This window comes from Pipistrellus hanaki, assembly GCF_964339955.1.
Source record: "Pipistrellus hanaki genome assembly, chromosome: 3".
NCBI lineage: Eukaryota > Metazoa > Chordata > Mammalia > Chiroptera > Vespertilionidae > Pipistrellus > Pipistrellus hanaki.
This window is the reverse complement of record NC_140505.1, coordinates 147,468,385-147,540,473: the sequence shown is the minus strand read 5'-3', so window position 1 is coordinate 147,540,473 and position 72,089 is coordinate 147,468,385. Positions and strand designations below refer to the sequence as shown.

The window sequence follows — 72,089 nt, the reverse complement described above, 5'->3', positions numbered from 1 at the left end:
CTTGAGAGAGGATGTAGCTAAGCACATAGGGTCAATTGATTTCATTAGTTTCTTTTAATATTCTCATCAAGAAAAATTCAGACACACAGAATTGACTATTAAAAGTGTTTTCCATCCTCTAATCAAGAATGTAGTCTAAACACAATTACTATATTATTAATTAATATGGTGGCTTTTGTCTAATCCTTTTATGGCAGAGCATGTGCTTAAGAGTTTTTTTTCCTGGCTGGATTGTGGGGTTTTTTCCATGTGTTTTTTTTTTTTTTTCTTTTTTTCCGTAATAATTTTGGATTCCCACTGATTCATCTGTTTTCTTCTCTGGAAACCCTAGTGACCAGGAACATGTATTTCCAGGATAGCAAGATAAAAGATGAGTAATACTGGAATTAATTAGTGGCCTAAGGATTGCAATGGGTAATATATAGTGTTCACGCAGATATTACACTACAATTGGGATTTGTTAGACCTCAATGCATCCTCATAGATGGACACAGTACTACAGACCTCTCATTTCCTCTCCTGTCTCAGTTTCGCATTCCAGATTTTATGTTCTTAATGATTTGTAAATTAATGAATTCGTTGAAGAGGAGAAATTAATCTTTCTGGGTGGATGTTTGTCAATATTAATATGAGATAATGTTCAAATGCTGTGCTGGTACATTCTGTTCTATAAAAACAAGCGCTATCTCCATCGCATGTGAAATAAGCAACAGCAGCCAATTAGGGAAACTAATCTTTGAATTACTTTGAATGAAGCATCAAAGTATCAGATGCCAGAAAAGGCAACAACAGATTTCTTGCGCCGTATTCCCATTAAAAAACTGCAACTCTGGAAAATATTTTTCTAGGAGTTCCCTGCTTCCTAGAGTCACTGTCACCCGGTTTTGACATAAAGTATTTCAGGCACCCAATTTAGAAAACAAGTAGCTATTAAATTTCCAAAATGTCTATTTCCATAGATATTTTAATAACAGAATAATGTTGATGTGCTTCCCTCTGCCTCCTTCTCCAAAAGTAGGCAGTTCAAGGTGTGTTTATCCATTCTTACAAATATATTTCCCCACTCTGTCAAAAAGAGAAGCATAATTCAATTGAAGTGTATCCGAACTATGCTTCCTTATACCATAGTATGTGACAAGCTGTAAGTAAAATTAACTTTTTATGAATACATAATGCATGGGATATGTTTCCAGGGTTGCATATAAAGAGTGTTTTAATGGCATACATTTTTCTAGGCAACCAAAAGCAAGTTGCTACTTCCACAACCCACAGACTGAATATAAAGCAATATTAAAGTGCTCCAGTTCAAACTTGTAGTCCTAGCGTCTGAAATATTGACATGCCAGCACAGTAAGCTTCCTCTAGAAAATTATATTTTTAGGAAATTATGTTGGCCACCATAAACTTTTTTATACTTCAAGTATTTAGTGCCATAAGAATAGAACTTTTATTTTAATGTTAAATTTCTTTAAATGATATTTTCACCATTTAAAGAAATTTAACATTCTATGACTGGGAAACATAACAGAACCATTTTTTTATAATTTAGCAAGAAAAGCAACAAACCGAAGATCACGCATAACGTAAAAGTTGTCACAACATATTCTACTGAAAAGCTGCATATAAACTTTATTTAAAGAATAATTCTGATTTCAAATTATATATATTGTTTAAAAAGCCTGGAAGAAATCCAACAAAATGCTATCAGTAGATGTCTCTTTGAGACGCATGTTCTTCCTGTGTATCTTTCTATATTTTTTCCATTCTCTGCAGTAAACATTAATTTTACTTTCAGAAAGTAAAAATAATTATAAAGCACCTATTATGTACCAGGTTCTGACCTAGGCACTGGGTTTATAGCAGGAATCAAAACAAAGTAAATTCCTGCTCTCATAGAGCTTGCATTCTACAAAGGAGAATAATAGCCAAATAAATGTGTAAATAAACAGATAATAACCAAAAAATGTGTAAATAAATAGAATGTCAGATAGTGATGAGTGCTATAGAGATAAAAAAATAATAATAAATCAAGTTAAGGAGATGGGGAAATATAGGGAAGGGAGAAATGGGATTTTATACAGATGATCAGGGAAGGCATTACTCATGAGTCAACATGTAGGGAGGGAGAGACTGAAGCATAGTAACCTCCATCTTGTATAAAAGTGCTGTTTGAATTCTCTGTTATTGTTAGATAGTCCTTAGTCCTGTAAACTCTGTAATTATAAACTCTGTCACTTTAAGAGTCTCTTATTCTATAAAATGACTTTGTTTTTAGTTCAAATAATAGAAAAAATAAACTTAACTGTCTGACCTAGCAAGCTAGCTATCCAATGTGATAGAGTAATACAGACTAATACTGATAATAATTCCCATATTCTTATGCCAAGTACTAACTCATTATGTATACAAGGTTACAACTGTCTGTAACAATAACTCACAGAGCCCTTTATAATATCTGCAAACAAAGAGGCCCAAAAAGTATAAATACGGAAACTTCCTGTATGTGTTGCTCAGAGATTTGGAAGAGACACCTCCCTCTGGGCCTCGCACAATAAACGACTCCTAATCACTTGGGTCATTAAGGCATCTTGCATCTCACCCACTGATTTATGATACAAGATGTGCAGGAAGTGAAAGAAGGAATCTCGCAGGTATTTAGGGGAGGAGGGATCTAGGCAGGAGAAAGCCCCTGATGCAGAAGGGAGCTTAGTATGTTTGAGGAAGGGTGAGAGCTGGAGCTCTCAGTGAGGAGGAGGATGGTAGATGGTGGTGAGCTCAGAGAGAGAGACTCAGGCTCAGGGCTTGAGACACTGATACACCAGTAGCTTAAAGGCTTTAAGAAAAGGAGTGCCATGGTCTGACTTGCATTTGAAATGGGAGGCCCTGCCTGCTGTGTGCAGAATAACACAGGTGGAAGCTGGGAAAGGAGTCAGAAGCTGTTACAGGGCTCCAGGGAGAGGTGACTTTGCAGGTGTGATCAAGGTTAAGCATCCTGAGATGGGGAGATTATCCTGGGTTATCTGGTGGGCCCAGTCTCATTGCATGGGTCCTGAAACAAGGAGAACCTTTCCTGGTTGCTGTCAGAAAACCAGAAAGATGGCAGTGTAAGATGGGAAGCAACTTGCCATTGATGGAGGGCCACAAGCCAAGAAAAGCAGGTGCCCTTCCAGAAGCTAGAAAAGGGGAAGCAATGGATTCTCCCCTAGAGCCTCCAGGAAGGAATACAGCCCTGCTGACCCCTTAATGTTTGTCCATTGAGACTCCTGTCAGACTTCTGACCTCCAGGGCTGTAAGATAAATGGCGTTAAGCCACTAAGTTTGTGGTTACTTGTTACAGCAGCCATAGCAAATTAAGATACATCCCTTCTCATGTAATTTTAAAACTCTAGAGAAATAAGTTCTTGTTCTAACTTTTGCTCAGCTTCATTTTCTGGGTCCCTGTCCTATCACCTTATCATCACCCACCTTCCCTCTAAGGCTATACCACACACATGTAAAGCAATGACTATCACCTCTTTCATGCACTTTGAAAAATAAACCTCTTATCTATCCCTTATTTAGTGTCATATGTGTACATATTAAACTATATGAAGAAATGTCACCATAAATATTAACCAAAAAAGTAAATATTTAGGACCTCAAATATGTACTCATACTGGATTAAAATCTGGCTGATTTGTAGATGTGTTTATTTAGACCTAAATACATAGACTAGCTCTACCATACTGCATTCAATAAGCTCCCCAAGTTGCGACCTCAGGCACATGATCGATATGTCTGCCTTTCTACCTGGGTCTGAGGGGTTAAGTCAGGTTGGCCATTTACTACAAGATGCCCAAAATGCGAAGATCTGTTCTAACCTCAGGCCTGAAATGACATTCCCTCACTCCGGATTCACCAGAAAGCCCTGCACTTGGGTAATTATTAGCCTGTCATTATAAAAGATGGAACTTTGATTCTACCAGTTCATAAATAAAAGAACTGAATATCTTTTCTAGTCTGTGAAGGCATCAAACTGGAATGAATATCTATATATCTATATATCTATATACCTATGTATCTATATATTTATTATTATTATTATTATTATTATTATTATTGTTGATTTTAGATTGAGCTGCAGGCTCCCTGAGGACCCTTTTTGGTTCTGTATTCTCAGCACCCAACACAGTCCATGTCACTGTAAGTAGACTCTCGATAAATCTTGAATAAATAATTAACTAAATAAAGGTGTAGGTCAAGTTTTTTGATTGTCTTTGTAACTTCGCTAGCCATGCCTTTCTTCTATGTGTGGGTACTTTTCCTACTTTCCAAGACTCTCGCATCCTGGTCCTGGACCCACCTGCCTCCAGCTTGGGCCAATCCTATACTTTCCCACTCAGGGAAAACAAGGGATATGTTGTTTGATTTTGAACTGACTCTGTTGCGAGATTGCTTCAGTTCTTTGGACTAGACAAATGTTTACAAATGACTATTTCACTTCTGAGTGCTTTTGAAGGTTCATCAAAAGCTCCTCTGCTGGGCCACTCTAGCTGTAAGTTCAGTGAGGGGAACAGCACGTCTCCTTCCTCTCACCTCTTTCCCTCAGCCAATGGTCATTGAGTCTCTTCCAGGAAATGCTCTTGGACAGGACTTCCAATAGCTCTAGTGAGAGCTCTCTCTGCGCTGTGGACACACCTTGTCTACCAGGAGCACTCACACCTCATCTAACCCACAGCAGGAGAAAGTGTGCTTACTTCCCTGCCAGCAGCTTATGTTCACTCTCCCACAGAGTGGCTCCCAGCCTGGTCTCTCCTGCACTAAGGTCTTCTGGGTGGAAATCAGGCCCCAGTTCTGGGTCTCCCAAAATGCTGGAGATAGATTTCAGGCTCTTGGAGTAATCCTACTGAAGCCTCCTCTCTCCATGCTTAATATTAAGGTGGAAACCTAATTTCAATGAAGCTGATATCTCAATCACCATCCCTCATTTTCCCTGCCCCATAGTTCTTTCTAAACAAAATTACTGCTGTGACACTGTTCCTTATTATTATCATCTAGGGCACATGTGTCAAACACAAGGCCCGCGGGCCAAATCCAGCCCACCAGGCCTTGCAATGTGGCCCGCACCGCGCTGTCATCACTGCACTCCACTGTCAGTTTATGACATTGTCAGTTTATGACTGTTCAGTAAACCATTCGGCCCGCGATTTAGGCTGGATTTTAGATTTTGGCCCCTTCTCTGATTGAGTTCGACACCCCTAATCTAGGGACTCTGCTAACTGCATGCCATGTATAAGGAAATAAGAACTATTTTTGCTGGTTTTGTACAGGTATATGTACAGGCTATGCTATGGCTCAAGCATATCTGCCTAGATTATTAAACACTCCCTGAGATTCTGCCATGTTAAACTCAAAGCATAAGAACCATCTATTTGGAACACACTAATATTTCTAATCTTAGTAAGTCTCCTTTGTCTCCACCCTTTCTGACCTAATCATTTCTAACAGGGAAAAGACAGCACCCTCTCTCCATTGTATAGTTCTTCATTCTCTGTCTCATTGGAGACATCTAGAATAATCTCCTCAATAAGCATGAAATCAAAACCCAAGAGGGACTTTTCTACTTTCTTTCATGCCATATACTTTCTCTGAGACAAAGATTACAAAACTAACCACCACCTGCTTGAATTAGATGAAGGTAAAGGAAGAAATACTGGGGATAAACTTGGTTGATATCAGGAAAAATAAATCCTACATAATAAAAGGCTAATATGCAAATCGACCTAACATTGGAATGACTGGTTACTATGATGCGCACTCACCACCAGGTGTCTGATGCTCAAAGTAGAAGCTGCCCCCTGGTGATCAATGCGCTCTCATAGGGGGAGTGCCGCTCAGCCAGAAGCCAGGCTTGCAGCTGATGAGCACAGTGGTGGTGGTGGGAGCCTCTCCTGCCTCCATGGCAACTCTAAGGATGTCCAACTGCCAGCTTAGGCCCGCTCCCCTTGAGGAGCAGGCCTAAGCTCTCAGTAGGACATCTCCTGAGGGCTCCTGCACTGTGAGAGAGTGCAGGCCAGCTGAGGGACCTCCATTGAGTGCACAAATTTCAAGCACTAGACCTCTAGTTATATTATGACAATAATTAAACAAAGAGAGACATAATCAGATTGTCATTAAAAAGTTGTTTTTTAAATTTCCCTGGCTCCTATTAGGATTAGACATTGGAAGTACTCAGGAAAAAGTGAAAAGAGACCAATTTGGAAATTATTGCAATCGTAACAATGAGAGTGGGCATAAAATGAAAAGAAGTAAATGAATTAAAGATATAAAGCCTGCTGCTTTTAACCATTATGCTATATTGCTTCCCAATGAATGGCTCTGATAAACTTGGCCTAAGGTTTAATGCCTAATTAGGTTATTGCATTTTTCAAACTAAGAATATTAGCATTTTAACAGAGGATTTTTTCTTAATATACTGAAGGAAATTATTACAGGAGGTCTGAGGATATATTTATTTCTTACATTTCTCTCAAATGGTTAAAATTAGTTGTCCATGGTTCCAATTTAATAAACAGTGGTACTGGGATATTAATGTCTAATAAAAACGTCACAATGATGGCCTTTGCATATAAGCAGTTGACAGGTTAGAGTTGATATTTTTGGATGGAGACCTTAATCTTTGCATTCTTCCATTGATAAACTATAAGACAAGGGTAATAAAACAGACATCATGACAGGCATGCCAAACACATACTTCTGAGTCTGGCTGCAGCTGAGAAGACTCCTGCAGGGAATTAATCATGCACCCTCACGTGGCGAGATGTCAGTGAGTGATATATTGTTTATTTATGAATTGAAGATACAGAGTTAAGGTATGGCCTTTTAGCCTCCTGCCATATATCAGCCAAATCAATGTAAGCATAAAAAAAAGCACAGGAGACAACTGGCCATGGTGGTGGATTTCTTGGTTTTTGGAGACCATGGCGTTAGAGGCTGAGTCATGGAGAGCCCTTGGAGTGTACAGCAGGCTGTGCTGTGAAGAAGCCTGAAGCATCAATAGTGAAAAAATTCAACAGTCTATAAAGGCTTTCTAACTAGGCAGGTATGCTTCTCCAAACTTTACAAATAAGTCCAGTAAGCCATGGAATGGTTCAGCACTTTCCAAAATCATGCAGCTAAGGGATGACAGAGAATGGTTTTCTTTTAGATTATTCTAAATTGTTAACACATTCAAGACCCATGCATGCTCCTCAGTGCCCCTACTGAATGGCTGTGTTCATCTCCAAGCCAGTGCAGGCTCACCTGGTTACCTGCCAATCCACCAGGATCAAGTTCCAAACAATTCACAAATGGCCACTGTTCAAACCCTCATGCTGAATTTCACAATGGTTGTCCCTAAGACACACTCCATGTCAGGGGGGAAAAAAATGGAGACCTAATGATGGCTTAGTCATTCTCCTTTAAGCAATACAGCATGTGGCCCAAATCCCTAAGCAGAGGACACAGGAAAAGAGAAGGAGAGAGATAGGAAGGCTATTGAAGGGAAGAAGAAAGAAGTGTGGGGACTGAACTATTGTGGGTCCACATTATTATCCACATCTTGGTCTTTTTACTCTTCTTGCCTCGGATGAGTACTAAGAACTAAATTTAGTTGTCCCACTAAAACCCATATATTAAAGCCTTAATCACCAATGTGATGATATTTGGAGGTAGGGCTTTTGGAGTTGATGGAATTAGTGACTTTATAAAAAGAGGAAGAGACACAGATCTCTGTTTATATAGAGGCCTTCTGTGGGTCTAACCAGGAAAGGGGTCCTCACCAAGAACCTGACTATGCTGGTACTCTGACCTTGGACTTCCAGCCTCCAGAATTGTGAGAAATTAATATTTGTTGCTCAGACCACTCAGTCTGTGGTATTTTGTTATAGAGCCAGAACTAATTTTAATACTTTTTATATTAATACAATATGGCAGAAAAGGTGTTAGAATTCGCTTTTTAAATCTAGTACAACAAATCTCATTTTCTTTATTTTTTATGAGAAAATTAATTTGGTCTTCAAGTTGCTTTGGATTATCTTCCACTTTTCAAAGATGTTATTGTCAGTTAAATCAAGAGACAGCCTCTTTAGAAAGTTAGAAATGCATAGATAATGTAATTATTATTTTAGATAGATCTCAAGGAAAACAAAGAATTATTTTGTGTTTCTTTAAATCCTAAATTGGATAATCTGAGTTTATTTATTAGAAAATATTAATAAGAAATATAAGGAAGATAATATCTTACCAAGCCACTCATCATATCATCTTCCATCTAAGACATTTTTCAGCACTTATCTTTTATATATATATTATATACATACTAGAGACCCAGTGTACCAGTGGGGTCCCTCGGTTTGGCTTGCGCCCTCCTGCAATCCATAACCCATTGGGGGATGTCAGAGAGTTGGTGAGGGACCCACAGAGAGTCTGTGCAGCAGGCCTCTACTATGCATATAAGATCTTTGGTTTATTTCTTCCCACCCTACCCCCTCCCCACTTCCCTCTGAGATTCATCAGTCTGTTCCATGTTTCCATGCCTTTGGCTTCCACTCTTGCATTGAGTATCTGCCCCCTGGTGGTCAGTGCACCTCATAACTACCAGCCAACTGGTTGGCAGGTCACTGGTCACTTAGGCTTTTATATCTATAGACTAGAGGCCCAATGCACAAAAATTCATGCACTAGGGGGAGGTCTCTTAACCCAGCCTGCCTCCTCAGGGGATGTCCCACAGTCTGGCCTCCCTCTGCAGGAGGCAACCGGGCTGATCAGGGGAATGCACCACCCCCATCACCCCACTGCTGCTGCCACTGCTGCTGTGGTGGCTGTGAAGTCTGAGCCCAGGCCTCGCAGCTGCTGGGGTTCATGGCCTCCTGAGTCTACAGCTGCCTAAGCCCCGAGCCTCTCAACTGCTGGGGCTCCTGGCCGCTGTGGTTTTATCCGGATGGATGTTGGGAAGACATCTGCCCTAACTAGCATATTGCCCTTTTAGTAGTATAGATAATTGCACAAACATATATTTATGTGAACAAAATAATTTAAAACACAACCTTCTCACAATCCAAAATCCTCTCCACTCAGATGGTTGAGAAAGAAAATACTTTTATCTTTTAATAAGCATTAAAACAGAATCTGGCCAAAAAGTGGATAGAGTGTTGGCCTGGGGACTGAAAGGTCCCAGGTTTGATTCCGGTCAAGGGCATGTACCTTGCTTGCGGGCACATCCCCAGTAGGGCGTGTGCAAGAGGCAGCTGATCAATGATTCTCTCTCATCAATGTTTCTAACTCTCTGTCCCTCTCTCTTCCTCTCTGTAAAAAAATCAATAAAATACGTATATTAAAAACAAAACAAACAAACAAACAAAAAAAACAAAACAAAACAGAATCTGGTGTTCAATGGGCAATGCACTAAGAGTTTGCAAAGAGAAAGGAATCTGCCCTCTTATATGGCCAAGCAGATATAACCCATTCTGCAAAATAAACCAACTTATATAAGGTGAAAGAGAAAATAAAAGCAGCAGTGCTAACAACTGACACACCTAGGCAATGTACTACAAGTGTTCATTCAACACTGAGATTTTTCAAAATAAAAGTGTTTTTTTTTAAAAGTTTGTCATTATTCTATAACAGTAGGGAGCCACTCACAGATCTATATGAGTAACTTTAAAAATATAACCAGACTGACATTAACAGAGATATCTATTTGTTGAATTATCATCAACACAAAAGTTTTTGTAAATGGCATGGAAATATCCAACACCATTTCTGGCTTTCATAAATCCTAAGGCAAATTGTGTCCTTTAACTTTTCTGTGAACTTTCAAAGCTGAAGTAAACCTTGGTCAAATTTTCAAGCTGAAATAATTAGGAAACTAAACAGTGAATGTTCAAAGCACTCTAACAGTTTCCCGTATTAACGGAATAGCTTTGAAATGTTTAACCATAATATTCCTGTGGCTTTTTATAAGGATTAAAGTTCCAAAAAAAATTTTTGTGATCTCTATAGCAACTAGGTAAGAGGGGGTAATTTGTATAAAAAGCATTAAGCAGAAAATACTGAAGATTTATAGTCTTCAGAAATTGATTTCTGTTATTTTCTCCCTACAGTTCTCCTGTACAAGAAAGGACTGAGGTCGTGCCAAGAAATGTTTAGTATAAAACATTATGATGCCAGTGTGGCCACATCCAACGACATCTGGCACACCCGGTAAAGAGGACTGTAATTAGTGAAGGACCTGAGAAAGATACAAGGCACGTTTATTACTTAAGTCATGATTTCTTTTATGATAATGAACTCTGTTTGAAAATAGAAGAATATAATTTCAATCCTTTATTCTTTAAACTCCTCTGAACAGTGGAAAAACACAAGATCTATTTTTTCCCCACACTGGAATTCTCATAATCATTATTGGATTTCTGTTTTATTGTGTGATTTCAAAATACGTCTGACAGCTAGGTTTGCTCTATTGCTGTATATGGTCTTATAATAATTTCCATAGTTCTTCACATGATGGACATTTTCCAAGATGTTTAAATATATGATACTTCTATGAAGTATCTACTTAAATCTAGAGTGACCCAATAATTCTTCATGATGTAATTTATAAAGTGCTAAATGAATGCTAGACTTTTTTAAAAGGAAGAAATGGTTATTTAATCAAACCCCCTTTGAATTTGTATTTTTCCCCCCAACATAACTCAGAGTAGTAGCCACTGTGCTGAGTTTTAAAAACCTAAAGATCATCAAGGATTAATTTAAAATGTATTATATAGATCACTGAACTAGGAAAATAGAACATTTTCCCACGTGGTCACAGTTTTTCTAATTTATCACAGCAAAAGTTCCTTGGTCCTCTAGAATATGTTATCCAAGAAAGCTTAATCATAAACTTCCTTACAAAATATTAACCTACAAGCACTGTTTCAAGAAAAATAATATCTCTACATCACTCCCAGCCATAATACAAATGGTCCACAGTTTCAGACAAATATTCAAGATGGTAATATCCCATGGCTTCAAAATCACAATAATCTGGTTTCATCTAGATATACCCTTCCTTTTGTGGCCACCATGGGTGCTGTCCACAAAATATTTGGGCACCTACTACTGGTAGTAATAGGATATGCTTTGGGGCATGTTTGAGTTACATTGACCATGTGACTTGTTTTGGCCAATGAAATGTGGGCATAAGAGCCAAGCAGCTACTTCATGAGCCAATGCATAGTAATAGAGTGCCCAACTGTCTTTCTTTCTGCCACAATGACCACAACCTCAGCTGAAGCAACTTCTTCATCCTGAGTCCTGAGAGAGGACCCCGCAGATGAGAACCCTCAAATTGTCCATGATCGGATTGCCACCAGGAATAAGCTGTAGTGCTAAGCCACTGAGGTTTGGGAGTTGTACATTAGTTATTACAGCACAACAGGTCTAACCTAATGAATACACCTCTCATATTTTATAAAAAAAACAACAACTGTGCTAGACTCTTGATGTTTGCAAAGACCTTGAGATAATCTCTTGTTACTTGGCTGATGGGTGTTTATCATTTTAGTGTAGTATATAGAATAAAGTAAGGAGTTAGAGAAAACAATCCTAGTAGCTATAGACCAAGCCTATACAGGATACAAGATAGAACAATTTTTTTATACTTTTTAATTGATTTGAGAGAGAGAGATAGAAGCATCTATGATTAGAGAGAATCATTGATTGGCTGCCTCTTGCATGTCCCCTGGGCATGTGCCCTGACCTCCTGGTTCATAGGTCAATGCTCAATCACTGAGCCATACTAGCACAAGTTTGAAACACACAACTTGATGATAAGTTTTGAGATATGTATCAATATAATGAAGAGTAAAAATACCCATCCCCCAAAAGTTTTCTGACACGGCTTTATAACGCGTTTTGCCCCCCCCCCCCACCTTTGCTTCAATATCCAAAAAAAGTCATGTTTTGCTTTCACCACTAAATATTAGTTACATTTTATACAACATATATTTTGGAGGAGCTGATTTCTTTTACTCAGCATAATTATTTTTATATTCATCCATGTTGTGGAAAACCAAGAATTCATTCTTTATTATTGTTGAGTTGTATTCCATTGAAAGGATATGACACAATTAGTTCATCATCTATTGGTGAACATCTCAGTTGTTTCCTGTTTGGGGCTATTATAAATAAAGCTGCCATAAATACTCATTTCCAAGTCTTTGTGTAGACATTTACTTGCATTTCTCTGGGTAAATGTCTAGGAGTGACAAGGCTGGGTCATAAGAAAGCCGTATATATAGTGGTATATCATTGTGGTTTTAGTGACTAATGACTAATGATGTTGAGCATCTTCTTATATGTGCTTATTTCCCAACACGTATCTTCTTTGGATAAGCATCCTTTCACCTTTAAAAATTCTTTTGGATTATTTGTGTTTTAAGGCTTAGAGTTTCTTTATGTATTCTAGATACAAGTATTTTTCATCAGATATATGCTTTTCAATTCTTTCTCCCAGCCTGTGGTTTATCTTTCATTTTCTTAACAGCATTCAATGTTAAGACATTGCATGCTTATATGCATGCATACTAGTTGCCACCCTCCCCTGCCTTTCCTCTGTGGTTTGACGGCCTGATCAATGATTCTCTGTCTCTGACTCTGTTTTTGTTCATCAATTTATGTTGTTCGTTATATTCCACCAATGAGTGAGATAATGTAATATTTATCTTTCTCCAACAGACTTATTTCGCTTAGCATAATGCTCTCCAGGTTGGATTGTGTTTTTGATGTGCCTAAGAAAGCTTTGTCAACATGGGGCTGCAGATACTCCTTGAGATAGTGATTTCCTTTCCCTCACAGATATGCCCAGAAACAAAATGCTGGATCATATGGTAATTGTATTTTTAGCTTTTTGAAGAACCTCCATGCTGGTTTCCATATAGGCTATACCAATTTCCATTCCCAACAACAGTGCTTAGGGGTTCTCGTTTCTGCACATCCTCCTAGCATTTAGCTCTTGTCTTTTTTCATAATATCCATTCTAATGGGTGAGATGATATCTCGTGGTTTTAATCTGCATTTCCATGATAATTAGTGTTGTTGAGCCTGTTTTCATGTACCTGTTGACCATTAGGATGTTTTCTCCTAGAAATTTTGTGATTTCATTTATTATGTTTAAGCCTTTAATCAATTTTTAATTTTTGTGTTTTAAGATATAGTCCAGATTTTTTTGCATATGAATATCCAGTTTTCCATACCATTTGTTTAAGATATTACTTTCCCCCCACTGTATATATAGTTTACTATATATATATATATATATATATATATATATATATATATTCTATCAATAGTTCTGGGTTTTCAATTCTGTTTCATTGGTCTATTTATCTGTTTTTATGCTGGTAGCATACTGTTTTGATTATTGTAGCTTTGTAATACAGTTTGAAATCAGGAAGCATGATGCTACCAGCTTTCATCTTCTTTTTTGAGATTGCTTTGGCTATATGGAGTCTTGTGGGGCCCATGCACATTTTAGGTTTGTTGTGTCTATTTTCTGTAAAAAAAAAAATGCCATTGGAATTTTTATAGGGATTGGATTGAATCTATAGATGGCATTGGGTAGTGTTGACATTTTTAACAATATTAATTCTGATCCATGAACATAAAATAACTTTCAATTTATTTGTGTGTTTATTTTATCCAAGTCTTCAAGAACCTCTGATAGAAGTGGTAGATATTTTAATCATCTTGATTGTGGTTATGTTTTCATGAGTATATAAATATGTCAAAACTTATCATTTTAGTAGTTTTTATGTCAATAATGCCTCAATAAAACTTAAAAATAATTTTTAAAGACACTGCAAACAATGAATAAATTCAGGTCTAGAATTATCACTCTGGAAGTAGATAAAGAATGTCAACTCTATTGTATAACCCCACCAGAAACTCCCTAAATATAGGCCTAACTCTGAAACATCTGAAGAGAAATTGTAAGGTCTGGTTAAATTAGGGAACTACATAACAAAGATGGATCGTCTATCAATTGAAATATAAAATAAATACAATGGAAAGGCCATTCTTAGAGAGAAGTTTCTAATGGCTCTATTGGATATAAACTTGGAATAGGGAATAATTTTAAGGTGTTTAAAGTATAGAACACCACTAGCTATCATGATTCTTTTAAGAATAATATGTCATTGACTTGTAGCATAGTTTGGGGCTAGAATAGATGACAGAAAAATGAATTACATGAAAATATTGCCAACTCCTTAACTACTATAATAAGTGGAGATCTTTGTCCACTTATTATAGTAGTTAAGTTCTGCTCTTTGTCCAAGAAAATGAAGATCCTTCCATTGGTGGCATTTCACTCTTAATTACAAAGCCATGGTCTCTAAGTTCATGGAAACATTCTTGAACTTCTTGTTGGAGATCATTCAGTCCTAATAGGACCCTAGGATATTTGTTCAATTTCTTACAGGTTCTCTACTAGGTTTTACCCAATGCTTACCTTGCTGTGCTTATTAAAACACAATGGTTTTATGTAAACATGCTCAGTTCTCAAAGTAGTGTTCTATTACTTCATCCCAGAGTATCATCCATGTGTTAATACATTATCATAGCTTGACCCCTCACCAGGCATCATGATTTCTATAATTCAACATAATTTCCAGTTCTTTAGATATTATTTTTTGCTTTGCCTTGAATGAAAATGTTGTTCTGTGATTCAAAATCGGAACACCCTAAGCTGCTTATAATAAACCTAAGTTTTACTGTTTCTATCAAGCTTCTATTGTAGCTGAATTGTTGCATTTCCCTGGGAAAACTGTATTAGAGTTGCCTCAATTACCCAAACACTAGCATTTTATTTAGAAGCAACAACATTCTATGAGCATGTCCTGCATTACTTGGGAACTTTCAGATATAATATCTCCCCCTGAACTATGAAGTAAGTACTTAACTAAGACTGTTAGTTGTTCAAGCTACTCAAGTCTTTTGCATTTATTTATATGTATTATTAACTGTTTGAGTTCAGTAAGTTTCAGTCTCACCAAATTAAAAGTATTTTATAGTCAACGGCACAGTAAATGATAGAAAGGAAATCAACGTCATGCCATTCTATTTGTGGGGACTCTTTCAACTTCTAGTAATAAGACCCTATCTCAAACTAAGTCCAACAAGATAGAGATTTCATTAGTTCCACAAATGAAATGTTTAAAGGTTTCTATCTTCAGGCACAGCATGCTCATATATGGCTCTCACTCTTCCTATGTTGGAAGCTCTTCTACTATTAGTAGAAGGATTAGCCCACAAGAGCCACATCACGCTGTCTAAAACACCCACAAAAAAATAAAGCAACTTTCCCAGAAGTTCTGGCAGATGATTATCAGGGACAACTCTCCCTAAACTAAGCACTATGGCCAAGGCCCAGGGGTGCTCTCATTAGTCAAGCCTGGGACATGTGTCCTCTTCCGCATCTGGAAGGTAGAGTCTATGCTAAAGTCACTTGAAATGAGTTCTCCCCAGGAACAGATGGGGTTTGTTAACAGATATGATGAAAAATGCTAGGCAGATAAGATCACAGATCTTTTCTATAATTTTCAAGATGACAATGTTCTCAAAGAAGTATCTACAAGGTATTATAAAAAAAAAAAAAAGAGTGTAAAGTTAAATTTATACTCATGTGCCAACATGCAGAAGGTAAATTGTATTTGTGCCAAGATATCAGACACTGTCTTGTAGAGCATTATTAAGAAAAACATTTGGAGGCAGTGAGGTTACAACTGTCTTGCATCCCTTTTTGCTATTTATATTATATGAACTTCCTAAAGCACTGCCGGGTAGCTCCTCAATTGTTATGTGATAAGGCAGAGGCATCTTATCTGAAGATAATCAGATAGAATTATCTTTAATTCAGTCAATAATACCTTCAGTTTACGACCCTGAATGAAGTCCCTAGTCCCTTTAAGCCTCAGCTTACTCACTTGTAAAATTAAATATAATGCCTGTTTTAGTGGATGTTGAAGAATTAAATGAGCCTATCACAGCATCTGGCACATAGCAGGTGCTTAACAAGAGTTGTTCTTAGCATTATTGCTCATATTCCTTCACAGCCTTCTTTATAGTATTCTCTTGTCTGATCTTCCCAATACTGTCTTCACTAAGTGTAAGTTTGAAAAAGGCAGGGATCCTGGCTGTTTTATCCACTGATAGCTTCCTGGGACTTAGAACTGTACCATAGTAAGTGCTCAATAAGTATGTGTCAAATTAATGAATAAATTAATTGCCTATCTTATCTCCCAGCTCAAGTAGATCATTCACTGAGGAGAAGATCCCTGTTCAATTCATTTTATACTACCCCAGATTCTTAGTTTAGCATTTAGAGTAAATAAATATTTGTTGAATGAATGAAATTCCCAACAATTGCCTTCTCAAGTATCCCATTTTCACTTCTCAAGCACTAATATAGTCAATGAACATTTTAACTGCATTCATAATCATCATTCCCAGCATTTTAAGCTCCATATTCAGAAGGGGAAATGCTACAAATAATATGCCTTCATGTTCAACCAAAAACTCATACAAATTAAAGTTAAAAGCATAAGGAATGGCTTTTATGTTGTTCAATGGCATTAAAAATTTAAAGGTTGCTCAATGATTTGGAGTGCTTTTTTTCTTAAACTTGTCTGCTTTTCAATCCCATACAATGAGTAGTAAAGCATATATTTAATAAAACATTTCTGAAGTCAGAGCATATTATTGAATTATCAATAAAATGTGCCTTTTAACTTATCTACAGGCTGATATAATCAGCTTTTTAATGAATCCCTAGACTACAGCAGAAAGTTTTATAAATCTCAAATAGTGTGATTTTTATTAAAATTATTAGCATACTTGTTCACCAAAGAACTTTATACCATTTTCTGGGATTTTTTAACTGTTATAATGAGGCAAAAATTGCAAAGAAGCTTAAAGCCTAAACTTTATTGGAAATATATAGAACAAAAATCCATTTAGCCATCACTTAAGTCATCCCCCAAGCACTTACATATTGGATAAGCATGATAAAATAAGGAAGAGATTACTTGTTTTCTCCAAATCCTAATGGGACTGTGTATTTGAACAAGATTTGAACCCTGTTAGTCAGTTTCCTAATGGAAAAATATGATCTCCCACCTTTAAAAATTAAATGACCCTTTGGAGAGTTAACTAAAAAGAAGGCTTACCCTACTCTGGCTAACCATACAAAATAACATCTTGATGTACTAATATATGAATAAAAAACATCTGCATCATGTTTGACTTAAAATGTACATTGATTTGAAAATAAAGTGGAAAGTTTTTGTAAAAATGTGTGCTTTATTTCAAAGAATGTAAACCATGAAACACATTTTTGATACGGTTCTAAAATTTAATTCAGTTGTCTGAAATAAAGTTCAGAGAAGTCTACTTTTCTTTCCGATATGGGGCTGCAGGTGACCCTTGAAAATGTGCATGTAACTTTTGACTCCACAAAAACCTAGCTACTTACAGAACTATTGCCAACCAGAAGCTTACTGATAACATGAACAGTCGGTTAACACATATTTTGCATGTTATATGTATTATATACTGTATCCTTACAATAAAGTAAGCCAGATAAGATAAAAATCTAATTTAAAAATCATAAGAAAGCAAAAAATACATTTGTAGTACTGTACATATTTGTTGAAAAAAATCTGCATATAAGTGGATTTCAAACCCATGTTCCTCAAGGGTCAACTGTCCATAGAACTTTCCAGCAGATAGTTTTGTCCTGAAGTCAACTGACTCAGAGTAGGTCTATTAATGGGATTCAGGAAGTCCCTGAAAGCCCTGGAACTGTGCTTGAAGTTTTGTATGGACAGATGTGTATTTTTCCAGAGAACAATGTCTCAATCTTGGCAGTATTGACATTTTGGGCCAGATGGTTCTTCATTATGGGAGCTGTCCTATGTAATGTAGGGTATTTGGCATTAACTCTGACCTCCACCCATGACATACCACTAGCATAGCCCAACCATGACTATCAAAAATGTCTCCAAATATTACAAATGTTCCTGAAAAACCACTAATGTAGAGAGAGGTTCCACTGTTTTTATCAGATTAACAAACAGCTTAAAAGCTACAACTTTAGTGTGTAGAATAAGAATCTTAGTCACCTCCCCATTGTGCCTCATAGATAAGCACACTGGTCTGGCCTTTGGGATTTCCCCCAGAATGAAACCCATTGTTGTTATTCTTGTGCAGGCAGACCCATGGGTGTCCCCACATCATTCTCCCTCTGAGAATTGCAATAGCCTAAAGATCTGTTTTTGCAAAAATCTTTGACTAAGATCTCCCAATTGTTGATGGTTTCAGAAAGTCTAAGGATTATGTTTAAAGTCAGGGAGTTGTAAACTTTCTAGGTTGTTAAGGTTTGTTGCTCATCTTGTTTTGATTTCCAACCAGTGCCTGACTTGTATAATTAATATATATTTGGTTGATGATTGGGTAACTGAACTGTGAAACCAACAGCATCTGTGAGGGCTTATTCTTAATTAAAAGACCCATAGTGTGAAATATTCCTGCAATCACTCCCTCCCAAAGTTCTCATTTACTCTGTCTGTCTTCTAGAAGCCTGTTGCCTGAGATCCATCCCAAGAAGAACAGAGCCCAACCAGTCTATTCCACACCATTAATTTGGACTCATTGGCAGTCGGTTCATTCTCTGCTCCCTGTAGGTTCAGCCCCATGTAAAAGTCACAGGTATTCCTGAAGGCATATAATATCTCAAGTATCTTTATCACCTTCACTAGAATCCTTTTGGACTGTGGGATAGTTCTCATGCTCTGCTTTCCTTTAGCCAACTAACCCATGAATTTAACCTACTTTCCTCTTCTTTTCAAAACCCACCACCCACTGTCCTTGATATTCTTTTCCTTTTTCTTTTCCAAATTTAATTCTGAAGTGAAATAAAATCTCTCTAATGCCCTACACACACACACACACACACACACACACACACACACACCTTTCTTGTCTACCCCATGCAGACTGTATTAAAACAAAAATTTACTACATGCTATTTCAGGAGATCCCTAAAACCTAAGGACATAAAAAGGTTAAAAATAAAAGTCTGAAATACTACTATAAAAAAAAAGTTAATATAACAAAAGGGACTCCAAGTACAATAGCAACACCAGAGCAAGAGAGGTTTGCTACATGACAAAAGATTTGATTCATTGGGAATACAAATATAAATTTACATGTGCTAATAAAATAACTTCAAAATATGTGAAGAAGAAAAATTTGACAGAACTATATAAGCAACTTGACAAATCCTGTTGCAGTGAGATTTTTTGTCATAATGTTCTCAGTAATTGGATCAAACAAACCCTAAATTAATAAGTACACAAAGATCCTATATAATAAAAGGCTAATATGCAAATGGACTGAATGGTGGAATGACTGGTTGCTATGATTCACATTGACCAGCAGGGGGCAGCCACTCAATGCAGGAGCCACTCAATGTGCTCCCACAGAGGGAGTGCTGCTCAGCCAGAAGCCCAAAAGCCAGGCTCATGCTGGCAAACACAGTGGTGGCAGGAGCCTCTCCCACCTCCACAGCAGTGCTAAAGATGTCCTACTGATGGCTTAGCCTGTCAGACAAACCCCTAGGGATCCCTGACTGTGAGAGGGCACAGGCCAGACTGAGGGACCATCCCTCCCAAGTGTACAAAGTTTGTGCACTGGGCCTCTAGTTTAGTAATAATATATCAAGCTCTATCTAATGTATATAGTATATATTTCAAACTCTGTTCATCCAAAACACTCTCTAATAAAATATCTTATACCAACTCCTCTATGTAAACTTCTAGCTCCTTCTTATCTACTCTCTCAATTGATTTCCTTCCTACTTCACTGAAAAATTGTAAGGAGTATGAATTTCTCCAGACTCCCTCTACCACATTTACCCACTTGACCTCTGCACCCATACTCTGCATTCTCATGTTTACTATTGATGGACTCTCTGTGCTTCGATGTAAAGCCAGTCTGTGTCCTTGTGCCCTGGACCCCATCCTCCCCTTGTCTCTTTTTGCTAACAGTTCTTTCCTGTTTCATTCTATTCACATTCCAATTATCATGACCCTTCCTATCCTGCAAATACTCCTCTATGCTTGTAACTAAAGTCTCCCAATACCTCTAATATGATGCTCTCAACCTACTCTAGTCCAGCTTTCATATCCATCATTCTACTAAAACTGTTCTTGTCGAGATTTCCATGGCTAAATCCAATGGTCTTTTTTAAAAAAAAAATATATATATATATATATATATATTATTGATTTTTACAGAGAGGAAAGGAGAGGGATAGAGAGCTAGAAATGTCGATGAGAGAGAAACATCGACCAGCTGCCTCTTGCACACCCTCTACTGGGGAGGTGTCCGCAACCAAGGTACATGCCCTTGACCAGAATCAAACCTGGGACCCTTCAGTCCGCAGGCCAAAGCTCTATTCACTGAGCCAAACAGGTTAGGGCCCAATGGTCCTTTATGATTTCCCATTTTACTATGCTGGTGTTAGCACCAATCCAGATTATCACTCTTTCCTTCTTCATTAGCCTCTAGGACACCCATGCACTTGGTTTTCCTCCTACCTCAATGTTTGGTCCTTTTCCATTTCTTCCTGGTTATTCATCTTCTCTCAGACCTCAGGGCTTAGCCCTTGGTTCTCTTCTCTTCTTTTCCCATACTCACTCTCTTGACAAGCTCGTCCAGTCTCTGGGCTTAGTTGCTGTCTATATGAAAATGACTCCTAAATGTATGTCTCTAGCCAGGCCTCTCTCCTGAAGTATAAATTTGTATATCCAGTTACCTACTGAACATCTTCACTTGAACTCATTAACAACATGAACTCACCTTGCCCCCACCAATATGGAGACTTTGTACCAAGTCCCATTCTTAGTGCTCAGATGGCCCAACCTGAAGCTGAAGAAGCCATTCTGGTGCACATGCCCTCCGCCATGATGGTGCATGCTCTACTGGTGGTGTCTTACTTTCTCATCTCTGGGGGAATAATTTCTGATGTTATTGTTGAACCTCTTGAGACCAGTGGCTTTTTGGGCCTAGAGAATAAATGGACAATATATTATGGAAGGACTCACATCTAATTTTCTGTTTCAAGGGGAGTTTGGGTTTCATAATCCTAGACTGATCAAATGCACCAAACATTCCAAAATTCAATAGATTTCTTCTTCTACTCACTGGATTCATCTGTGCCCTAGTGAGTCTTCTCATGGTTAGAGTGTTCATGAGAATGAAACTGCTGGGCTATCTGATGAATTAGAGTGCCTTTTGAGATGAAATCTGTGGATTTGCACCTATAATAAAGTTTTAAAAGTTGTACCAAACCTCTGACTTGAAAGATGGAAGAGGATGAAAAGTAGCAGAAAAGAAGCATCTAGTAGAAAACAAAGCTCAGACTAGAATATCTCCTTGATATCATAGAGACAAGTTTATCACAGTATTTTTTCCTGGTCCTATGCTGTCATACCAACGATGTTAAGTGGCATTCTCTTCTCGGTTTTTTATGTATTAAAGAAAATATATTCCATTTATACAAATATAACACTTAACAGAGTGATTATTTTTTTTCAAACCACTTAACAGTTGTTGGAGATGACATTCCTGACTTTCAAGAATTGGTGTAAAATTAGAAAGCAAGATCCTAAAGATTGAGAACTCTGGACAACTGATCAGCTTTACCTGTGCTTCTTTGCCTTTAATCAGAGTATAACTGTGCATTATTTCAGATATATATGTAACACTGTTTCCTGGACAATAAGGTATATGGATAAAACAGAAACAAATGATGTTTTAATATTTTTTTTTAAAAAAAAGCCTCAACATGTTTAAGATTTCTGACCTTCCTCCCAAGAACCTAACTCGCCCATAGACTTCCCTGTCTTAATTTCATTCCTTCAGGAGCCCAGGCATAAAAACGTCAAGTTGTCTTTATCCCCTCTGTTTAATACCACCTTCATTCTGTCAAGAAATTAATTTAGCTCTATCTTCAAACTACATCCAGAATTCAACAACTTCTCTGTACTACCCTGCTACTACCATTGTCCAAGCCATCATTATTCCCCCAAGGATTGTTATACTAGCTTTCTGACTTTCCTGATCCTGTCCTTTCCCTTTTAGAGTATTCTCAACCCAATAGCCACCAGTGCCCCTTTGAAAATGTAAATCACATCATGTCACTTCCTTGTTCCCCTGCTCATCTCATTCAAAGTAAAAGCCAAAAATCTGATAATGAAGTGCACCTCTTGCTATCTGACTTCATCTCTTATTATTTTCTTTGTTGTCCGCACCCCTTCAATCCCACTGCCTCCTTGCTGTTCTTTGAACGTAGCATACAAGCTCTCAGTTACCAGTATCTTCATCTCTGTAGTCTGTCTTCCCACTTAGATCCCTTGTACTTCCTGTCCCCACCACCTGAAATACTCGCCTAATACCTACTTGACTAATTTCCTCACCTTCTTCAAGTGTTTGCTCAAATGTTATTTACTTAGTGAATCCTTCCAATGACCCTTTTATTACAATGGAAGAAAATCTCCCCAAGTCCTCCTGTATTACTTTTTCCCCTTAGCCTTTATCAGAGTCTTACATACTTCTAATTCACTTGCATGCTATACTCATTATTTATTATCTGCCTTCCTTTCCCAAAATGTAAGAACTTAGGGCAGATATTTCTGACTGTTTTGTTCACTGATATATCTCAAGTGCCTTAAAGAATTTCGATATTTTAGCATGAACTATGATATAAACAAGTCTAAACAAATATTAAAAATACTATTGTAGCTCTGGCTGGGGGCTCACTTAGTTGGAGCATCATTCTGTGCACCAAAAGGTTGTGGGTTCAATTCCCAGACAGGTCACATACCTAGGTTGCATGTTCAATCCTGGATTGGGATGTCTAAGATGTCTCTCTCCTCTCTCTCTCTCTCTCTCTCTCTCTCTCTCTCTCTCTCTCTCTCTCTCTCTCTCTCTCTCTTCCTCTCTCTCTCTGAAATCAATAAAAACATATCCTCCATTGAGGATTGTCACACATCACTATTGTACAGATTTGTGTGGAAATATACCTGTAATTATAAAAGAAGTACAGTCTATCTGAAAGCAAAAAAAAAGGACTGTCTCACGAAGAATTTCATGTTCAGGTACATATTAGTGAGTGAAATAATATGTAGAAAAATTTTAAAATGCCTATAGCTGAGGACTGAAAGTGGAGTCCAATGAGGTTTGAGTGTTCTAGGCAGAGTGAAAGAACAGGAGCAAAGTAAGACCTAAGGCAACAGTGGGAGTATGAAGAGCAAGATGCAATAAAAAAAATAATAATAAAATTAAAAAATTTTTTTAAAAGTCTTGAGTGAAGAGATGGTGGTGAATGATAAGGCTGGGCTGAGAATTAATAGAACCATTTCACAAAGATCCCTAATAAAGAATTTCAATCTCATCTTGAAAGCAATGGGAAATCTTCCAGTTCCTTCACCCCTTTATCACCAGTGACCATTCTCTCCATCCTGTCAGCCATCCATCCCAATGGTCTGATCCTAGACTTCATCAGTACTAGTAACAACATCACTTCTAAAACCTTAATTGCAAATATTACACTTTCCAATCACCAGGTCACTTGTTCATGTAGCCCCACAGCTAAAAACCTTCACCTTCATCAAAACTCCCACTACACTGACCCCAGCACTTTCTTACAATCAGCCCTTGCCTGCCTCCTCCCTTTCCTCATCTAGCCAAATCCCATGGTCCACCATCAGAATCACACTCTTTCCAAAGACCCTGAGCTCCCTTACTCTTTTATCCCTCCATACCACTCTCCTGGCTAACCCATGATTATTAATCTGGCATCTGAAAATTGGTAGAGAAAAATTATATATGTGAACTTACTTATTTCACTTTAAATTCATATCACAGATCACAAATGGGTATTCCAAAAGACCCAGAAATCTTAGTCTGATAGATTCACTTTCCCATCCCTCTTTCATTTTCTCTTCTTTTCTCTCTAACCTTCCACACTCTTTCTCATCCTTCACTTTCATTCTCAGCCTATGACTTTGCCTCATACTTCAATGAAAAGCCATAAATGGGGATTCATCTTTGTCTCTACCTACAAACAGACTTGCTTCTGCACTGCCATCCTCTAAGAGTCCAGCAGAGAAAGTGTCTGCACCTCCTAAAAGAAGGCACCCCCTCCACATCTATCTCCTCATCCGATCCCTCTTTGTAATTAAGGCTGGTTCCTCTCATTTTCTATATTGTCATCATTCCCTCCCAATTAAGTCACTCCACTGTTATCCTCTTATTTTCTAGTAGCCCCAACTTAAAAAAAAAAAAAAAAAAAAAACCACACAAACTCACTTCATTGGATAAACCCCTCCAGGTTCACAATCTCTCTCCACTTCCCTCCACAACAAAACTGCTTCAGACTTTTTCTATACTTAACCCTGTCCACTTTCACAGTTTTTATTTTCTCGTCAACACTTTCCAGTCTGGTTTTCACTCCCTACTATTCCAGTTAAGGCTGTTTTTGTCAACATTATTACCAATATCTCTGTTGACAAATTCTAGCTTACCTCTCAGCAGCATCCCAGGGGGTGTTTAACCTTCTCATCTATACTAATGAAAGGGTAGTATGGTAAATAGACCAGGAGACCTTCTGAAAGTCCTTCCAGACAAAGCCATGGTGGTGGGGCCAAGGCAGAGGTGGTTAGGGGCAATCAGGCCAGGAGGGGAGGGCAGTTGGGGGTGAGCATGTCAGCAGGGGGGCCAGTCGGGGGCAAGTAGGCTGGAAGTTGGGGCAGTTGGAGGCAATCAGGCTGCAGGGAGGGGAAGTTGGGGGTGAGCAGGCCAGAAAGGAGGGGTGGGCAGTTGCAGGGCTAGCATGCCAGTGGGCAGAGTGGTTAGGGGTGATCAGGCAGGCAGGTGAGTGGTTAGAAGACAGTAATCCTGGATTGCGAGTGGGATGTCTGAGGGGTCCCAGATTGGAGAGGGTGCAGGCCGGGCTAAGGACATCCCCTATTCCAGATTGGACAGGGTGCACCAGGCTACTAGTTCTTATAATAATCTTCTCTTCTCTTCCTGATATAACACATTGCTTTCCCTCTTACCTCACTGCTTATTACTTCCCACTCTCTTTTGCTATCTCTTTTTCAAACTCAGTTTGTTGGTGCTCCTCAGAGTTACCCCAGGGCCCTCTTCTCCTTTTTTCTCTCTACACATTTTATTATTCAGTCCCACTCAATAATTTTAAAATAGTTTGAGATGACTCCTAAACTGATACCTCTAATATGGATGTCTCCTCTCAAGCCCAGATATCCTTAACCATTTTTCACCAATGTGCAGTTGAGTGACAGACCAGTTTGAGTCCAAAATTATATTTCTCATTCAAACTCCTTACTCTCACTGCACCACTTTAGCGATGCCTTCATTTTTCATCTCATTGTTTAGCCTACAAGTCTCAGAATCTTCATTATCCCTTCATTGCCCACACACACTCAGAATGAGACAATATAGACACCTCAATTCATCTAATAGAGCACATTTTGGGGATGTGGGAGAAACCTGGAATCCCTGGAGGAAACCCACAGATGTGGGATAACCTGCAAATTCCACACAAACAGTGGCCCTGGGTTTGGCCAGGAAGCAATTTTTTTTTCTTTTCAATGTTACAACACAAAAATATATTGAATGAAATTAGTTATTCAAGGACCTGCTATAATTATACAAGAAGGGAGCAAAGAGGAAAGTGTCCAGCTGACTCCCATGTTGTCCAACTATTTTGCTATTTACTGAATGAAGGAACTACTAATGAATATTTGAGGTGAAAGAAGAGCTCATACTTAACTTCTTGTACCCAATTTCTATTGCGAGATTTTTATTGAATTTATTAGGGTGACATTAGTTAATACAATTGCATAGGTTTCAGTTTACAATTCTATAATACATCCTCTGAATATTATGTTGTATATGAACTGTTTATTAGAAGGAAAACAGAAAAATGGAAGGGATTTTAGATTTACATTAAAAAGGAAGAAAAGACAATATAATAAATTCAGGAAGAATTCAAAATACAATGTGAATTGGTAACAAGAAAAACAATACCTAAACTGATAGTGATTTAAACATGAGTCCCACCTCCCTGCAATCGGTCTTGGAACCACATGGTCTTCTAGATTCTAAACAAAATGGCTCCAAGGGTTAAGGCATTCTTTCCCTCCTAGCAATTGCTCACCTAAGGAGTTAAGCTCTAAAGGCCCTGTGGTCTAAAAATAGGAATAGCTGTCCTATATAAGCTCTAGGAGAGTTCACTGTTATAATTAAGAATTTATTCTGAAAGGGATCTTAGGAGTAATCTAACAAAAATCATATCACGTATGAGGAACCAAGTTGTTAAGAGGCTACATAAAAGGCCACCAAGCACAGTTATTGTATTCTGAGGTGATATTTATAAGCCTGGGGAAAAAGAAAAAAAGAAGATAGAAGAGCTCATTTGAATTTAAGTTAGCTGTGAGACAGCCACGTCAAAATGTCTGGTTTTTAATTTTAAAAGTAATATGATTTACAGATTATTTGGAAAATAAAGAACAAGGAAAAGAAAGCAAACATCATCTTTCACCCTAACTCAGAGACAGCTATAGTTAATATAGGGGTGTATAGTCCTGTGTCTAAACCTGTACACACACACACACACACACACACACACACACACACACGCGAGCACACACACAAAAACACAATTTTAAGCTATTAACATATTGTTTTATCATCTAATTTTACCTCTAACAATGAATTATGGCCATTTTTATAGTTCACCACTCATCTATGAAGTTATTTTCAACAGCTGCATAGGACTTCATTATATAAATTTGCTAAAAATTGATTTAATCAATCTCCTCTTGTTACCAAAAACAAAATATGAGAGAACTTTTAGGGCATTGAAATTACTCTGTCTGATACTATAATGGTGGATACAGGTCATTATACATTTTTCAAAGACCATAGAATGTACAACAGCAAAAGTGAACCCTAATGTAAACTATGAACTTTAGGTGGCAATGATTTACCAATGTAAGTTCTTCAGCTCTAACAAACATATCACTTTGGTGCTAGACGTTGCTAGAGGGGGAGGTTATGTGTATGTGGAGCAGAGAGCATATAAATTTTGCTGCGAACCTAAAACTGCTTTAAGAAAGTAAAGCCTAGTAGGTTATGATGACCATCCTATTATATAAAACTATTGGCACATTTCTATTTCCTTAAGGTAATTCCAGTAAACAGAATTGTCTGGTTAAGGAGTATGCTCGTTGACCACCTTATTTGTGCCATCAATTTCCCTCCAGAAAGTCTTTGATAACTTACACTCCAATTAATTGAGTTGATTTTTTTTATCCCTGATACAAAATTGTTCATATTGTGTTTCATTACACCCCATCTCCAAAATAGTGCTGTAAAAGCATTATTAAATGTTTCTACCAACAATATCCCTATTTGCTTAACCACAATGTAGTACCAAGTTCAGTGGGCCTTTTGATTACCAACTAACTGCATCTCTGAGAAAATGTATACCATGCTAATTTGTCTTTATTTAAAATTTCAAAGAAATTCCCACATGGATCCCAGATGTGGACCATTTGATGTAAGAAGGTGTTTCCTCATTATACAAATATGGTATGTGTCCAAAATATTGACATTGTTTAGTTTATGAATCAGTTAAAATAACTATATCACAAAAAACAATGGTTCACGTGTGAGTCATAAATTAAACAATGCCAATTTTTTGATGTGCACCACATTTGTATAATAAGGAAACACCTTCTTGGATTAAATGTTCAACATCTGGAATCCATGTGAAAGCTTTAAAAAATTAGTCCTGTATTTTCTTAAATTTTCCCAGTGTAGAAAGAAATCCTAAAAGGAGGTAGTTTTTACAAAACTTTCTCTGCTCCAAATAGTCTTACAAGTAGTGCATCCCTTGGTTATACAAAAGCTTAAGCCAAAGCAATATAAGTCAAATTCTATTTCAGGGAATGCAAACAGAAGTGTTTTATTATTATTATGATGATGATGATGATGATGATGATGATATTTAGCTATGATATTGTAGAATACAGTGATAGTGGGTTGAAAAGTGGTTACCAAAAAAAGTACTGGTATGTGCATATCCTAACTCCCAGAACCTCTGACTGTGACTTTATTTGAAAAAAAGGGTCTTTGCAGTTGCAAGTAAGTTAAGGATTTTGAATGGACTTAGAGTTGGCTTTAAATCCAATGATAGGTGATCTTAGAGAAAGGAAAAGGGAAATGTGTGACAAGATACATATGGAAGAAAACAATATAAAGTCAAAGGTAGAGATTGGAGTCACACAGCCCAAGCCAAAGAACTTCCAAAACCTGGAAGAGACAGCTTCTTAAAGCCTGCTGAGGGGCCATGGCTGGGCTAATATCTTGACCTCCATAAATATGACAAAATACATTTCTGTAGTTTCAAGCCACACAGTTTGTGGTAATCTGTTATGTCAGCCCTAGAAAACTACAATGAAAACTCATACTAATAGAATTAGATATATATCACAAATTAATTATATCACTATGTTTTATTACACTCTGACATGTTGATTTTTCTGCTTTTGATTAGAATCAAGCACTTGTTGGTTCTGCTTTGTGTTTAAATAACATTAAAGGCTCACTTTTTAATGTTGGAATGTTCTGATCCCCAAAGACTCTCCCTGTAATTTCAAGAGTTGTTCAAAGTTGTTCAAGCAACTTTGAGAGAATATCCATGGAGATGTGAATCTGAGCGAGTCTAGACTAAAAAGGCAAAGCAGCCTTACCATCTCCATCTTCAAATGGCAGCATGCCCATTTGTTTGCTTGACTTCTGCACATGTTGTGGACAAAAATACATACTTGGAAAAGCTAAATCAAGGGGACAGGCAGAGAATAATCAAAGAACTTATATACATATATGCATCATCCTTAAACAAACTAAAGTTCTGTAGTGAAGGCCTGAGGGTGGGAGAGTGGGATCCTGTGAATGGAGTCAATGGGGGCAGGGAAGAAGGGGGATACCTGAAATATTATACTCTCGACAATGAAGATAAATTTTAAAAATATGACTTGAAAGCACAATTGAAGAGAGGTAGAATATTACCCTACATTAGTATGTTTGCTGCTGGCTATGTACTGAAATCCAAGTGTGTCCGCTCCCTTGGATTTTAATTAATGGGCTGTTTTGACCAACTTCACAGTGGCTTTTTGGAAGAGGCTCTCCATTTGGTATGTTTGGTACTCCTTGACATTCAACGCCACTGAAAGCAGGTATAAGCCCAAATTCCCTCAATTTTCATTGTTTTGTGTTTGCTGATATTTTACTGGAGTTAAAAGAAATAATAAGCATCGGATTGTTATTCTTCAGTACATTTTATGGTACAGGATCCCATGGTCATTCTTTCCATGACCTACCACCTCCCGGCCTCATCCCCTGGTCCACCTCAAGAAGTGAAGGAATTAATGAAATATTACACAACCATCATAAACAGTGAAAATTTTTAATGACATGGGAAAATGTTCTCTGTATAAAGTTAAGTTTAAAAAAAGCAGGATAATTTGTTTAGACACACATATTTACATATGCATACATTCAATGGTGAAAAATTTTCACAATAGAGCTAAATTGGTTATCTCCCCCAATGGTAGAATTACACATACGTACATCTTTCTTTGTTAGCTATGTTCAGGTGTATTTCTTTATAATGGGCATGTATAATTTTTATAACCAAAATAATAATGTAATGGAGCACAACTAACAGCTGGAAGCTAACAACCATCTTTGTGGGTCTAGTGCTATGTCCTTAAGGTAGGTAGTTATTAAAAAAGGTTGTTTATTTCAGAAATTGTTTATAAAAATATATAAATTCTGTAAAATTTTCCCTGTGTATTAAAGAACACTCATCGTCCTTATATCCCACGACTTGTGTTATTTACCTTTACTTCACTCTTCCCACCCACCATGAGTACAGGCTGATCTGAGGCTGAGAAGAGAGAAGGAAGAAAGTAGACAGTAGAGTGAGCAAAATTAAGTTACTGAATTTTTCCCTTGGACTCTTTCCGACTCCTCTTTTGACCAATGTAGCTGAATGATAGCATAGAACTCCAGCAATGCAAAGTAGCTTGTATTTTTCTGAATAGTGGCTTACTTAATATTTAACCCTATCACAACCACCACCACCACTGCAAATGAGGAAATGGGTGTTTTAGAGGATGTTATTAGATTATTTTTTGCCCCAAACTTACTGGCTCCAATCACCTGTAGCATGGAACATTTCAAATGTTATTTGACAAGAAGACTGGGTTATGAATTCCCTGAGGGCAAAAACCATGCTCTCCCTGGTTTGTGTACAGATAACCTCAGACAATGCCCAGTAAGTGTTGAAGTCCAGAAAGAAAAAATGTATTTGTTGATTTCAGATGACTGTAGAGGCAATATCTAACACAAGGCTTATGAACAAACTGTAATGAGCTTTGTTGCATTAAAAGGCCAGTGGACCCAGATGACATATTTTATAATTGTGTACCCGAAACCTATATAATGTTATTAACCAATGTCACTCCGATAAATTCCATTTTAAAAAAAAGGCTAGCAGACCTTGATGAAATCATTACTCATCAAGGGAAGAGTGGTGGAGCACTTTGGGAAGTATGTACATTTTTAAAGGATGCATCAATATACAGATGATGTATTATAGAATTGTATACCTAAAACTTATATAGTGTTATTAACCAATGTTATCCCCAATAAATGCAACTTAAAAAAATAAATAAAAGGATGTATCAGAATAGGGAATGAAGGGAGCCAGAAGGAATATGTATGGTTTGGACAAGCATATTTCACTGTGATTTTATACTTTACAAGTGAAAAAAATATATATGTATCATGATCCTCAGGGGTAGAGAGGAAAGTATGGATGTTGAAGAGTACGTATGAAATATATGTTCAAATCTGAGCATGTACTCAAAATTGATTGGAAGGTATGGCCTGTTCATGTATGTGGATTTTTAAAGCTTAAGAGTCATTGGCCTAAATAACTAGTTTCCCCACTCAAACCACCTCATTTCTGAGAAAAGAGTTGCCAGTAATTGTGATGTTCTCTGTCTTCACATCCAGTGACTTTTTTCTTACCTGATTACAGACTTCCAGCCCTTTCTATTTAGCTTTATAAAGTAGTCATCTTGATAGATGCTAGAGGATGGTGCTCACCATTTTGTCCTTCTCATCTGCGTAAGATCCATTTGACGATTTCCTTTTAAAAAAAGTTTTTTTAAGTACTTTTGACTCCAGAATTCTATGGTCCTGGTGCTCACTAGAGAAGTATTTGTCTGGGAAACAACAAATACACTAATGTGTGATCACATGGAGAAAAGGAGAGAGCATGTAGATAACAGAGGAAAATACACCTGTAATACACGGTAGGTGAATGGAGGTCTAGCAGAGCACAAAGTAAGAGAGAAGGGAGACCCTTGTCAATTAGAATATCAAGCTCTCCAGTTCTTACCCACACCTCAGGTATGTGAAGGCCAAGTTAAGGGTGTAGCAGGCATATATATGTGTGCTGTGTGTATGTGCTTGTGTTTCCTATAATAGGTACTCCTGATATATTCATCCAAAGAGTGCTTTTCCTAAGCCTACCATATTCCAAAGTGGAAACCAATTAGAAGATTTATTTGTATATTCAAATATCAAGCCAATCCTACAAAGAGAAACCTCTGCTGAGTCTGAGCATGGGTAAAACTCTGGGGGAAGATGACTTAAGTACCATTAGCCCCCTTCTAATACCTGGGTAATCAATGGCCATGACAGTTTCTCTCTTGATTTTCCAGGTATTCTCAATAGAAATGGACTTTAGGTAAGTACTTATTAGCAATGAGTGATTAAAAAAATTCAATTTTACACTCCTGTGGAGTTAATCTCTAGAGGCTTCATAGTGAAAGGCTTTTGCAATTTTTTTTAAATTTTATTTTGTTAATCCTCACCCAAGGATATTTTTCCATTGATTTTTAGAGAGAGTGGAAGGGAGAGGGAGAGGCAGAGAGAAACATCTATGTGAGAGAGGCACATTGATTGGGTGACTTCTGTGCATGCACCTTGACAAGGGCCAGGGAACCTGCAATCAAGATATGTACCCTAGATGTGAATCAAACCCGGGACTCTTCAGTTCTCGGGCCGATGCTCTCTCCACTGAGCAAAAATGACTAAGGCTTTTGCAATTCTTTATTTTCCCTAATCTTTAAAGTGAACAGAGAAGAGAATACTGAAGGAAACCATTCCCCAAATAAGAAATTGTAAAATATAATATGGTCCTGAACTTTTCAGATAAATTTCACTGCAGTTCTCAAAGTGTAACAACATCTTACAATACATCCCATATGCACCCCCACATAGCTGGTAAGATTTCAAGATTTGAAACTTGACTGCCAGGGTCCAAATTTCACTTATTCATGGGCCAATCACCCTAACCACATTGCCTCAGGCTCCCTGTCTGGGTAACAGGAATCCTGATAGCAATAGTGCCTACTCAGAAGGTTATTGTCATAAGTTAACCCACCCTAAAGGCATAGCACATAGAATGGACCCATTAACTGTAAATGAGGTTAACATCATATAAAGAAAAGAAACCCCACTATAAATCATTTTTCAGGGTGATTGCTTCATAAGTTATATAACTGTCTGATCACTATGTCGTACACCTGAAACTAATAACTTAAAAATAAAGAACATTTTAATTTAAAATTTCGTTTTATTGTCAGAAGATTTCTGCCTCTATTTCTTACAAGGAGGCACTGAGAAGCTTCTGCTGAGATGTCTTTTCAATAAAAGATCTTGTGATAAAGACACAATCCAAATGCCATTCATAGAAAATAATTTCCTGGTGCTGACTAAAACTATTATCTTCTGAAATATTACCTTTTCTTTTCTTATACTGTTTTATTTTTTCAATTACAGCGGCATTCAACATTATATTAGTTTCAGGTGTACAGCATAGTGGTGAAATGCTCTTTTTCTAAACCTTCCAAGCCTACAGTTAAGAACATAAGCACGTTGGAAGCCACTCTCTTTATGTAGCTTTCCCGCTAACAAGATGCCACATCACGAACTTCTAATACCGTTTCTTGTCTGCAGATTAATAATAACCTAGTTCAAGCCATATCATTTCCTTTTCTCTGCCTCATTTCCTTCAAAGGAAAACATAATTTTTTGTTGGACCTGGAATAAAAATTCTAGATTAACTAAGCAAATCATTACCAGAAAGGCAATTTTATAATAATACTATTTCAGGGTATTCAAAACATAAAACATCTGTATGGTGTTTGTTAATACATAAAATAACCTAACATACATAGTGTATACCACCTACATGGAAAATCAAGTCTCTACCTAGATGTGCAAAGAGAAATCACTATAGATTCCTTCGGTATTGTGTTCTGAGGTCCAATGGGAACATTTAAAAAACTGTGACACTTCTTGAAGTCTTAGCTGGAGGTCACAAATAGCTTGGCACAGATATTTTGTTTGGCCAGCACACTATTTTAAAAATATCGTTAGGTGGGTCATACCCACCACTTCCCCCCGCCTTTTTTTTTTTTTATCTGACAGGCCCTTACAGGCATTTTTACTTTGCAAACCCTGATTAAGGTCCATCCTTACAGGAAAGAGCTCAAAAGATAATCATTGGTTAAATGGGTACCTCCCTCACCAATGGCCTGATAAAATCTAGAGACTTGGAAATTAAGAATACTAATAGTTACATCCAGAAATTCTTCTAGTTTGCTTGTTGGATTAACTTTAAGCATATACTTTCAATGTATGTATCTAACACTGGCTCATTTCATTGGGATTGCTGAGTTGTTAAAAACTCATTTACAGCTGGTTCCTGAATGAAACCAGAAAATAGAAAATTTTTAAAAACATGTTCTGATGATATACAAATTTGGACTAAAATCCAACTTTTATAGTATTTTTTTAAAATTAATAACATTTGGCCAATGGTTGGTTGTTCTTCATGTATTGTAAAAGGAGATGAATTTGCTCAATGCAGTATTTAAAGAGAAGCTGGTGTTTCTACTAATGTATTTTAATGAATATTTATATACATATACACATAGAGACACATCATATATATATATATGCACACATATTTAGACTGAGCCAACTACCACTCTCATTTTTTTTCACTTCCATCACACTTTCTGGGAGATTCTATTCCACTTACAAATTAAGTCTGAGTCTAAGTCCCAAATAACAGAACACTGGGGAAAAGTTTCCTAAAGCATTAGTTCCTGCATCACTCCGACACTGTTAGGTTTTAGGCACTGATGAGGCACAAGCTAGTTGGCTTTAGGGTCCAAACATTATGAGTTAAGTGTTCTTTTAAATTAACGTGGAGGAACGCTTCCATTCAGACAAGTACACCCTTGTCTCCAGCTTCTTCTTCAGAACACAAATATAAGGCACCTCTCAGTGAATTGGCTTCTGGGGGCTGTGGCCCCGAACTCTCCTGGATTAGTCTTTCTGGAGGTTCTGGCAAATTCTCCCTATACCTAGGACTGGAGTGCTGTTGGGAGGCGTCCCAGAGGGAAGGACACGGCGAAGGGAAGCCCAGAGCGGAGCGCGAGAGGGGGTCCTCCGGAAGGCCTGCTTCCTGGACACACCTGTTGGAAAGCACTTCCTTTTCTTTGGAATTCCGCCACTTCATCCTTCTGTTCTGAAACCAGATTTTCACCTGTTGATAAGACAATTGGATAAAATGTTCACTTATTCGACATTCATTCACTTCAGCATTTGACACTGTTTGTTTCTCCTTTTGGGCCTTCTACAGACTACCTTATTGTGACAGCCAGTCTAGCAAAGTCCTTGTGGCTTTTTACTTGGGCTCCTTCAAAAATAACTGAGAAGCCAAAACCGGTTTGGCTCAGAGGATAGAGTGTCGGTCTGCGGACCAGAGGGTTCCAGGTTTGATTCTGGTCAGGGGCATGCACATTGGTTGTGGGCACATCCCTAGTGGGGGGTGTGCAGGAGGCAGCTGGTCGATGTTTCTCTCTCATTCCCTCTTTCCCTTCCTCTCTGTAAAAAATCAATAAAATATTTTTTTTAAAATAACTGAGAAAGTACTTTAATACAATATCCCCACATATATTTAAGAAGCAAGACAACTGTGGTAAATCAGTTACATCCTATGAGTCTCACATCTTTCAAGACTGATTTAACTCTCTTCAATATTTTAAATCATTTAGTCTGTGCTAAATTATTTATTCAAAGGAAATGTTATCTATTGGTAATAGCATCTGAGTGTTTGTTTTGTACTAGGGTCAGTCTATGCACTCTACCTGGGTTACGGAATTTGATCCTCAGAATGTCTCAAGTCCTCATTAGCATGCAAGAACACTGAGGCTCAGAGCGAGAAATGGTTCCAGGTCACATGGTGCTTTGACTAGAATACAAGACTGTCCTGTCCTAATGCCCAGATTCATAAGCATTTAGATCTTATCAGGAACTTTTGTAGACTAAATTAAGAATACATTTTACAATATATTGATTAATTGCGGGCTTTATACAGTTTCTAAGTTTGATTACTCCCAGAATTTATCAAACTGGAATAATTAGGCTCCATAGATAACAATTGTTGTAATTAACTCAAAATTAACTTATGATTGTGGTTTCTAATTTGAGCCATACCTTCCCATCACCCTATGGGAGACTCCTTTTTCTATTAACCTCCCTCTTTACTTATAGGGTAGTCAATTGTGCCTGAGGAAAAAAAAAATCACAACTGCGGAATATGGTGAAGGGGAATAAGAGGTATAAACTTACAACTATAAAGTAAATAAGCCATTTGAGAGTACAGCACAGGGAATATAATCAATAATGTTATATTAACTTTGCAAGGTAGCAAATGGTTACTAGACTTATTGCAGTGAACACATAGTAAAATATATGTGTCAAATCACTATGTTGTACCCCTGAAACTAAATTATATGCCACCTATAATTAAAAACAAACAAACATGGACTCAAAGAGATATTTATATACTTACATTCTTAGCAGTATTATTCGCAAAAGCAAAATAATATATATGGAAGAAATCCAGGTATCCATTGATGAATGGATTAATAAAATGTAATATATTCATACAATAAAATATTACTGTATGTACAAAAAATAAGAAAATTCTGAAATATATTACAATATGAATGGACCTTGAAGACATTATGCTACATGAAATAAGCCAGTCACAAAAGGACAAATATAGTATGATACCACTCATACAACTTACCTAGCGTAATCAAATTCATAGAGACAGCAAGTAAAATGGTGGTTGTCAGAGATGTGGGGGAGGAAGGAATGGGGAAGCATTGTTTAATGGGTACAGAGTTTCAGTTTTGCAAAATGAAAAAAGTTCTAGAGGTGAATGTAAGTGATGGTTGCACAACAGTGTGAATGTTCTTAATGCCACTGAATTTTACATTTAAAAAAGTTTAAGTGGTAAACTTTATGTTATGTATATTTTAACCACAAAAAAACAACAATACAAAGTTGGAAGGATTTTTGCAACAGCTATAACAGAAAAATGTTACTAACCATAATATTCCAAAATTTTAATTAACAGCCAGAATAATTGCTGCATATCAATGAAAAGAAAATATGATAGAAAAAAATGGTTTGGCCATGAAAAGGCCAATTCAAAGATTTAAAATAGCCAGTAAAATGATTAAAAGACCCTCAAGTTCAGGTAATTAGGAAAATTTTTAAAAAATCATTCCCAATAAAGTTTGCAATGTTTTAAAAATTATAAATAGCGGAAGGTTTGCAAAAAGAAACTGTTATCAAGAGTGCAAATATGATATAATTCAGTATTTTGATACAATAATATATTTGGAAAGGATTTTTTTAATCTATCACAATTTAAAATGTACATACACTTTAACATATAAATTCCAATCTTAGTTCCCTATCTTACAAAAATATTTTAAAAGCCCATGAAGATATGCAATAGTGAAACTTGGAAGTAACTTAAAGTTGAGAATGGCTAATGGAGGTGGGGGAGAGGAGATGTCTGTAGTACTTTCAATAATAAAGATAAATAAAATAAAACAAAGGTTGAGAATGACTAACTGAATTATGGTATATCTATGCAAATGTTAGTATGAGATACTAAAAAATAATGAAGAAAATCTGTACGTATGACATTGGAAGGATGCATCCATGACATTGAATGGGAAGAAAAAGCAAAGTGCAAAACAACAGGCATTGTCAGCAGCACTTTTATAATAGCCAGAAATTTCGAGCTATCCAAGTGCCCGCCATTAGAATGAATGAACTGGTATGTCATGTGAGGATGCACAGCAATGAAAACTAATGAGCTACTGCTACACACCACAACACGAATGGATCTCACAAACATGTTACACAAAAGCAGCCGTGTACCAAAGTCTATGTGCTGAATGATTCTATTTACAGGCAAATTTGATCTGTGCAGTTAGATGTTAGGCTGGTGGAAGGAACTGGTAGTGACTGGGAGGGGATAGGTCAGAGACTAGTGGCCCCGGTAATGTTCTACTGTGAGATGTGTGTGCTGGTTATATAGGTGGTTTGTACTGTCCTTCAGAAAAAGTCAAATTATATGCATAGTATCATCCCATTTTTATTTAAAAATATAGATACACCATTCTAGGTGTCAGCTCATTCCTTTGTAAAATAGCAATAATAAAAGTCATTGGCAGGATAACAACATCAAATGTAAAAGCACATGGTAGTCATTACGCAATGTTAGTGCATATACAACACACATACAAATTTCTTTAAAAAAAAAAACACATGACATGTCACACCCTAGCTGGTTTGGCTCAGTGGATAGAGCATCAGCCTGCAGACTGAAGGGTCCCAGGTTTGATTCTGGTCAAGACCACATACCTGGGTTGTGGGCTCAATCCTCAGTGGGTGGCATGGAGGTGGCAGCCGATCAATGATTCTCTCTCATCATTGATGTTTCTCTCTCTCTCCTTCTTCCTTCCTTTCTGAAATATATATATAACATGTCAATAAACTCAAACAAGAGCCATTTGGAAATGACAATAGTAACCAAGGAGTTGGATTGTTAGGGGAGTAGATGAGTTTTCATTCTAACTTTTCCAATTTCTCTTTTGTTTGAATTTACCATAAGAAATGCCATGTATTAAATGTGTAATTAGATGTATATGCAAATAACAAAATGTTAAATTACTTCTGAGATGTTCACCAAATTCAGTAAAATAAAAAGCATTCATCCCTGAGGCACTTGAATTTTAAAAACAATGTAATCAATTGTGTAAAACTCTGTGCTTATGGATGGGAACTGGAAGATAACAGTTTGTCTTCTTGGAGAGACCATGCTCATCCCTCATAAATATTCTTTGCTATGCTTCTGCATTCTTTTTTCCAAGTCAATTTTTTAAAAGACCATATGTATTGTCAGAGATTTTCTCCCCTTCTCAGAGCACCATCAGATAAAACCAAGCACTTTAAAAAAATATATCATTATTAATTTCCAAGAGGAAGGGAGAGATACATAGAAACATCAATGATGAGAGAGAATCATTGACTGACTGCCTCCTGCATGCCCTCTACTGGGGATTGAGCCCACATCCCTGGCATGTGCCCTTGACTGGAATCCAACCTGGGACCCTTCAGTCTGCAGGCTGACGCTCTATCCACTGAGCCAAACCAGCTAGGGCAAACCTAGCTACTTTTAATACTACTTCAAGTTCCAATTTAACCAGACATCCCTGAACTCTAAAACCTGCACATTTTCTCTCCTCTGATTCTGGAGCTTCTTATCTATATTAATGGGCTGCAGGCCAGCCTATTCAGCCCTCTGTGTTCCTCACTCAGACCCCACAATTCCTCTGAGGATCAGACAGTTCCATCACTAACTCCCCACATGGATGCAGACCAGCTGTCCTTTCCAAGGATGGGAATTACCCTGAGGCTCTAGATTTACAATCCAGAGGACCACTGATCGGAGGACCACTGATTGCGCTCCTTTATTTGGCGGTATATCTAACCTACCAGATGATGTCTCCCACCCTATCGTCTTACACTGTTAATGAGCTTCTGCTTTGTTTCCCCCAGTTGGTTGTATGAAATCCTGTTTGGGGGCGGGGAGGGTGGGAGTGGTGTATCTAACTCAGTACTTATGGATATTCCCTCTTACTGCTTACCTAGCACAATGTCCTGCACACAGTAGACCATCAAGACATAGCTACTGATTTATCTGTCATGTACCCAAAATTCCTGTGACATAGAATTTCTGCATTGCCCCCTGTTTTTTAAGTTAGAGCCTGAGGTACAGAGCAGTTAGTTAAGGTTAATGAGCTCATCAGTCCCACACAATGAGCAAAACACAGACTGGCTGATGTAAGCCAATGACCCTCTACCACACCACATACTGCTTCCTAGGACTAGAAGGAATTGGGGTGGGGAGGGGGAAACAAACAGATCGCTTCCCTAAGGAAAGCAAGCAGAGCTGTGGGGAGTTTCATCCAAAGATAACTGGCTGAAATAAAAGCCAAAGTTAGCAACCAGGTCATTTGTATCAGAGGAAGAACGGAGTAGAACCTCTGCTAGCTCTTCAATGCCTTTAAGCTGGTTTAAAAATTTCAGGTGGATGTGGCCCTGCACCAGCAAAGCCAGCAGAGTACCAGTCGCTGCCATCCCTCTTAGCCAAGTGCCCTGTGCAGTGAATATCCTTCACAGCTGCATATGGTGGCTCTAGGTTAAGGAGAATGCAAACTCCAGAGTCTGGTGGCCTTTGATGGGGCATTGGCTTTATTTACTTCTCCACATTTCCTCGCCTATCAAATGTGGATGATTATAGTGCTTAATTTCATATGGCAACAAGGACAAAATGGTAAATGCTAGTGGCGTATTTATAATTAGCAGGCCAATCTTTAAATGGAGTCTTCTGTGCCTCCCAAAAGGCCACCAAGTCTTATCCAAAATTATACGAAACATTGATGTACAAGAACCGTTTGCAAGTGTTGCGAATTTGAAATTGCTTAATTATACTTGACATAAACCCAAAGTACAAAATAATGAAATCTATTGAGTGATTTATCAGTCACTCATTCATACCTTGGTTTTAGGTTAAATATTAAGAAAAAGACAGGAAACTTGGTTCCTGTTCTTGTAGGGAATTAAGCAGTCTACTTTTCTAAAAGCAGAGCAAACCATTTAATGATGTAAATCCATAGCATTTACATTTATTTGGAAAGAATTAATGAGGCAAAAACCTAGAACTCTCAACAAATGGACCCATTTCCAAATAGGAACTGTGACCTACATTTCCACCCACTGAAAAACTTAAGAAAGTCATTTCAGTAATACTCAGGGTCCCGCCTGGTACAACAAGTATTTGCCAAACAGATGGCTCCCATTGTATTCATTCAGAAATCAGGAGCAGAGGCCATCTTCCTGCTCCTCAGTACCTGTGATTCCTTCAGTCCCAGGTTGATGGCGAGTTTCTTCCGGTCTATTTTGCTGATATATTTCTGCTTCTGAAACATTTTCTCCAGAGCCTTTCTCTGGTCCTCAGAAAAGACGGCTCTTCTTAAAATGCCCCTCCGAGCTTTGGAGTTAGAGTCCTGTGCCAGGAGAGGCAGCACACTTTCCTCATCTAGAGATGGAAAAAGATGCAAAGCCCAGTTAGCTTAGAGCAGGGCTTCTTTCCCCAGGTTTGGTCCCAGACTCGGTTGAGAATCTATGTCTTTGCCCCGCTCTGGGGAAAAAGTACCTATGCTTTCCCTCCCGACTTTGTGTGCCACGTCAGGAAGTCCACGGTCCCAGATAACAAAGCTCTCATGCAGAACAAGAAGCAGGTGGTTTAAACACTTCATTTTCCTCCACTTCTTCATTTACTCATTCATTTACCCTCTCCAGAAACTTTTCAACACGACCATATGCCAGGCACTCTGTTCAATGCTATCTCCACTGAGAAAGAAGACAGATATGTCTTACCTCACTCATTACATGTGAAATCCAGTGAAAGGCATTGACTGAACTAGCATCACAAGTATAAAGTATTTGGAGGGAGGGTATCTTAAGAGCAAAAAAAAAAAGGGGGTCTGATCTTACTCCCGGATGTCAGAGAAAGCTTATAAGAGTCAGCTTATCTCAGTTTATCTGAGAAGGGAGGTTTGGAAAACTCCCAATCATAGCCGGCACCACACGTCGCAATTCAGTTGATCACCAACTCCTTCAAGTCTGAGACTTTTACTACTCTTTCTGCCTTCCTGTGGCTAGCATAACACTCGTTCCCACCCATGAGAGTTTCATTCATTCATCCTTCATTCATTCATTCATCTTCCTAGCTGTGGTAGGCAGAATGATCTCCCCCAAAATGCCCATGTTCTAACCCCCATAACTTGTGAATATGTTACGTGACATGGCAAGGGCGGATGAATGTTACAGATAGAAATACAGTTGCTAATCAGATGACTTTGAGATTGGAAGAGTATCCTGGAATATCCAGGTGGGCCCAAGATAATTACAAGAAGAGGAAGACAAAAAATAATAATAATAATGAAGACAGATTTGAAGGTGCTACACTTCTTGCTTTGAAGATGGAGGAGGATGCGGCCACATTCAAGAAATGCAGGCGGCCACTGGGATCGGGGAAAGGCAAGGGAACATGCTCTTTATCCCCTAGGCAGGGGTCCTCAAACTTTTTAAAGTGGGGGCCAGATCACGGTCCCTCAGAGAGCTGGAGGGCCGGACTATATGAACTACTAATTCCTACTGTAACACCTCGGCTGCGCTCACTGCCCAAAAAACCTGGCGGGCCGGATCAGACTTCTCTGCGGGCCGCATGTGGCCCGCGGGCCGTAGTTTGAAGACCCCTGCCCTAGAGCCTCCAGAGGAATGCAGCCCTGCCGGCCCCGTGATCTTAGTCCAGTGAGACCATTTCAGGCTCCAAACTTCCAAACCTGTAAGATAATGTGTTTGTATCGCTATAAGATGCTAGGTTTGTGAAAATTTGTTGCAGTAGCAGGAAGACACTAATACACTGGGTATCAGACGCACTGGGATAATTGCTAAGGACACCAGACAACCACCACAGGGTCCCTGCCCTCAAGGAACTCACTCACCCTCTTGTGGGAGGACGGACACCTGACCATCAATCACTCCAGAAACAAGCACCAGGGAAGCAGGACTCTAGTTTACAGCTATAGCTGGGACACATTTTGGTGCTTAATAATTTTTTTTTTCTAAATAAACAAGCGAATGAATAGACATTGCATACAGATGTAAGTACTAGAACAGAATGATCTGTAAGAGCTACGGCATCACAAAGGAGGGAATGGTGAGTTCAGAGAAAATAGTTAGGCTGAGCCAAGTCTGAAAGAACGAACCAGTTCAAAAGAGAAAGTACCAAGGCCGATCCAGGCAGAGTGGCTGGCACATCTGAAAGCACTATGGCACAAGGGAGTCAAGTCTGTCCAAGGACAAGTAAGCAGGCAGCAAGGCTGGGGAAGGGCCTGAAGCAGGGAGTGCAAGCTGACAACCAGATCTGCCTGCAAGCGGGCACTGCTCGGTTTTACAGTGTTAAGGATTCTGATGTAATTGTCCACATGTAATAACCGGGAGGTTTCAGGTAAATTCCAGGTTCCAGGATCTTCAAAGGGCATCACCCTGGGCTCCCTCTCCCACAAAGCTAATGGCTACCAGAGTGAGTCGCAGGTGCTCCTTAGATGGAGCTCACGGCCCCCAGTGTGCCATAGCCTCACCTAGATTACATTTTGCCTGCCAGGCTCTGGAAGACATTTGGACCTCTGGCATAGGAACTATGGAGTGGATTGGATCAGATCATAGAGGACTACAAGAGTCTGGGCCATTACCCAATAGGTAGTGGAAGATCTAATACTTACTCTGTTTGTAAGTATTATTTCATTTACTAGAGGCCTGGTGCATGAAATTCATGCACGGGTAAAGTCGCTAGGCCTGGCCGGCCATCAGGACTGATCAGGGCCTTCCTTCGTTCTATGCCGCCCCCTGGTGGTCAGCGCATGTCACAGCGAGCAGTTGCACTCCCAGTCCATCGAACTCCCAAGGGGACAATTTGCATATTAGCCTTTTATTATATTAATGCTATGAGTGATACCATCATTCTCCCCATTTTATAAATAAATAAAACGAAGCTTAGGTAACTTAAGTAACTTTATCTGAGGTCACATGGGCTAGGGCTTCAAACACAGAAAGACCAATTCCGACACAAAGGCCCCTAACCCTACACAATACTCACTCATTCTGATATGTGTTTTAGAAACAGAATGCCCATAAATAAATAAACCTGGTTAATTCTGCATCTGTAATAAGATAGCTCCCTTTCCTATTTGTCTAAAAGGCTGCAAACATTGCCCAGCACACCCTCAACCCTGGGTTACCCCTCATCCTCATGTTGTAAGAAGAACCACTGGCCTCTTTCCCTTTCCTTCCAGCTCCATAACATTCACATCTCATTAGGAATGCCACAGCCCTGGGATATAATCACACCCGATTCCTTACAAAGTCTACTTTTAGTGATATCCACCCCATCTGTGCATCCTCTCATAGGGTCTTAGTCAACTCTCCATTTATAGAATCACCTATTATGGCCTGTCTCATGCCAAGGTCAAATCTTGAAGTCAGGTTTTAACAACTATATTCACTATTTCTTTATCAGAGGTTTAATGAGTTTGGTCAATAATAAAAAATAGTCTAAATATCTCAATATGTCCATCTTTTTCTAAGTGCTTTTTTCCCCAGAACTTGCCTCGGTACAGAGATGCTGGGATTGGCCCTTGTGCGTTACTTCAGAGCACAGAGGTATCTGGTGGGAAGATGTCTCCCTAGGAAGCCTCAGGACAAAGGACCTGGGAGGACAGAACTCCAAACTGGATTTGGATCTCAGCACTTAGCAAGTGTGACTTGGAGCAAGTTAATCTCTTCCAGTACCTCTTATAGGATTTGATGAAACAGCACAAGATTTCAGTGCCAATCCCACAGTAAAAACCCCACAAATCTATTTCCCCCCTTGTTGGGTTTCTTTTGATTCTTATAAGAATCGCATGCCACAGACATCCTCTGTACAGATGAAGTGTTCAGAGCAGTTGAGGCCTGAGGACACAGAGCTCAGCTGGTAACAAGGCTTTCAGAATCCCAATGCTCAGATCCTTCCTCTGCCCACCCCTCTTCTCTCCTCAGGCATGATGGGTCAAAACTTGGAAGAAAAGAACATGTATAGACACAGCCAGCGCTCCTGTCTGTGGCCACAGGCTCTGCGCCCTGTCCGGGATCGGACTGTGAGCCTGACTACAGGACATGTCTGTGTAGCCTGCTCACTGAGTGCCCTGCTCGCATGATATTTTGATTCTGGCATTCTTGGCTTATAAATATATCCATTCTATCATTATGATCATCACACATATTAAAACTTAAAGACAGGAACCTACATATTCAAAGGGAAAGTACATTATACTATATCCACTAGGTGAACTGTTAAGCAATCATTAAAGATGAGGACTTTGAAGATCAGGTGGCAGCAAAGATATATACTATGCTTATTACTAAGCAAAATGCAGAGGAAAAATACTGAGAAGGAAAAAATAAACACTAAGACAGGCTATGGTTGGAGAGTTGTGGACAAATAATTCATCTCCACTCTGCATTTGGAGTCTGGTTCTATTTTCTAAAGAAAACAGCAAATGATCAAGCAATCTCTGGGGGAATAATCTGGCAGAGTGGTGGAGTTGCTGCTGAGTGGCAACTGAAGATGAATCCACTCCGTCCTTCGGGTGCTCACAGTTGATAAGAAGAGGTCCAAGGAGAACACAGGCAGTCGCAGCACTGTGAGATAATCGCCCACAGACCACAGCTGTGACAGCATTCAGACAGCCAGATAAGAAGCCGCTGAGTCTCAGAGGCCAACAGAGTAAGTCCTGTGAGAAAAGCAGCCAGAACAGAATTTCCCCTTGCTGGCCATCTAGACCCATGGTCGGCAAACTGCAGCTCGAGAGCCACATGCAGCTCTTTGGCCCCTTGGGTGTGGCTCTTCCACAAAATACCATGGCCTGGACAAGTCTATTTTGAAGAAGTGACATTAGAAGAAGTTTAAGTTTAAAAAATTTGGCTCTCAAAAGAAATTTCAATTGTTGTACTGTTAATATTTGGCTATGTTGACCAGTAAGTTTGCCAACCACTGGTCTAGACAAAGAAGGCAGCACAGACACACGAGTGGGTGGAGAACAAGTGTGAAGTATGGTGGATCTAGGCATCTCACCCAGCCTGGTATCTCCAGATTGCAGGGTATAACTGGGGAGACACAGGGAATATACTGAGAATGTAGCTTAGGGCCAGGTTATAACTTACACAGGGAGAGCCTTTCAAGGAGGACCTGACCAACTTAGCATTTTACAAAGGCCAATATTTCCTGACTTTATAAAACTTTTTATACCTATGTAGAAATGCAAAACAAATGTATGGACCTATATGGCTAGTTAATATATATATATATATATATATATATATATATATATATATATATATATATATATATAATTTGTTTTTTAAGTAGATGCTTTTATAAGTAGAAGTCATGATTCTACTCATTTAGCCCCTTCCTCACCAAAATCTATCTGTTTAAATAAAATAATGGAGTAACACATTTAAATGCCCCCAAACAGAAACCCATAGGTTTTTCTTAATGAATTACTTTTAAGCCAATAGAAAGAAAATCCCCATCAAGGGAATCTACAAATAAGCTACACGTACTGACATTTTGGGGGGTCATGAGCCCAAACCAGATCTCATTCTCTAAAAAAAAAAAAAAAGACCTGGAGTGGTTTGAGGGCCAAAGGGCTAGCTTCTGGGTGCAGCCCTTAGCTTTCAGTGTCCATAACAAACACCAATACAGCCAATGAACAAGCAAAGCTACGGTAAAGATAAAGATGATCACACTCTTCCTTTCGTTGCTAGTTGCCTGGTTAATCCACGTCTCATGCCTCTGTTCACACAGTAATATGCCTGGGGTCCCACACGAAGTTGTGTTACCACCGATGCTCCTTCCCCTGTCGGACCTACGAGGATTGTATAGCCTCTCTCTGGATCTAAGCATTCACCACTCTGATGCACCCACACCGTTTTCAAACCTTCTTAAACTACGCATATGTGCTCATATTTACACCTGCTAAACAAGCATGGGCTTCAAGAACTTGGTGACCCCAAAATCTCTCAGAAAATACTGAAAACTTACAAGCTATTCCCAAGTTCATGGCAAATGTCTGATTGGTATGGAAACTTCCAGGTGACAAAAAATAAACATGCAAATGGATAATATAAAAATAAACAGATGCAGAGCTTAAGGCATGGAGTAGAAAAGAGGCATTAAAAGCCAGGGCCACCAATTCAAGGTGCCACATACAAGGCTCTGCCAAATCGGGGATATATCATTATGATGATTATTTTCTAATGCAGCTTCCATATACATTTGGAGCTCAACATGTGCTGATATATGTGCTAACTACATGCAACATGTCATGTAATCTTTACAACAATCACCAGGGGTTTTTTCCACAGGAAAAAACTCAGGCAATTGTGGTCACACATCAATGCAGAGCGAGGCCCATGGTGCTCTTTAAAATTATACCAAAGACTGTGGATGTTATGAATGGGCAGGGAAGGAAGTCGGGAGGTGGGGAAGAGTCAAATTAACATGGCAGAATGACCTGTTGGAAAAGTTTTCAAAGACATGATTCCCTAGTTCCTGAGATGACCTCCCCACACCATCCCCCGGGACTCCCCATGTGTAATGTGCCTAGTGAAAGGCATTGCAAATGGAGGTGCGCTGTGGTGAGTGATACTGCCTGGGGGTGAAGGGCGGGGAGCAATAGAGAGACACAGCATTAGATAAGCTAGTGGAAACCACTGCCTCTCCCTTTGCTTTAACCTCCAGCAAACATGTCTGAACTCTGAAGTCAGGCACTGCTGTTTATAACAGCCAACAAGCTGAGGGACCAAGAGGGCACCTGGTAGGTTGCTTTCTAGACATCAGCCCAAGGGCACAGAAGTGCAGCTCTGCCCTGACTGTTACCCCTGCAACCCAGCACAACTCTCCCAGGAACAGTGTCCCGAGACTCGGTGTGCTGTTGAGACTCAGTGACATCTCTGGATTGTTGATCCTGGGTGGGGCAGCCTCCTTGGTCCTATATCCTTTCACCTTATTGCTTCAGGAAGTCCTGTGAAGGGCTTTGGACCACTCATGTCTTTGCTCCATTCTAAGCTCCTGGGCCATGCCATGGCACTGGCCTTGTTTCCTGTTCTCCTCCCAGTCCGGGCTACCTCGGGATCACAGCCATCCAAGAAGCGCTATATGATGGCCACTCCTAATAAGCTATGCTGCTTCAGGTTTTCTTTCAGAGTTTACCCGGCTTTCTGTATTAAAGACTCAGTGATGGCCCAATATCCTTGTGACTTTAAGGGAAGTTATTGCACACATCTATGAAGCAGCAATGAATCTACACTTCTGGAGGCTTTTAGTGAAACATATATATAAACTCCGGCCTGTGCCTCAGTAATTAAGTGCACCAGCCTATGAAACAAGGGGCCGTGGGTCTGATTCTCATGTCAATGTTTCTCCCTCCCCTCCCCTCTTTCCCTCTTTCCTCACTTCCACTCTCTCTAAAAATCAATAGAAAAAATGTCTCCAGTGAGGATTGTGTGTGTGTGTGTGTGTGTGTGTGTATTTCAGGATAGCTGGTCAGAGATTACCAACCAACCTTTCAGAAGCACATCCCTTCATCCTTTTTACAGGTTCAATAGCAGCTTCTCAGAGCTCCAAGAGACAGATCATTCGTTGAATGCAGGCCTCTCCCCCAGGGCAGCTAGGATGCCTATGGCCCATTAACCATCTCTTCAAAAGTAAGTTATTTTGAACCAGGAGTCTGCATGTCTCTTTCCTCCAAAGTGTTGTGGTGCCTCTCTGTGGACTCATCTTTGTTTGCAACAACACTCAAACAGTTGTAGCTCCTGTCGCCTATCTGTCAGGGTTTCCTCATTTTCTCTCCAATGAAGAGCTTCCTGGCCCTTCTTATTTTCAACTGTGGAGTGTGCATGTGCATTTTATGTAATTCAAGTGGATTTGATGTCTGGAGAGAAAAGATACAGCATTTTCCTAGCCCACCCTATTTAAACTGGAAGTTATCTTCCAATCTCTATATACCTAGTATTTGGGAATGCTATATAATAATACTTCATTATCACACACTTTGATTTTCTAAAAATTGTTCCCTTATATTCAACCCAAATTCAATTTCCATTAAACTCTACTCACTTGGCCCCAAATCTTTCCTTTAGATCTGTAATAAATACCGATATCTAACTTAAAGATAACCTCATGTTCTTCCAATTATTTCTCTTCTCCAGGCCAAACAAAGTCAATTGCTTAAAAAAAAAAAATTCCTGACCAGGCACAAATCTCCTTCACCATTTTAGTTGCTAACTTCCTCTTGATCTGGTTTTTATATGCAAATCTGTTGCATGTGCCTTTTAATGTGGACCTGTAGAGCTGAATAGGTGTAGGCAATGTGACCATTACAGAGTCCAACAGGACTATTTTCTCCCTTTGTTTTGGACAGTCTACTTCCAAAAGCACAATCCAACATCCCCACACCATTCTGTAGACACACACTGAGCTGTAGGTAAACCCTCCCCTACTTTGTTCTATTCGCCCATTTATCTCCTCCCCTGTTCTGTATTTGTGCATTAGTTGGGGAAATCTAAAATCAGGACTTTTATTCACTGCCCTGTTAGATATTATGTTCAGGCAACGACTATAGACAAGGTCAGGAACAAGCATGCTATACTACTAACTAGTTCCCCTCCCGCATCCCTGACCCCCCAGTACTTATGAACATTTAGGAAGAAGAGAACTCCATTTCAGGAACATTACTCATATACTCTCACTGCCTCTGTAGAAACACTGAATAGAGCCATCAACTTGGAAAATCTATTGTCTTTGAGTCTCTGTCTCCTTTAAACATTCTTCTTGGTTGACCGAGTGTCATTTATCTATGGAGCACCCCTCCCCTCACTACCGAGAAGTCAAAACCTACATTCGACTTATTGCACAAACTCAATTGTGCTCTCAACAAAAATAATTAGGCTTACTTCTCTGTTTGAACACAATGCTGCATCCTTCTGAAGATATCGGAGTGCTGAAGAGAAATCTTTACAAAAGAGATTTTTATGCAGCCTTGAATGGACGTCCACATGTCTTGTCAGTTTCCACCGCAGCTCCAGCTTTGAGCACAGCCAAGTCAGGTGGCAAGAATACTAACCAGAGCCTGGCCAGGTGGCCCAGTTGATTGAAGCGTGGTCTCCTACACCAAAAGCTTGTGGTTCGATTCCCCATCTGGGCCCGTATCTAGGTTGTGGGTTGGATCCCCGGTCAGAACACATAAGGGAGGCAGCTGGTACATGTTTCTTTCTTGCACCAATCTCTCTCTCTCTCTCTCTCTCTCTCTCTCTCTCTCTCTCTCTCTCTCTCTCTCTCTTTCTTAGAAAGAGAGAGAGAGAGAAAAAAAAAAAAAAAGAATACTAACCAGAGCATTAACCCCTTTGACAGCAGCACTCACAGACCTATCTTCATGTGCTAGAGCAATGTCCCTTCCCCGCTGCCTTCCACAAAGTCCTGAATTCAAACCTGTAGAGTGTACTATCTCTCTCTCTCTCTCTCTCTCTCTCTCTCTCTCTCTCTCTCTCTCTCTCTCTCTTTCTTAGAAAGAGAGAGAAAGTTAGAAAAAAAGAATACTAACCAGAGCATTAACCCCTTTGACAGCAGCACTCACAGACCTATCTTCATGTGCTAGAGCAATGTCCCTTCCCCGCTGCCTTCCACAAAGTCCTGAATTCAAACCTGTAGAGTGTACTATGTTCTTTTAAGTTTTAACAAAGAAGGAAAGGGAGTAAAATGATGGCAAAGGGAGACATTGAAGATCATCTCCCAATAAAAAGGCAGAGCAGCTAGTCCCAGAGTATTTCCCTGCGCATATTTTTACACTGCCGCTCCACATTGAAACTTCGTCTTTTAAGGCAAAAAAATCCTCAAAAGGTCAAGTTCAAGTTGGGTACTCAAAGACAAAACGAAATAATTATCTGATGAATTCAATTAGCTATCCAACCTAATTAAGACTCCCTGAACTTTTTTTTTCAGGTAGTTTTTCTGAAGGTCATTCTCTGCCTAATTTCCCAAACTTTCCATTTCCTTTTAGCTGAGAAATGTGTTATTTTGAAAAGAACCTTATGGATGTAATATCAAAGATTTTCCTTACACCACTTTGAGGGCGGGGAGAGCTTTTACTGCTGCCTTTTAATTTTCCCCCACTGTAAGGGTTGTGCTTAAATAGCCTATTAAACTATTTATTGTATGTGGGAAGGGCACTGGATGAATGATTGTTTCCACATTGCTGCGAGCTGATCATAAATCTAAAAGTTAACAAGAAAAACCAAATCAGCTATAAACAACCGAGTCATGTTAAAAGAGTCACAATTGATATTTCAACTTGCTAGTTATGGGCGTGTTGATCTGATCCTACACTTTGGGAAACAGGGAAGTTAATACTGTGAAACGGTAATGAGGGCTGCTGATTTCATCGCTTACTAAACATTTTAGGATAAACCTTCATTTTGGATGTCCAACCTGAAACATAATATTATGAGATTATTTGGACAGTTCATTTTCCTCCTTTGGAACAATGGAAAAAATTTAAATGCTTGGGCTTAAAAAGCGTTCTTATTATTAAAAAGAGGGGGAAAATGGTGGTGGTGGAGGGAACCTAGTAAATGCCTTAAATAAAAATGATTGCTGTGCAGACATAAGCCTTATTAACTGCTCCTTGGCATCATGATTATTTATGTAAAAGTCTTTATTGACGACATAAACCCACCATTTCATTATTATTTGCTGCCAATACAATGAACATTACAAGCAAGAAAACAAGGAGTTCGTTTCAGATTTATAACTAATGAGACACCAAAGGTTATTTAAAAACACTCATGGCATCTCTGAACTGCTTTAAAATGCAACTTTAGAAATAAAAACAAACCCAGTGCAGGATTCTCTATCCTCAATCTCAGCTGCTTTATTAAGTAACAAAAAGATAAACAAGAGGCTGATGAGCCTCCAGAGATCGACACAATCTACAACCATTACACCAAAAGCATAAAGTGAGGAGCGCTGAGAAGCCGATGGAAGAAAATGAAACTCGCTGGGAGTAAATGTTTAAGCCACTGAGAAGATGAAGTGATCTAGGAACCGTCTTTAGAACCGTTTTTGCCTGCTCTGTTCATTAAACAGGCCTGGGCACGAGAGCACTTTCATGATTTAAAGACTCTTATTAATAAAAATGCTCTTCGAGAATGAAAGCAAACATCCACGGACACATACACGAATGTCCACCTGTGGCACAGGATTTTTCTGTCCATTTCCACTCACTGAAACCCCATGGCCAGAGGCTAGTAACTGAAACTAGGTAGGGGACCTTTTTTTAATCTCTTGCCCGGGAATACAACACCAAAGATTTAATTCCACGGAGATGCCACTGCGCTAGGGTATCAGCTCTTTGGGTTTTGAGTCTCTGCTCCTATGGTCTTTTCCTGATACTCAGATATATGGTGATAAATGTCTCCTTAATTTGCACAACAGCTTTCAATTGGCTTCACGGGAGACCACCTTGAAGGAGCGAGTAAAAGGTTTAGTCATGGTTTCTATTTTCCTATTGGAATCAATACACTCTAGCTAAATGGACAATTAATAGGTCACTTCCAAAATAGTAGTGTATCAGTCCTGGTTCATAAACAATCCCCACAGAGGATAATGGGCCCTATGTATTCAGCGAGCCCTGCCTGCACTCAGCTCATCCACTAAATCCCCTTTCAGGTGGACAGGGGGATATGGGAAGATGAGCTAGAATGAGTCTATAAAAGTCAGTTCCATTCACTGCTTTATTTTTCCAGTCAAGCGCCTTAAATGGTGTCCAGAAATTCACTTGGAATGCGAGACAGGAGAAAAGACTGGCCCACAGAGCCTGGCTTTGTGACCATACAAAAGGGCAACTGACCCTTGCCCGAGCCTTTTCCATGTGAAATGGCTCCTAAAGTTCATCCGCACAGTGAAAAATCGTGGTGAGGTCGCGTGTGGATGAGTCAAGTGAAAGTGACGATTGGTCACGGGTCTGTCGCCCATTGTGGCTGGGTCGCCGCCGTGTGAAGTGCTCTGTGGGAAAGTGTCGGCCCCCTAAAGGGCTGCTCAGAAGCTTGCAGCTCATTAAACGGCCAGCATTTGCTGCCTCACTTGTCAGCAATCATTCTGTGGAGCAAGGGCTCTGCTGAAACATTCATAAAACACACGCAGAGAGGTGGTGGGGATCTGAATTCAACCACGATGGAGCTCTGACTTGGGCCTGACTCAACTCTTATTTCACTTTTCACCCCACAGAGCGGTTAACCTGCATAAAGGTTTATCTTGGGCAGCTGACATACATGCACTCCTCCACGGGACTTCTCTGTCATAAACTCGAATTCTCTACCTCCAGATTCCCACCTAGTTTAGCTAGCAATCTAAGACCAAGGTGAACTTGATGGACTTTCAGCGAGTCGTTTTTTCCTTTGTGTGTGTGTGTGTGTGTGTGTGTGTGTGTGTGTGTGTGCGTGTGCGCGCACGCGCACTCTGTAAGTTTTTGAAAGCTGGCATTCTCCTCCCACCCCTGAAATTGATTGAAATTCTGTGATGTTTGAAGACAAGTTCTCTTGCAAGTATGTCCCAAGAGACTGGTTGGTTTTCTTCAAGATTACGAAGAAGAGGAATTTATTTCTTTTTTACAATCTTAACGATTTCAAATTATTTTCTATGGACACCCAGTGACTTTCTGTGCCACATTTTAAGCTGAATGGGAATTTGCACAGCACAGTTTCTTAGCCTTCCTTTTTTCCCCCTCTTTAAATGGGTATTGCTACACATTTCAGAATGAGCCAAACTGGTTCCTCTGAGATCTTTTATATCAAATGGAAAACAAGTCCCTCTCCTCGGAGTGTCAGCCCTGGGTTTCAATGCCGTTAGAAACTGCTCACAATTGCTCAGTGTGCTGAGGTTTGATAAATCTCCGGGAGCCTCCTGAATGGGATCGCTGTGATTTTTAGTGAGGAATTAGCTCCTTGCCATTGCATTACCAATTGGTTTTCCAGAGCACATTAAATCCTGCTGCTTCGGTTTACAGAATAACTGAGGCATTGCTGATGAGGCATAAAAACTTACTTGGAAAAACAGTGGGGGATGCGGGGCGCCGACAGGACCCACCGCAGCACGCTGAGTAGAACGGCGGGGCAGTCAGGAAAAAAGGCTTGGAAGGCGCTGCAGAGAAAGCATGGATATCGCTCATTAGCCATTTCTTTTAGACAAAATTCAAAATTCCAGTTTCCCAAAAGTCACTGAGTAAAAGCCCTTCATTTCCCGAGCTTTTACTTAGTTATTCCTCTTACTGAATTTAAAGTAGCGCTTATCTGTCAAAGACCCTGCCAACTAATTTAGTCAAGATTTGGAAGATGTGGTGAAAAGACTGGAGTGGTCAAAACCACTCTGTGTAGTCATGATTGTAAGCAGTATATATTTCTGTGTAGTCATGATTGTAAGCAGTATATATCAGGCAGCAAATATCCCCTTACTTAAAAGATTCTAGAGCAACACCATCCGAGAGAACTCTCTGTGGTGATGGAAATGTCCTGTGGCATCACTGTCCGATATGCACTTGTCACAGAGGGCGACTGAGTACTGGAAATGCAGCAAGTATGCCTGGGAAGTCTTCACTAAACTATATTAGGGTTAAGTAGGCTCATTTGGCTAGGGGCTATCATATTGAATAGCACAGCTCTACTAGTAGATATAATACTTGCCAAGAAACAATCTGAATGTTGAGTTTCATTTTTAAAAGAGATTATACTACCGTAACTTAATTTCAGAAGGTTCTGTGAAATATGTAGTCAGATTCAAAGTTTATAATAGTTAATTTATAAATAATAAATTATAGAATCTGAGCAATTCCACAACAACAAAAAAAGTGGTTTTTTTCCTGATTGCTTTTTCATGTTTAAAAGTGTTTGAGAAGAGTCATAACGTTTAATCACAAGAGAAATCTAGTTAACTTGAAAGCATTCATGTTTATAGTATAGGGAGTTGCCATATAACTCTGTTCTGCTCATTTTATTAAACTATGTTGTTCCTAATATATTCAATACATATACATGGGTAAGTTGTCATTATACTTATAAATAAAGAAATTTTAAATTCTGTTTCTCAGTAGATGAAAAATACCTATAAAGGATATCATAAAACATTAATAGCTATTTTTTGCTGAGCACTTATTATATGCCAGCTTTTGGTTAAGTACCTTAAATATGAAATAGGCTTTAGTTTAAATGTAAATATGTATGAGATTTCCTGAAGGTGGACAATTTTCTTTTACTAGGGCACACCCAGCAGAATGCCTGGCATACTCTAAATAGTCAATACATTTTCATCAAGTGAATAAATGATTTGCAAATCTAAGAAATAGGAAACTTCCTATTGTCTTACATAAAGAATGAAGATCAGATGCACCCCTATGTTCACAGCAGCACAATTTACAAATAGCTAAGATTTGGAAATAGCCTAAGTACCCATCAGCAGATGAGTGGATTAAAGAATTGTGGTACAAAACAATAAACTGTGGTACATCTACACAATGGAATACTACACTGATGCAAAAAAGAAGGAACTTTTACCGTTTGCAACAGCATAGATGGACCTGAAGAGCATTGTGCTAAGCAAAATAAGCCAGTTGGAGAAATATAAATATCATATGATCTCACTCATTTGTGGAATATGATGAATAACATAGACTGATGAACAAAAATGGATCCAGAGGCAGAGAAGCACCAAATGGACTGTCCAACCTCAGAGAGGAGGCAGGGGAGAGCAGAGAAGGGGATGTAAAAGATCAACCAAAGGACTTGTATGCATTCACATTAGCAAAACAATGGACATGGACAATGGGCTGTTGGGGACTTAAAAAAAAGAATGAGTATCAGGAATTAACTGAATCCCTGTTCCCCTGACACCCCCTGAAATACAATATCTTCTATAACAGATGACCTTGAAATTTAACACATGATTTCAAAATAATTATTTTACTCTCCCTTCATACCCAATGGCACCTAACCACATCCATTCACAGCTAGTGGTGAACCTGAGGAGGGGTGGTGAAGGATTAAGAAGACATACAAAAGAATGCAGTTGGGGCCCAGTAGGACACTGTTCTCAGATGGAGAGACAGTGCCCCAGCCTGTCATTTTATAGTCAGATCCCACGAGGCAAAGAAAAGGCACAGTCAAGATGTTTACAATGTTCTCATGAGTTTCGAATCTATTTATTTACATGCACCTGAGAACTCTATCAAGCTTTGTTTTGGCAGCACTTGCTGCACCTCCTGCAGCAACATCACTCAGCCACCTGGGACCACAGGTTCGGACCATAAGGTCAAGCTTATCACCATACCCCTTGGCTATAATTGTGCTGGGAGGATTTTGCCCTCCAAGCTGGGACCTGCATGTGGCTTTGCCATGAGAGGATCTTGTCCTCTCATTTGTCCAAGGCTTCAACCTGTCCAAACACTGTAGACACTCTCCACAGGCACCTCTTTTCTCAATTATAGTAAAAATTATTTTGATACAAATACATATCTTCCTTTAAGAACACAGAAATTTCAGACTTGTATTTTAATTAATTGATGAGTATGTGTTTATTTTAGCCAATGCCTTTGAAGACACTAATATGCTAAGTGTCCAAACATCTGACCAGTTGCTATGATGCACACTGACCACCGGGGGCAGACACTCAATGCAGGAGCTGCCATGACGCACACTGGCCATTTTATAGATAAACAGCCCCATAAACCTGGCACAAACAAAGCAACATTTGGCTTCCCCTAAGTGGGACATAGACCCTGCCATCACCATTTGGAGCAACAGCCCACCAAATCGCAACCAACACTGCAAAATGTGGCCCACAACCCAGCCCAGCCCAGAAACCATTACTGTGGGCGCTGGTTAATGATGTCACATAACAACCCCAGCTTCCTCTCCCTAGTGACTAGCCTCCTTGGAGTTTCTTAAGCCCAGGAACTCTACTTGCTTTATAGCCAGGTGCTAACATTTTACACTTTAACCAAATGTCTGTGAAGCATTTCCCATGCCTCATCTTATTTGATCCTCACAAAAGTCTTAAGAGTAGGTAGATAGGAGACTTGGTGGAATCCTATTTTATTTTTATTAGCTGGAAAATGGAGATTTAGAAAGCTTAGAAACTTGACCTGACTGAAAAGAAGTAAGAAATGCTGGTCCTTGAAAATGAGTTAAGATTTTCCCACTGTGCAGAATAAAGTCAAACACTGCTGTAGTTAAATATTTTACCCTTTGTTCTCCCTGTGTGATCTACAATAATAATCTGCTTTGTGTTGATATTTATTGCTGTGTTACTGACAATTACCTGAGAGAGACGTTGGGGTGCTTCACTGGGCTGGAAAAAGTTGAGCTACATCAGAAAGCAGTTCTAATTAAGCAAAGTTATTCTATATTTATAAAAGGCTAAGTTGACTCGCACATGCACAATACCTATAAAGCTCTTGCTGGTGCCAAACACTTTGATCTATCATTGTCAATTGTGAATTTGGTTGACACTTCTATTATAGAGAAAAGGCAAATAATGATATTTAAATATTTCTTCTAATTAATTTCCTTTCAATGTGCATGAATCCGTATACTGGGCCACTAGTATCAGAATAAGTCTCTTTCCCAGTAGAAATTTTAGTCTCAGAATTTAAGTCTTGCAATTTAATCACAAATTCAGATTTTTTCAATAATATAATGGAAATCAGTCAATATTAATATTTTTATTTTTCAAAATCTGGATTTTCAAATAAGAAAATGTCTTAATGTTGTTTTGAAAATATGACAACTATGCAAAGTATAACAAATACCTAAAAAAGAAAAAAATACCTATTTTGGGTGTGCAAAAAATTCAATAAAACTTAAAAAAAAAAAAAAGTGTAATCCTCACTTAAGGACATGCTTACTGAGCCACAGCAGGAAGGATCTTTAAATTTCATTATTATCAAAAGTTGTTCAGCCCTGGCCAGTGTACTCAGTGGTTAGAGAATCTGCACACCACAGGGTCTCAGGTTCAATTCCCAGTTAAGGACACATACCTGGGTTGCTGGGTCATCTCCCATCCCCAGTCAGGGCACATGCAAGAGGCAACCAGTCGATGTGTCTCTCTAAAATTATTTTTTCTCTTTCTCCCCACCTTCCCCCTCTCTCCCTCCAACTACCTCTGAAAAGGAATGGAAAAAATATCTTCATATGAGGATTAACAAAACAAAAAAACACAACACAACAAAACAAAAACGTTCTAATATTGATAACACCATCATAGTAATGATAAATCATTTTATTTAAATCTAACATCTTAAATTATATTACAAGAGCATGACATTATTTAGGCAGAGTTTCTATGAATATATGAAGTGCTTAGAAAAGCAGAAATATATTCTGTGCATAAAAACTTGCCTCATTGTGTTTATTTTCAAGCATTTCAGTTAGCTAAGTTATTTTGTCAGTTAGCTAAGTTATTCCATCTCCAAATTAAACATTCTATGGATAATTAAGTTGCCGCTATTGTGTTATTTGCCACTTAAAAAACTGAGATAAAAGGAAAAGATTCAGCAACGTTGCACTTACATGTATATACACAATTAACATTTATCATGACAGCTAGAAATACATAAAGGTATTTTTGCTGGATATAAAGTAAGTACTATTGATACCACTGAAATAATGATGCGGGATATGTACGAATTACAAATCATATTATTCTAGCCAACACCTTTCTCAGGCTAACCCTAGAGCCCTAACACTGGAAAAATAAAGGGTAAAAAAATGGATGGTAAATTTCAGACAAAGGATCAATTAAATTCATTTGTGATCAATGGAATTCTGAGATCTATTTCTTAGTGCTAAATTTGGTCAGAAAAAGAGTTGTAATTGAGCAGTTTGTTTCATTGCAATATATTACCCTCTTGGTAAGGTAAAGCTGTAATCGACATGACATGCTCTCTACAGTGACAATGCTAGTGGCTTAGGAACCACCTGTTACATAGGCAGGCTTAAAGTCCTATTGTGAAGAATTTCTTCACCATTTTAAATAACCTCTTTAACAGAAATATTTACACAGGAGATTAGTCAATTCCTGGTTTCGATGCATTAATACACCTTGTTTAAGCTGGCTTACTCGGAAATCACTGTGAAATTCCAATTAAGTGCTCCATTTTTTGTACATGCTCTGACTTTGACATTGCCAATCCAGCCAAGCGTGCCATTGCAGGCGTGCTGAATGGTGTTAGGAAATAACCATTTAAAGTAATGCAATGCATTGGAAAATATATATTATGATTTAAAATAGTCGCAAGTCACATATTTTTTTAAAGCAATGAGCAAAATTAAGAAACTCAAGTGTGATAAAAACCAAGTGACAAGTTGACAGATGTGTTAAAACTTTGTAAGCCATTAGGAACTGCTTTGAAGATGCTCTGAAAAGGGCAGAAAACAAAGCAATTTCATCCTGGATGATATGCATCTCGAAGCCCATCAATGCCTTCTAGATGCAGTCACTGTATCATTTATCATGTTAGGAAAATTCATCATAGGCTTACTGAACACTATTTATGATAATATTTAAGGAATACCTACCATTCGATAGGTACTGAACTGGCTAAGAATTTGATACTTTCTATCTCATGAATTCATTAATATTCAACCTCAAATGGACCTGCATCTGGAATGTAATGCTGGCTTTTCTCGGCAATTTTTTTTTAAGTACAATGGAAACATTCATATTTTAGCATAATATTTAGCTATTAGCCATGAAGGATAATGATTTCATGCACAGCGACTGCCAGTTACTCAGTTAGAACTGGGGCCCAGAAAACAGACACATCTCCCAAGCTCGCCCTAAGAGGAAAACACGTGGCTTTTCCCATGGAAAGGATGCAAGCGGTCAGGTCCTACAGCATGGTATTGGGTTCTCTTGGTGCATTACTTCGGGATATTCCAAATTTTCAGGATACTGCCAACAAATCTAACTCTAGGAAACTGTTACTTACAAACAAATGACTTAAAAATGTTGGAACTAAATTGTCTAAAGCCAAGTGACTAAACCACTTGTTCACAGAAAACTTCATGAACTTTTCTCTTCTTAATTAGATATTCTGACCTTTCTGAAGACAAAGAATCCAAATCTCTAGCAATGATTTTGAATGTTCAATTAAGATGGGGACTTAGAGTCAACTTAATGATAAACTGGCCTGTTTGTTTGTTTTTTAACTTAACCAACTAGATGGTTCTGTGATCTAAATATCCCACAGCCACTAAGGGTTATAATCCTAGCTACAGAGAAATTATTTTCAAAATCCAGTTGACTAGAAAGCAAGCAATAAATTGTTTTTGTAATTTTCATTCTTCTTTTCTGATGAAGAACAACAGGTATCTACATGGGGGTGAAACACCATTCTTTTTATTGTCAAAGCAAACCGTGATACTGACTTGAGCTGACATTTCAAAGAAAGCATTCTAAAGACCACTAATAAAACCTTCAAATAAATTTCAGGAGCCCACTGCAGTCATTTGGGCAGACATTTTAAAAAGGATGAGGAAAAGTGTGCAAAGGTCCTGAGATGTCTAAGGCAACCAAAGGGTCAAAAATACCTCCGGGAAAGAATAGGGAATTAAATAATTTCAAAAGGTTTTAAGGACCTCCTTCAAGTATTGGGCACATAGGCACTAGGAATGAAAAAAAAATCTAAACTTCTGACCTAAAAATAATACATAATTGAACAGTCTAACTGGAGTAAAATGAATCCAAAATTGAGGCTGATGAATGGCAACCATCTGTCTTGAATAGTAAGACCTAAGAAATATCAGTTACCCAATGATGTGTTATTTATTTTATCACACAACCTGTAAATAATTCATTTATGATTAAACGCAAACTTGCTTTTAACCGCAAGAAAAAGCAAGTTAATTAAATTCATCCTTGACCTTTCTGCTTATCAGAAAACAACAGAAATCAGCATTTTTCCCCTCGAGTATTTCAGAAATAGAAACATAAAGGTCATGAGAAGTTAAATCACATGCAGTGTCTACTTGTTTGATTCGGACTTTTAATTCAGTGCAAATAATGTTTATTGCAAATCTATCAAGTGCCATGTAATTCACTGTGTGTTGGGACTAAAAGGTGGATAGTTTCCCTCCCTGGAAGAATTTCTATTGTTTAAGGTTCTTTACCTTACAGATTTTAAATCCACTGGTCAAGTAAATAACATTTACATTTCTCCAAATTTAATGTTGTTTTGTCAACTATGAGGCATTCACCAAGAAGATGAGATCTAAAAAAATTCATACTATGTGCTTTCCTAACCAGTGGTTTTCAACCCTGATACACGTTAGAATCGGGAGCACTTTCCGAAGCCACAGATACCCACGCCCCAGACCAATTGGATTAAGTCAAGCTGGCCAGGAGTGGACCCCTAGAAGAGCAGTTTTTTCAAAAGCTGCATAATGATTATAATATATAGCCAGGATGAGACCCCTGGAAAGAACACAAAACAATGCCTTTACTCCTACCATTATTACATAGTATGAGGTCAATTCCAAAAAAGAGAGAGAAAGAGAACATATAAAAAGCAGCATGGTCCAGACTGCCACTGAAATACAGCACAAGTTTTTTAAAAAAGAAAAGAATATTGTTAGGAAGGCTTTGTCAAAGAAGGCTTTAAACAGAAAAAAACTCTTAATCTGGACCTTGATTTGGAAGGTATTTAGAATAGCAAAAGAAAAGAAGAATGAATTTCAGGAAGGAAATGTGGTAAGGATAAGAGGAAAGAGGGCAAGGATAGTGGTGCCACATGGGGCAGGTTAAGGCGTGAACATTAAGCAATGTGGTTGGAGGAGCTAAATGCAGATGTTGGAATTAAGGCCTTCAAGAACAGATTAAATATTTTCATTTGATCTGGAAGTTAGATGGGGATGATTAAGCTTTTGTGGGAAGCTTGGTAATATGATGAAAGCTGTATTTTAGAAAATTTCACCTGGTAGTAGTGAATGCATGTGGTGGAATAAGGAGGAACTAAATAGGAGGACCCCACTGCCCTAACAATTTGCTGTAGCAATAGGCAACGGCATGCCCACTACCATCTTCTCCTATATCCTTACACCAACAGGTGGGTTGGGTCTGGATCGCCTCCACCTGTGAAGCCCTAGCTCATTGCAGTAATCCAAGATAGTCACTACCTCTGCTGCTCTCCCTGCAAGGAATCTCCATAAGACCTCTTGAAAAAAATGAGCTTGCCAGGCTGGTGTGGCTCAGTGGTTGAGCATGACCCATGAACCAAGAAGTCAATGGTTCGATTCCTGGTCAGGGCACATATTGGTATTGAGGGCTTAATCCCCAGTAGGAGGGGTACAGAAGGCAGCCTATTAATGATGCTTCTCTCCCATCAATGTTTCTATCTCTCTATCCCTCTCACTTCCTCTCTCTCTAAAGATCAATAAATGAACTAACTTTGAAAAAATCTTTTGTTCTTTTTATTATAAAGTTGATGTCACTGAAGAGAATACCATAACAGAATAGTTATGTAGCTCTCAAAACTCTAAAAGCCTTCATGAAGACTCCTTGAGCTCCCAGCTATCCCAGTCCCAGCAGGAATTGTGTTTAAAAGTGGTTATCCTGATTTCACCCTGTAGCAGGTCTTAAAGGGCCACACATCATTTGGCACTCCTCCCACTGAGAGGTGGGGACTATTTCCCATTCTCTTATATTGGAGGTGGTCTTGCTGCCTTGCCTGACCAAGGGATATAAGAGAAGTGACAGTCAACTTCTAAGGCTGTCATAAGAAGCCTTGAGTTACAGCCTGGGTTTCTAGAAATGTGCTCTCATAAATCTCACTTTCAGAATCCAGGAGCCATGCTAGAAGAATCTCAACACACTGGGAAAGTCTGAGTGTGGGTGTTGGAACAGCCCCAGGAGAGCACTCAGTTAACAGCCAGCACCTCTGTCAGCTGCATGAGCAGCCACCTCAGACATCCAGCCAATGGAACCTTTAGATGACTGCAGCCCCAGCTGCATCTGACTGCAATGGGAATCAGAGGGAGAACCATCCTGCTGAGCCCAACCCACAAAAATGAGGGAGAAAATGATAAATTGTTCCTTTAAACCTCTAAGTTTGGAGATTGTTTCTTACACAGCAATACCCTTTACCAATGTTGTACTGATGGTGAAATGATGGGAAGGAGTCTTCCACATATTCCCCTGCATGTTATATATGGGCTTTTGATATGTGTAATTTTTTGTATGTGTATTTGAAAGTCAAATGTTAACCCTAACATCAGTTCTCATTTTAAAATGAAGAAGCAGAGGTTCAAGGAGATTACATGAATTGCTTGGGATTGCATAATCAGTTATATAAAGACCTTAGATGTGAATCTAGGCTATAAGATTAAAGAAGTGCTGCTATATGGGAGGGAGGGAGGGGGGCAAAAAAAATCAATAAAATATATTTTAAAAATAAAATAAAATAATAATCCTCAGAACTAAAAAACAAAAACAAAAAACAAAAAAAAAACAAGTGCTGCTAAAACCAACTTAGAAAACATATAGATGTTGAAATTTACCATTATGCTTTGGAGAAAGTACTGGCAAACTTTTACCATAAAGGATCAGATAGCAAATACTTTAGGCTCTGCAGGCCATACAGTGTTTGTTGCAATGATCAGTGTGTAATGCAAAAGCACCTATAGAAAGTATATAGGCAAATAGGAGTTATCATTCCTGCTTTGAAGAATCAGACTGTCTTTTGGCTTCACATCCAATGTAACTGTAGAATTGGTTCAACACACCTAAACTCAATCCAGCTTGAGGTTAGTCTATTAAAAATCTTGCCAGCAGTCATGATCTTCACTCAAAGAATAGCTTACTAACTCTTTCACATATCTGTATCTAAAGTGCCAGAGATTAGCCCTGACTGGTATGGCTCAGTTGGTTGGAGCATCATCCTGTGTCATTGGTTTGATCCCCAATCAGAACATATACCCTGGTTTGGGGTTCAATCCCTGGTCAGGGCATGTATGGAGGTAGCCAATCAATGTTGTTTTTTTCCCTCTCTCTCTCCTTCACCCTTCCTCTTTCACAATCAGTGGAAACATATCCTTAGATGAGGATTAAAAAGAAAATGTCAGAGACTTAACGTTTTAAAGAACCAGCTTTAACAAAATTAATTTTGTTATCGCACAGTGCCTGAACATGTAAAAAGTAAGTGAAACAGTTCATGTTTAGAATATTTATAAACAAGAAGGCAATTCAATATTGAGCAACATATAGAAAAAGACTTAAATATTTCTTTCTTTTCCTTTCATGGATGCTTTGTTTCTGAAACAAAAGTCTAAAAACTTATAGAAGCCTTTTGATCTTTGACTTCAGAGAGAATTTTAATACCATAAGTTTACTGTTCACATAACTCACAAAAAAAAATGTGCCCCTGAAATATTCCCAACTAATAGCTGGTTGACAAAATGAATAATGCTATTAAGTATAAAATCAGTGAAGTGATGAACTGCTCAGCATTGCCAAATCAAGTATTGACTGGAGGCTAAAAAGAATAAAAGGGAGAGATTTCATTAAAAGTGAAAACATTACTGATAGTAAAATAAAATATTTTGGAATAAAATATACAAGGGTCTGGTAAGCATATTATACATTAAGGCAAAAATCCAATTTTTTTCACTAAGAGAGTATTAAACAGAAGTATGATCTAATGAAGTCTTAAATAGGGATGCTAACAAGTACTAGTAGTCCTAGATAAAAATCATATTGTTTCTTTGTACAAGCTGCCTTTTTATTCCTGACAAACTCCATGTGTATATGAATAAAAATATGATATTATTTACTGATTTAAAAATTGTGTACATTCACTACAAAAAAATCACTATTAATTAAGAAAATCTTTGAGAATCTGTTAATCCAAGATTAAGTGGACAAATACTGTATTAAGAGCTACAAATCAAGTCCCCTCAAAAGACACAGTAAGAAGGATTCCAAAATTATGGACTATATCAACAACAGAAACAGGTGGAGGAAAGTAGGTTGAATGGAGAGCTAATGAACATTTACACCCCTCTCACCCTAACACAAGGGCACATTTGCTTATGTATTTTAAAGATGACCTTCACTTCTATTAATACTTTCATAGCAAAGAATCTCAAAGCATTATATGAACACATCTATGTTACTCTCTTACTTTCAAGTTGCTACCATTTCTATCACTATTCAGCAGCAAACCTAGCCATAACCTGTCTTCTTGGAGCAAAAAGAGAACTTTTTCTTGGGAACAAGAACAGGAAGGAGGTGACAAGCACATAAAGGAATTTAATGGAGTCCAACAGACAGTTCTGCTTCCAACATCTGAGCTACATTTACAGCAAACAAATGTAGATAAAATCACTGTTGACAAATCCTTTTAAATTGACCAGAACATATGGCATCCTTTGGCCTCCTGCATGTCACCTTGAACTCTCTGAATCCTAAGTTTATTTCTGCATAATTCCATATGCAATTTTCTAGGCATTGAAATCATTCTTAAACTTGCCTTCTGGATTCACTCCTGTTTTATTATTAAACCTCAGTAGCTTCAAAACATGTGAACAAACTGAGATCCCTTGTTGTTCAGGTGAGGTAGAGAAGCATAGATTAGGGGTTGGGAAAGGGCTAGGTGCTAAAGTCAGAGGCAAATTAAATGCTCATAAATTACCGTGCTGTAGTTTCAACTTAGACATTATTCTGTAAGGGCTGTGGCTTACTCAATCAGGACCAGAAATAAAGGGATTATTAACCCTACTGATTCTCTTCACTGTAAGAACTCCTGCTTGAACCTGAAGGAGTTTACTTCATGATCCATGTAGAAATTATTAATATGTTAATATAACTCCAAATATATGTTAATCAGATTACACAAATATTCAAATTTAGTAAGAAACGGTTCAATATTATCTACAAATTCCAACAAAAAATGGTTGGAATGGTAACCTGAGCAAGGAACCACTAGAATGGGTGCCATCACTATTTGGGTTCCTCATTCTCTTTGTCGTAAGTCAGCATTATCAACATTCAAGATGCTATGATTTTAGTTTGTCAAAACAAATCTATAGCACAACAATGTTAACAAAAAATAAGGGACATGCTCTGCTTCAAATAATCAGATCATAAGTCTTCCTTTGAACTGGAACCTCCACTTGGAGCACAAATCCATCTTCTTCTTTCCCCAAGAGCCTAAACTGTAAGAGAAGCTATTTCACTTCACACTTGCAATGTATCTCAGTGAAATTGGAATAACTACCAACTGGAGTACAAAACATAGGTTTAAGACAGAATCAAGGATTAATAAATAGTAACTGGGGGGGGGGGGGGCACGGAAAAACTAGAGTGCACATTAAGTACTAATGGTAAGAAACAATCCTAATGGCGCCAGACAAAAAAAACTAGGCACCTGGCTCCATTTCTGTACGATACAGTACAATTTACTTAACAAAATTGCTTGGGGGGAAAAAAAGGAAAGAACCGTTCAGTTCACCTATCCAGAATAAACATTTGCTTTTTAATTCTTTTATATACAGCATAAGAAGTAGGCTTAATAATGAATAGATTATATTCAAGGAATTATCTTATGTCAAACATTTTCTGAAATGCTTAAAATAACAAATGTTATTAAAAAGCAAGGCCACTTTTTCTCTTTTGAAGATAGCTGGTGGAATAACCAAAATAAATTTATATCTTTCAGCTTTTTACATTTCAATTCTATCTTTTATATGCAAGAGATGAATATTTTCGTCTAGCACAAGATTCACCAAATAATAACATTAATAAATTTCTGGGGAAGGGTCTCTGATGATTAGGATTTTCTTGCAAACCCTCCTGGCGCCCATTAATGAACTATAACAGATCCAAAACTTTTTTGTTTTTCCCCCAGATCCAACCCCTGGAGGTGACCCTTCTCGCTACTAGTGTACTAAATATGTTCTTATCAACCCTTGAGGACTGTCCTTTGATTTTTAAAGTTTTTAAACTACTCTATATGAACAACTTGGCAACATATAGCTATTACATATTCCTTCTCTTGCACTGAATACTCAGGCTTGCAAATTTTTAGAGACAAGGCACTGACAGCTACACCTTTGTCCATGACTGTAAATAAATCAGCGTTACTGTTTAGCCTAACCCCATTCCTTTTATAGGCTCAGATATGAAATCACAACTGATTTATTGTTGTGATACAAGTAATTGCTTATCTCATTATCCCTCATTAGCTTCTCATGTTCAGTGAAAGACTAATCTAGGGAATGTGAAGGTTTGGGGCAATTTTCCCCCCACATGTTCACAGATGTTTAAATTGATACTTCAGACCAAAACAATACTAGGAAGTGAAGTAATCATTCTAGAAAAATAATTGGCTTCTTGTGAGGATTAAAGCAGCTAACAATTAAAAAAAAAAAATGCTTGGTGAACCATAAAGCAGTAAGAACATGGAGTAAAAGCTTCACAGGGCAGACAGTTACCTGTTTTATTCACTGATTATCCCAATGGCCTAGAACGAGCCTGACACATGGAAGACAGTATTTGCTGAATGAATGAAATAGATGGTATGATTAATAGTGGGTAACAAAAATAATGAAGCAGAGATGAATCCCGTAGGTAAACAGTATTGCTTTTCACCAATGCATTTAAAAAGAACTTGGTGGTTTTCTTATTCAACATTCAGATGGGTGATTCCAAAATTAAGGTTGAGGAAAAAATGAGTAGTCAATATGCTGAAATGATTAAAAATCGCATTTTGCAATCCACTCCTAAGTTAGTGGCTAATGGATCAGAACTGGTTGCTCACTGCCTTCAGAAAGACTGTTCTTTCTGAAAACAGTAGTTTTTCTATGTGCTCTCTACTCTCTATAGAGCATAATCACTTTCATCCTCATCTAATTTTCAGGTGCAAAGTAACACTGTTGGTGCTCATTGTGACTCCATAATCCTACACAGTATAAAATAATTCCTATAATATTTGATAAGGCCAGAATCTGTCATTTAAATAAAACTGGACAATGTTAAAAAAAAAACAAAAAAAAACCTACATCCTTTGTCAAATTATGAAAATAAATTAACACAAATGCTCCTTTTAAGCAACACATTTGTGGGCACAAATTTACAGGGCTTTAATTTTCTTCTTGAGATATTTTTTCTAGTTTCAAAAATTAAATGCACTTTTTACTAGTATAATTTTTGGAAATAAAAGATTACTTGTTCAAATGAAAATTAACCTAAGAGAACATAAAATCTTCAATGAGAACTAGATAAAATATTAGGGAAAAAAAGATATGCTTAAACTACATTAGAATACTTCAAAGGAAAATATAAATTCTTATGCTCTTAATTATTCCAAAAAATATTTTTGCATTTTGACACTTTTAAAAGCATACAAGAATGAATATGTTCTTGAAAATTGAAAGAATGTAGCTAGGAAACCCTTTTCCCAATAAATTGCAATATTTTGAATGAAACATAAAGGGCATATAAAGTTATTTTTCAGAGTTATTGACATACCTGCATTTGATTAGCATTTGGTCTATTTAAATTTAATCTATAAAATCTACAAAGGTTACAATTAAGTAATTTTCCATTGCTGAGTAGCAAATCATCATCAGGAGCAATATAAGGGTCCTTGGAAAATAACTTTTATGAACATAATGCCAAATCACCAAAAGTTATGCAATTATTACATTTTCTTGAAAATGTTCTTTTTATGAGACATTATTTACTGACTTTGCCTACCTGAACCTGTTTTATATGTTTCTAATTTTCCTACTACTTCAAAAAGAACAAAGTGACCCAAATTTCCAAGGCTTATAAACTTTGCCTTAACTATACTTGTTTCTCTCCCAAAGTGCAAAAAGGCCTCCTAGAATTTAGGTTTTTACACGATGTGAATGAGACCTTTAGCAACCATTTCAAACTGGAAGACCAGGGCAGGTTCTAAACATGTTAACGTCTATAAAGTCATTAGCGATCAATTTGATCTGGCAGTTTACTGGGACGATGCAATCTGCCGAAAAAGCATCTTTTAGTCATTCTGGACAAACCCACCGGGATTAAAAGAATGAGTTAAGATCATCTAAGGACAGAGACAAAAAAAAAAAAAAAAAAAAAAAAAAATTAATTCAGCTTCTGAGTCTCAAAAAGGCTTTCCCCTCTTATACTGCCAATTTCGGCAGCCCCTCCATACGCTTTAGCAAATAGTTGACTAAATTGTCCACCTTCTTCCTACTCACACCACTTAACGTTTCATGCGGGAATAAAGACAAACCCAAAATGCCCTTCTTTTGGCAAGATTTCATTTATCGGTGAACTTCCTACTCCAGGTGCCAATTCATTGTTTCAAACTCAGCACGAAGAAAAAGTCGACCTGACTTCCTCACTAAAAGTGAGTCAAAGCTAAACTCTGCCCAACGCTCCTTCCCCAGATCTTTGCTAAGGCTCTTGCTGGCCCCCAAACTGTCGCACCAATGTAAGTGGCAGATGCCCCCCAAAGCGCGCACCACGCGAAGCGCTCGCACCCAGGAACCTTCCAGCGAGCGTCTTCGCGGCCTCCAGGAAAGGAGCGGTCAGGCAAAAACTTAACTGAACTTAGAGAATCCCGTGAAACTGGAGCCCGGCGACCCAGGGCTAACCCCGGGGTGCCTTCAGGGTTTCTCCCAATGGCCCGAAAGTCCGGGTAGCCCAACAAGCTGCAGAAAGAAGAGGAGGGAGTGGAAGCTGGTGGCCTGGGATGTGGAGGGAGGGGGGAAGAATCACAATACGTGGTGGTCCCTCTCCTTACCCCCAACCACCCCCAAAGTGGCTAGGGGAGATGTTCTAGGGGAGATGTCCCCTAGGGGAGATGCTCTAGCAGGTTCCGGGCCAGAGCGGGCTCGGGCGCACCGGGGATCGCAGCGCCCTCCGCGCTTTGCTCCCCGCGGGCGGGCGGGCGGGCGCGCCCCGGGCCCGGGCCCCCCCGGCGCCTCACTCACCTGGGGCGGGAGGGTGGAAGGTGCCATCTCGGTCCCCGGGGGCCCGGCCCGGCAGCCTGGCGCCGTCCGCAGGGGGGCTGAGCACCTGAAACGCCCACCGCGTGCCATAGGGCGCCCCGCCGCCGCCGGGGCTGGCGGGCTCGGCCGCCGGGCACAGCTTCAGGGGCACCGGGCTGGCGGGCAGCGGCCGGACCTGCGCGCCGGCCGTGGCGGTGGCCGTGGCCGTGGCCGTGGCCGTGGCCAGCGCGGCCGCGGGGCCGTGGGGCGGGGGCGGCTGCAGCCCCGGCGGCGGCGGGGCGCCCCCGGCCCGCAGCAAGTTCTCGATGAGGAAGCTCTTGCCCAAGCTGCCGAAGCCGGGCGCGGCGGGCCAGTGGAGGAGCGCGGAGGAGGCCACCACGTCCCAGTAGGCGCCGGCGGGGGCCGCCAGGGCGCTGGGGAGCATGGTGGCGCCCCGGGCCGGCCGCACGCCCGCCTGCGGCTGGCGCACCCCGGGGAAGGCAGGCAGGAGGAGAGGCCGCGGAGGACGCGGTGGACTTGGGACGGTATTATTTATTTGGATCGGGCGTTTCTTTAAAGGAGGGGAGGAGTGAGCGTGGGAGGGGGAGGCTGTGCGTTTTCCTGGCCCTCGGTGTGGGCTCCAGGGGCGCGGGGGCGGGGGGGGGGGGCGTCCCTCCCGCTTTCTATGGGGATCCGGACGGGATTTTTTTTTTTTTTTTTTTTTAAAGAAAGCTGGAAGGTGTGTCCAGCTCATCCATTCACGTCACCCGGCCCACAAAGTGACAGACGCGGCCAACAATAAGGGCAGCCCCCAGAGTCCGAGCTCTGGCGAGGGGAGGGGGCGGCTAGCTGGGAGGAGGTGGGCGTGGAGGCGGCGTGGACGGGGCGCGCTTGGCCCCCTCTGGGGCCCTGCTCTGGGAGCGGCTCTCGAGCCGGAATAGCCCCTGGGGCGCGCTGGCAAGGAGCCCCTGTGGTCTGTGGCGGATCCGTGTGCCACCTGTTGGGCGACTTCTAGCTCTCCAGTGGTGCCACTTCAGGAACCAAGAGGCATCCCCGGAAAGTACACGGAGCTGTCAGAGTCTAGAAGGGCAGTAGTTTTCCAAGTCACAAGTGTTGCTGAGACTGCTGTGGCAGCACATTTGAAAAGTTACCTTTAAAGAATGGGTTGTTTGCATATTAAATGTGGCCCCTCCTTGTTTTAAGGTGTGAACTCTGAGGGGAAGGGGGGGGGGAGAATCATCTACTAAGAAGGACTCTCAGTAACTTAGATGAGCTCTAGCTTATTTTTTTTTTAAATATATTTTATTAATTTTTTTTGCCTCCCTCCCTCCCCAGAGTTTTATGTCCATTGGTTGTCTAGCTTATTTTAAAAAAATATAAAATAAACTGAAACCGGTTTGGCTCAGTGGATAGAGCGTAGGCCTGTGGACTGAAGGGTCCCGAGTTCAATTCCGGTCAAGGGCATGTACGTTGGTTGCGGGCAATCCCCAGTAGGGGATGTGCAGGAGGCAGCTGATCGATGACTCTCTCTCATTGATGTTTCTAACTCTCTATCCCTCTCTCTTCCTCTCTGTAAAAAATCAAAATATATATATATATATATATATATATATATATATATATATATATATATACACACACACACATATACAAAACAAAAGCAGTTTAGCAGCCAATTCTAAACAGGAGCCTCTCACCAAAACCACGTGTTAGGTAGGGGAAAGTCAGCACTGCCTGCAATGGGTTCTTGCCACCAGAGCCAACCCTTATAAAGGAGTTCCTGGGAATGTATTTCAACCAATAGGACTGAGGCATGCTCTGTCCAATCAGAGCTGTGCAGTTATGTTCCCACCCAGAGTTTTCACTGATCAATTAGAATGGCTCCATTCTGACTAATCAGGACAGTGCCTTTTGGACCAATCAAATTGAGAGGATTTGGAAACCTCTTTTGCATGAAGACAGACCAATCAGAAACCAGGGGTGGGGGCTTCTGTCTAAGTCAGCTCTCCTGTGGCTTGAGGAGTCTGTTTTCCCTTTCCACTAAGAATTGCTTTCCACTGGCTGGAGCTGAAATGCCAAAGATGTCTGGCCAGAGCCGAGGGGAGCTGTGTAGCTGGAGAGGGACCTCACCCCGAGGCCTGCACAGCCTTCTGTTTTACAGCCATGCTGCTTCATGGCTGAGCTGTAATGCTATTGAACTGTTCCAAAGCAGTGCTGTTCTGAGAGCTGTGCTGTATGTATCACAGTTGCGTTGTGTGCATTGAATTAAGTTTCCTTCTTTGTCACACCTCAAACTGGGGAGTAAGTTGGTGTTGAATTGGCACCAAGCACCATTGGTTGACAAGGGTAAAGGAAATAACTTTTTTAAGAGACCGTATAAGAAATTTCTCAGTTGCCAGTATTTCATTTCATTACTTTTTAATGATTTGATTGATTGATCTGGATTGGGATAGAGAGGGAGGGACCTTTCATTTTAGAGTTTATACTGAGACCCAACAGCTGTTTTCAAGTCACTGTCAGCCTCATGACCATCTGAGCTGTGCCAATATTCTCTTATAGCTTCGGCCTCTCCGGATAAGTTTCACAGGGGACACTTTGAAGGCTGAGGCCACACAGAGTCCTGGCTGTGGGGAAGGGAAATACTGGTGGTTTCCACCATTCATTGTTTACACACCCAACCCCTACCTTCCAAAGGTGGTAACTTCCTCCAC

The 72,089-nt window shown here is 39.2% G+C and overlaps 1 protein-coding gene and 1 pseudogene across 2 annotated transcripts; one reads left to right on the top strand and one right to left on the bottom strand.

Moving 5' to 3' along the window:
* Positions 1-20,937: 20,937 nt before the first annotated feature.
* LOC311619738 (oligosaccharyltransferase complex subunit OSTC-like) lies at positions 20,938-21,349 on the top strand (annotated as a pseudogene). The gene has a single exon. The product of its transcript is annotated as an oligosaccharyltransferase complex subunit OSTC-like (transcript).
* Positions 21,350-34,188: 12,839 nt separating this feature from the next.
* On the bottom strand, positions 34,189-69,914 carry DBX2 (developing brain homeobox 2). Its single transcript, XM_084876684.1, has 4 exons — positions 69,382-69,914; positions 53,450-53,545; positions 40,593-40,780; positions 34,189-34,852 (listed from the first exon to the last, which is right to left on the bottom strand). The coding sequence occupies exons 1-4, from the start codon at positions 69,821-69,823 to the stop codon at positions 34,529-34,531; spliced, it is 1,050 nt and encodes a 349-aa protein (XP_084732810.1). The 5' UTR covers positions 69,824-69,914; the 3' UTR covers positions 34,189-34,528.
* Between the last annotated feature and the right edge of the window lie 2,175 nt (positions 69,915-72,089).

Excerpts from the sequence above, each read along its gene's own strand:
- DBX2 (XM_084876684.1), bottom strand. The coding sequence starts at position 69,823 with ATGCTCCCCAGCGCCCTGGCGGCCCCCGCCGGCGCCTACTGGGACGTG. Across the intron at positions 53,546-69,381 it reads CTTCCACCCTCCCGCCCCAG|CGCCTTCCAAGCCTTTTTTC; the intron begins GTGAGTGAGGCG and ends CTTTCTCTGCAG. Across the intron at positions 40,781-53,449 it reads ATCCCCCACTGTTTTTCCAA|ATGAGGAAAGTGTGCTGCCT; the intron begins GTAAGTTTTTAT and ends TTCCATCTCTAG.